At 44.9% G+C, this 65,379-nt stretch overlaps 13 protein-coding genes, 1 non-coding gene and 4 pseudogenes across 17 annotated transcripts in view; 8 read left to right on the forward strand and 10 right to left on the reverse strand.

The window, feature by feature from the left end:
- The first annotated feature begins 8,900 nt into the window (after positions 1–8,900).
- Positions 8,901–10,532, forward strand: LOC9639418 (annotated as a pseudogene).
- A 9-nt stretch (positions 10,533–10,541) lies between these two features.
- On the forward strand, positions 10,542–12,301 carry LOC112342759 (cytochrome P450 71A1-like). Its single transcript, XM_024665055.1, has 2 exons — positions 10,542–11,466; positions 11,523–12,301. The coding sequence occupies exons 1-2, from the start codon at positions 10,564–10,566 to the stop codon at positions 12,183–12,185; spliced, it is 1,566 nt and encodes a 521-aa protein (XP_024520823.1). The 5' UTR covers positions 10,542–10,563; the 3' UTR covers positions 12,186–12,301.
- Positions 12,302–14,083: 1,782 nt separating this feature from the next.
- LOC9639419 lies at positions 14,084–15,265 on the forward strand (annotated as a pseudogene).
- A 5-nt stretch (positions 15,266–15,270) lies between these two features.
- On the forward strand, positions 15,271–17,008 carry LOC9639420 (annotated as a pseudogene).
- A 672-nt stretch (positions 17,009–17,680) lies between these two features.
- On the reverse strand, positions 17,681–19,420 carry LOC9639447 (cytochrome P450 71A1). Its single transcript, XM_024665091.1, has 2 exons — positions 18,466–19,420; positions 17,681–18,401 (listed from the first exon to the last, which is right to left on the reverse strand). The coding sequence occupies exons 1-2, from the start codon at positions 19,366–19,368 to the stop codon at positions 17,769–17,771; spliced, it is 1,536 nt and encodes a 511-aa protein (XP_024520859.1). The 5' UTR covers positions 19,369–19,420; the 3' UTR covers positions 17,681–17,768.
- A 2,294-nt stretch (positions 19,421–21,714) lies between these two features.
- Positions 21,715–23,755, reverse strand: LOC112342765 (pentatricopeptide repeat-containing protein At4g02750-like). Its single transcript, XM_024665064.1, has 2 exons — positions 22,289–23,755; positions 21,715–22,047 (listed from the first exon to the last, which is right to left on the reverse strand). The coding sequence occupies exons 1-2, from the start codon at positions 23,753–23,755 to the stop codon at positions 21,715–21,717; spliced, it is 1,800 nt and encodes a 599-aa protein (XP_024520832.1).
- A 2-nt stretch (positions 23,756–23,757) lies between these two features.
- LOC9639449 (ADP-ribosylation factor-like protein 8b) lies at positions 23,758–25,917 on the reverse strand. Of its 2 annotated transcripts, XM_024665035.1 has the most exons (7): positions 25,611–25,917; positions 25,455–25,536; positions 25,355–25,387; positions 25,165–25,286; positions 24,928–25,089; positions 24,709–24,859; positions 23,758–24,452 (listed from the first exon to the last, which is right to left on the reverse strand). In XM_024665035.1, the coding sequence occupies exons 1-6, from the start codon at positions 25,883–25,885 to the stop codon at positions 24,742–24,744; spliced, it is 792 nt and encodes a 263-aa protein (XP_024520803.1). In that variant the 5' UTR covers positions 25,886–25,917; the 3' UTR covers positions 23,758–24,452; positions 24,709–24,741. The 2 variants fall into 2 exon arrangements, with proteins under 2 accessions (XP_024520803.1, XP_002991335.2); XM_002991289.2 differs by lacking the exon at positions 23,758–24,452 and having other exon boundaries at positions 24,581–24,859.
- Positions 25,866–27,835, reverse strand: LOC9639450 (peter Pan-like protein). Its single transcript, XM_024665034.1, has 9 exons — positions 27,774–27,835; positions 27,560–27,721; positions 27,278–27,508; positions 27,128–27,220; positions 26,894–27,081; positions 26,637–26,830; positions 26,461–26,569; positions 26,247–26,404; positions 25,866–26,175 (listed from the first exon to the last, which is right to left on the reverse strand). The coding sequence occupies exons 1-9, from the start codon at positions 27,789–27,791 to the stop codon at positions 25,919–25,921; spliced, it is 1,410 nt and encodes a 469-aa protein (XP_024520802.1). The 5' UTR covers positions 27,792–27,835; the 3' UTR covers positions 25,866–25,918.
- A 321-nt stretch (positions 27,836–28,156) lies between these two features.
- LOC9639451 (protein VTE6, chloroplastic) lies at positions 28,157–28,842 on the reverse strand. The gene is made up of 3 exons (XM_024665065.1): positions 28,747–28,842; positions 28,365–28,618; positions 28,157–28,310 (listed from the first exon to the last, which is right to left on the reverse strand). The coding sequence occupies exons 1-3, from the start codon at positions 28,840–28,842 to the stop codon at positions 28,157–28,159; spliced, it is 504 nt and encodes a 167-aa protein (XP_024520833.1).
- LOC112342766 (pentatricopeptide repeat-containing protein At4g02750-like) lies at positions 28,841–31,066 on the forward strand. The gene has a single exon (XM_024665066.1). The coding sequence runs from the start codon at positions 28,841–28,843 to the stop codon at positions 31,064–31,066; it is 2,226 nt and encodes a 741-aa protein (XP_024520834.1).
- An 88-nt stretch (positions 31,067–31,154) lies between these two features.
- LOC9639452 (transcriptional regulatory protein AlgP) lies at positions 31,155–32,891 on the reverse strand. Its single transcript, XM_024665033.1, has 2 exons — positions 32,617–32,891; positions 31,155–32,568 (listed from the first exon to the last, which is right to left on the reverse strand). The coding sequence occupies exons 1-2, from the start codon at positions 32,755–32,757 to the stop codon at positions 31,171–31,173; spliced, it is 1,539 nt and encodes a 512-aa protein (XP_024520801.1). The 5' UTR covers positions 32,758–32,891; the 3' UTR covers positions 31,155–31,170.
- A 1,330-nt stretch (positions 32,892–34,221) lies between these two features.
- Positions 34,222–36,743, forward strand: LOC112342773 (FK506-binding protein 3-like). Of its 3 annotated transcripts, XM_024665079.1 has the most exons (10): positions 34,222–34,318; positions 34,372–34,468; positions 34,526–34,596; positions 34,694–34,762; positions 34,813–34,995; positions 35,051–35,140; positions 35,195–35,803; positions 35,853–35,921; positions 35,969–36,469; positions 36,520–36,743. In XM_024665079.1, exons 5-10 carry the CDS (start codon positions 34,813–34,815, stop codon positions 36,640–36,642), a joined length of 1,575 nt encoding a protein of 524 aa, XP_024520847.1. In that variant the 5' UTR covers positions 34,222–34,318; positions 34,372–34,468; positions 34,526–34,596; positions 34,694–34,762; the 3' UTR covers positions 36,643–36,743. The 3 variants fall into 3 exon arrangements, with proteins under 3 accessions (XP_024520847.1, XP_024520846.1, XP_024520848.1); XM_024665078.1 differs by having other exon boundaries at positions 34,372–34,596; XM_024665080.1 differs by having other exon boundaries at positions 34,372–34,596; positions 35,198–35,803.
- On the forward strand, positions 36,734–38,669 carry LOC9639453 (farnesyl pyrophosphate synthase). The gene is made up of 13 exons (XM_024665081.1): positions 36,734–36,810; positions 36,863–37,017; positions 37,077–37,101; positions 37,151–37,266; positions 37,340–37,426; positions 37,488–37,604; positions 37,653–37,741; positions 37,791–37,842; positions 37,894–37,992; positions 38,042–38,086; positions 38,138–38,299; positions 38,355–38,435; positions 38,491–38,669. The coding sequence occupies exons 1-13, from the start codon at positions 36,738–36,740 to the stop codon at positions 38,536–38,538; spliced, it is 1,149 nt and encodes a 382-aa protein (XP_024520849.1). The 5' UTR covers positions 36,734–36,737; the 3' UTR covers positions 38,539–38,669.
- A 176-nt stretch (positions 38,670–38,845) lies between these two features.
- Positions 38,846–39,778, forward strand: LOC112342776. The gene is made up of 3 exons (XM_024665093.1): positions 38,846–38,949; positions 39,006–39,524; positions 39,574–39,778. The coding sequence occupies exons 1-3, from the start codon at positions 38,883–38,885 to the stop codon at positions 39,753–39,755; spliced, it is 768 nt and encodes a 255-aa protein (XP_024520861.1). The 5' UTR covers positions 38,846–38,882; the 3' UTR covers positions 39,756–39,778.
- LOC9639422 (probable RNA-dependent RNA polymerase 1) lies at positions 39,606–43,068 on the reverse strand. The gene is made up of 4 exons (XM_002991293.2): positions 42,860–43,068; positions 40,831–42,803; positions 40,621–40,771; positions 39,606–40,566 (listed from the first exon to the last, which is right to left on the reverse strand). The coding sequence occupies exons 1-4, from the start codon at positions 43,061–43,063 to the stop codon at positions 39,796–39,798; spliced, it is 3,099 nt and encodes a 1,032-aa protein (XP_002991339.2). The 5' UTR covers positions 43,064–43,068; the 3' UTR covers positions 39,606–39,795.
- A 2,077-nt stretch (positions 43,069–45,145) lies between these two features.
- On the reverse strand, positions 45,146–45,262 carry LOC112342777. The gene has a single exon (XR_002991076.1). It is a non-coding gene; the product is annotated as a U5 spliceosomal RNA (small nuclear RNA).
- A 9,932-nt stretch (positions 45,263–55,194) lies between these two features.
- On the reverse strand, positions 55,195–57,112 carry LOC9639454 (annotated as a pseudogene).
- A 591-nt stretch (positions 57,113–57,703) lies between these two features.
- LOC9639455 (protein NRT1/ PTR FAMILY 8.1) overlaps positions 57,704–65,379 on the reverse strand; it is a 24,751-nt gene continuing 17,075 nt past the window's right edge. Inside the window, exons 2-5 of the mRNA XM_024665067.1 lie at positions 59,598–59,728; positions 59,298–59,515; positions 58,687–59,249; positions 57,704–58,625 (exon numbers count right to left, since the gene is read on the reverse strand). Coding sequence (XP_024520835.1) covers positions 57,704–58,625; positions 58,687–59,249; positions 59,298–59,515; positions 59,598–59,728 — 1,834 coding nt within the window. The remainder of the gene's footprint in view (positions 58,626–58,686; positions 59,250–59,297; positions 59,516–59,597; positions 59,729–65,379) is intronic.

Genomic DNA, 65,379 nt, shown 5'->3' on the forward strand with positions numbered 1-65,379 from the left:
GATCAAGCTGGGAATGTTATAGCCAACACTTCGACAAGATTTTGTAGGACTTGTGCATGCACTTGCTCCAACCATTCTTGACAATGCCCTTTGCTTGGCATAACGTTATGAAACGTCGCCTCTTCCACTTCTCGCTACATGTCCTTCAGCTCCACTTCACATGGGAGATGGTCATGTTCCAATGGAGGTTGATGCTACTGCTGCTTGAGTTCAAGGACAAGGGTGAGGATGTGATGTTCGCTGCTGGACGTATGATGAAATTGGTCACACTTATTGTCATTGTTAGCATTTTCCAAATTGGCAACCTCCATTTCCTAGGTGGAGACTTTGGCGTCAACAACATTTTGTTGGTGCTATTGCAATGAAAGGTTTGGACACCGAGATGCATCCGAGAAACAATGAGTCATGCAAGTAATAGAGGGACCTTGTGTGAATAAGTCAGTGTTTTTTTCAAGAGTATCATCAAGGGGTTCACTCGATACTAGTTCATCCATTGTTTACTTCCAAGCTCATTTTTATAATAAAAAGTCTCCTATTAACCTTTCCATGTTGGCTGGTATAAGTTTGAATTTATCTTCTATTACTCGACCTATTGCCACACATTGACATCTACATTTACATCATGTGGTAGAGCCAGTTTTCATTCTTTATGGCAACGGCTGTACACATGCATATGCACAAGATTAGACGAACTTAGTTGTACATGTGGGAGATCTTGAGTTTAAGTTGCAATCATTGCAAGTGGTGACGAATTAAGTTTTTGACATCATCCTTGGTATGGATTGATTGTAACACAATCATGCCAAATATGACTTTGAAGTTTTTTTTCCTTATCTCATACTTCTTTATATTTCATCCATTCCTTTAATATCTATACCTCTTTATCCCTTTGTTTTTACCTCTGCTTCCATTACTTTTGTCTCCCTATTATGTTTCCATTTTGTTCCGTTCTTCCTTTTTCCAATCCCTTCGATGGTTTTTGTGTTGCAGCAGTTGACTGGTTCATGAAGGAGTATACTGATCTTTTTGAATTTGACATATCGTTTGGGGCCAAGATTGCTACACGTCATCTGATTCCAACTGAGGATGCTCGTCCAATCAAAGTTCATATTCATCGTCGGTCACCTAAAAAGATCAAGATTTTATATGCAAACGTCAAAGAAATGTTGGAAAATGACGTTATTTGAAAGTCACAAAGTCCTTGGGCATGTGAACCTCATTTTGTGATGAAGCCTGATGAAAGTATTTGTTTCTGCATCAACTATCATCCATTAAACAAAGTGACGATCCCGAATGTGTACCCTCTTCTTCATATAGCTGATCTATTGGATCATTTGGGGAGAAGTTGTTCGTTCACCAAGCTAGATCTTGTTTCTAGGTACTGGCAAATACCGATGGTTGAAGAAGATATTCCTAACATTGTTTTTTTTACACCATTTGATTTGTACGAGTTCTCAGTGATGTTGTTTGGTTTATTCATGGAATCAATGTTTTAATTCATTAGAATTAGAGAATCCTATGAATACTGAATTCCCAACATATGAAGGTTAACATTATGCTTATTGGGTTTTTTTATATTATTGTACTATTAATAAATCATCCCATATACTAATACAGTAGCAATAAAAAAAGAAGAACTATTACCAACAGCAGATTCAAGCGTGACCCCTTTCACAAGTAGGTGAAGGTTTTCATGATTCACCTGGAAAGCTAAGTGGTCAATTTTAAGGTCCAAAAGTTTTACTGCTACAAACTTCTTCCAAACTTGTGGTGGTGTCAAGCTATAGTTCCAGCTTGATTGTCTTCAAATATCCTAAAACAGATTGAATGAAGATAACAATCCAATATAGTGTTATGATCAGTCCTCTAGTTGGTGAGTAGGAATGAGCCATCCCATCTTTCTTTGTTCCAAGAGAATTGGGAGTATCTGTCAGTGCTTTGTTCATCCACAAATTTTAGAAAATCACGCTTTTCTCTTCCCTGAAGAATAGACCTCCTCAATCAGGAGAGCTTGATAGGACAAAACAATTAATCAAGAAGGACGATTGTGGAGAAATGGTGCCCAGCTCATCTTCTTGATCTGGTACCTAGTGCAATAATTAGCATAAACAGGTGTTACAATTTAGATAAATAAGTTTACCATAATTATTTCTTAGAATAGCCCACAGCAGATGTTTATCATGGTGTATATCTAGCATACAAGTAGCGGTGAAGAAAAAGCTATATCTATCAGAAGAACTTTTATTTCTAGATTCTCATGAAGAACTTTGGATTTGAGGATAAAAAAGCCATAAAACATGTAAAAAGGTATCAATTATAAATTAAAATATTTACTACAAAAAATGTTCTTAGAATTTTCTCAAAAACTATAATAGCTTTCCTTAATCAGAAAAAAAAAATGGTAATTTGAAGATGCTAACAAAAGTTAGATTGACAAATGAGGTTTTGTGCAACAGATTATTATCACTGCTAAAAAACAATTTTAGAAATAAGACTGCTCATTTTATCATTAGGTTTAAGGATATACTAGATAATAAAAAATTTAAATAATTATTGCTAAAATGATATTTTAGAAATTAAAATATTATAGAATATAATTATTTAAAACATTATTATTTCCACCATTTTAGTTAAGTTAAAGTAATAATTACTTAAACAATTTTATTATCATATAGCTCTATTTATTAAAGATACTGCAACAAAACTTTGGTGCATTATATTTTAAAAAACCATTAAAATAAAAGATAAAAAGTATTGAATATCTATAGTTGATAAAACTTATTATAAAATTATCCCAAATTTATAGCATTGCTACAATTGGAGCACTAAAAAGTATATATTTTTAATAATTTACTTAAATTATACATTATAATTTCTAACTAGATATTAATATTTTTTGTTCTTAATTAAAATTTTAACTAAGATATGCTGGCATTTAATAAATCTTTAGTTTTCATATTTATATTTTTAAGTATTTATTCATGCTTTAGTGCACATATACAAGTATTTGTTTTTAATAGAGTAGGTGATGAACATAAACTTCATTGTAAATTAAAAGATGATGATATAGAAATACAATTTATTAAAGATAGATCAAACTTCATGTTTAAATTTAACACAAGATGGATTGGACATACTTTATTTCGGTGTGATATAAACTTTAAAAGGGAAATATATGTGAAATTCAATGTTTATGAGCAAGGATCATATAAAGATTATAAAGAATCTAAAATAGTAGAGTGTTATATAATTGGATATGAAATTTTTGAAATTCATAAAAGTTATTATAAAGAACAATGGGCTGTGCCAATGAAAAGATATATTCTTATTTCATATGTAAAAAAGAGAAAGTGATTTAATTTTTGTAGCAATTTTCTAAAATTATTTTATATGAGATATGATCATTTATAGATAGCAAGAAATATAAATTTTACATTTCCTACCTAAAACCTATAGATAAAATAAATTGCTATGTGTTGCATATAGCAATGCTTGGTTTGCTTAATAGTAGCTTTATACTTACTTATTAATAAAATTGATCAAATAAAGTTTATAGTTATATGCATGTTTGTAAATTATAAACACGAGATCAATCTTTCTGCATATCAACCATTAGATCATAAAAGAAAAAGAATATACTAGAAAGGGTTTTAAAAAGTTTATATAGGAAGTTTTAACATCTTTATAAATTGTAAATACAAGATTAATCTAAATGAATAATAACCATAAATATTATAGAATATTCAAGAATATTTTAGGTATAACCTTTACCATCTCAGTCCCCCTACAGGTTTGGTTAAGCAAACCAAAAATTATTTTGAGATGATAATACTTATAAATGACATTGTCTAATAAATTACGACTAACCTCTCTATGGTGTGAATATTTAATATAATTATAGTTTAAAATATTTTAATTTTTCAAAAAACTTATACCACAATATTATTTTGAAGAGGAACATTATTATTTACAATTCTCTATATCTACTATTTGATAGTAAACAATTTAAGAATCTTCTCCTAGGTTATGATTATAATATATTTCTATTAAATCAGATGAAAAATTTAAATAATATTAATCGATAATATTTTCCTAAATATAAAGTGTTAAAAATTAGTAACTTTTAAAACTTGTTCAGTTGTGCAATTCTAAAATGGATTAATTCTTTTCATGTTTTAATTTTTAATTATGCTGATCTTTATTCTTATCTTTCATATATCAGAGCTATTTATTATTTATATTTTCGAGTTGACATATTGACTCGACATATTTTACTCCTTATTAAATATATTATATTATAGACAAGTTTCACTTATTATAGATGAATTTCATACTCAAAATTATCAATCTCATGTATCTCAGACAAGTATCAAAGTAACAAAATATCATAGCTCGCTCACTATTTTGTTTGAGTTTTCAAGTGTTAATGTGTTTCATGCTAGATTAGCATCTAAATAGGATTATTGTGAAATAACTATATGTCAAGATTTAGGCATGTATAGTTCAATTAGTCCCACCCAACATGAAATTCAGTTATTATGAAATTTGTTTCTTTAATTTATTTTTAAAGAAGTTTTATTTGAATTAATTTTACTTTAAATTTTATATGATATAACTTTTTAATTTAAAATATGTCATAGATTATTATATTATTCAAGTTAAATCTTATAAAATTAATATTTATTTTATCAGACATAATAAATACTTTATCATTTCCTAGCTAATGTGTTCTCATTAAATATATATAGAATTATTAATTGGCTATAATTTTCATGTGCTCAAATTACTTCTATTGAAATTTTTTATTCAAAAAGAACTCCAGAAAACACAAATTCAGATTTATTCTATTATATCTTTTCTCCTTGATGATTTTAAATATTAGTTATATTGAGATTTATTGTACTCTTTTATAACTTTAGTGAGTGCTTGAAGTATAGAGATACACTATTAATTTCATTGAAAAGCCTTGATTTATATATTGAAGTGAGAGCATTTACACACCAGTTTATACTTTTAAATTCATTAATTATTCTACTGAAGTATTTTACATTCACACGAATACATTATAAATATATTTAACTTTAAAACTTAAACTTTCATTAACCTTAAGTGTTTACTTTAAAGGGCATTGATTTGCATCCAAACTTATAAGAAAACTATTGTTGCAATTTTAGATCTAGAGTTGTGATCTAGGATCTAGAGCCAGCAAGGTTGGTTTATTGAATATTGTGCTAAACTTTATAAATTTATGGTCTAATTTGGTATAACATTAATATAGTTCTTTCCGCTAAGCAAGTAACCAAGACAAACTATAAAACTAGGAAAACAAATTAACACTATATCATCTACTTTTTACTTTGTAAAAGTATAATAATGAAAGTTGTAGTGTTGTTATTGTCCCATTTATATGTATTGCAAAGGTTTAGTAGATTCTAGTTGAACCAATGGAAAAATGTTTGTCAAATACTAATCCCAAGATTTAGCATTAGCAACTTATGATAGTTATGAAGGTAAACTTAACTTTGTTAGTAATATTAGACCATAACCATCTAAAATTTTATATGGTGAAACATTAATAAAACTTTGTACCCTTATGATATATATATACTAAAGAGATGGTAAATAACCATTTAAATCCAAATACTAAAACTTCACATACTTTACAATCACCCATTTAAAAGTCTAAAATGAGTTATTCCACTAAACCATCTATTTATGGATGAAAAACACTCATGAAAGTGTGCTATATCCCTACTTGAAATATCAAGACATGACATGCCTTAACCATAAATATAGGATAATTATTTGAAAGAATTATAATAAAAATGATGGAATACCACTAGATTGAAAAAGAAATATCTAATAGCAGTTGCAAATGCACTAGCAAAAGCATGAAATTCCACCTAAAAAGTCTAGTAGTTAGAAACAATATTAATGTACTCATTGTTTATAGTTGACTGTGGGAAAGACCCCATTAAATCAAATTCCACTAGCTTAAACAAATAATAAATTGTAATTGATTTCAACCATCCTTTTATAGCACGAGGGGGAGTATTACGAACTTGACACTAAACACAACTATACATATATATATGTGCAACTTCTTAATCACACAATGATGTTCTATATGGATAATTTCAGATAAAGGTTTTATTTAGTCCTTGCAAAGCAGATCTTCAAAGTACAACTTGAGTAAGTTCACATGGAATATAAAATGTATCTTCCCTATCTCCCGAGGAAGTCAAAAATGGTAAGCCACCTTACCAATTGAAGCCTCAATTTCATAAAGCCCTGCAAACTTGCTTAAAGAACTTAAGATTAGTTTATTTTTAGGAATATATATATTTTACATTTGGGTCAACTTCCAATTAATCCCACTTGGTAACCATAGATTCTTGATATTCAGCCACACCTTTTCCCTAACTTAAAACTCTATGTCTCGATGCTTTTTATTTGTATATTTGGTTTGTTTTTGTTAAGCCCGTTCTAATGAATCCCTCACTATATTCCAATCTTTCTATTATGAATGCCTCTATTACGGGTAATTCTCTATGATACTCAACCATATCAAGTTTCATGGGACTTTCAATAGCTCGCCCATTGATGATTTCCCAAGGATTTACCCCAATACTTAAATATGGTGAGTTATTATAGCATATTTCTAGAAGTCCCAAATGACTTATCCAATCAATCTGGTTTCCAAAGATATAACATTGCAAATAATCCTTCAAATGCCTATTCACCCTTTCTATTTGTTTATATGTCAAAAAGTGTTATTGCCATCATACTTGATTTAATACCCAATACCTTTCTGTGGGTGATAGGCTATGCTAAATCTTAACTTGGTGCAATATTACTCCATGAGAGTTTTTTAGAACTTACTAGTGAAAATCTTATCTCAATCTGAGATAATTTCTTCTGCCTTTCCCCGCACTCAAACTACTTGTTTGAAAAATAATTTAACCACACCTTTTGCATCCACTTCCATTATGGTGGGTATGAAATGTGCCATTTTAGAAAATTGATCCGCACCATGAATATCACATCAAACCCTTCACTTAGGGGGAGTTCTATAATGAAGTCCATCATAAAACATTTTTATAGACGATTTGGAATTAGGAGACTTTATAACAAGCCCCTACTAACCTTAGTCATGGCTTTGACTTATTGACATGTTAAACATATCTTTACATAGTTTTAAATATCTTTAACTATGTTTGGCCAGTGATACTTTCTTTTGAGTAAGCCCATCATCTTGGGACTTTGCCAAGGGGAAAAATAATACGAGGTTGAAGCCATTCTTAATGTATACAAAAGCAAATGATAAGGATAAAAGGTGAGGGAGTTTTATATAAAGTGGAAAGAATTTCCACCTTGCAAAGCAACATGGGAATCGAAGGAGAATCTAGTGAACAAACAAGATTTAATGGAGGAATTTTTGCAAGATAAAACCCTATGTATTTATCCAAAGTTTAATTAAAGTATTCATTTGTGAAATTGAGTAATATCACATGTTGGGACTTAAAGGCATGTTGAAGGTAAACTAATTAATATGGGTTTAACTAAATCAACCACATAATTCAATTTACAATCCCCGTATTGGCTGCTAGGTGAGAATTCATAAACATGGAGTTGTAGAGCTTAGAGATCAATGTTAAGGATTTCTCCTGGCTGGCTGCTTCTTCATGCTTGAATTAGGGGAGACAGACTAGCATTTTCCCATCTTGTAAAGAGTGAAAATTGAAATTAAAATTGTTAAGATGTCCTATATAATATAGATGCTAATGAGATATAGCACTTGTCATTGCAGCATATTTGAATCCATCTGTCTCATGTTTCTTATGAGGCATTGTGAGACTTTGCAAATATGGCATGCAATTTGTAAAAAATATAACTTTGATTTTACATCCACGTGGCAAATGTTTATTGGATAAACTTTTGATGCCTGACCATCTATGACATATGGGTCACGGATGGCAGAATGACTTGGGCTTGCAGTGGGCAAGCTCAAGTGCATCATGCACAAGTGATCAAACCGGCCTCAAGCTAGGAGGAGGACTAGTAGCAGCCCAAGAACCATAAGATTGTTGATGCCAAGGGCCAAGTATTGCAAGCATTGTGTCAGCTTGTGGATTGCAACAAGTTAGGCTTGATAGTGCATGATCAAGAGCTCAACAATCCATCCTTCCTGTGCCAGCTCCATGTCCTGGAGAGGGTCTTCAGGATCCACAGATGATGGCAATTGCCAAGATCTCAAGAGCATCATCTTCAAGCTTTAGTCATCATGAAGGCCAGGCATCAAGCTGCTCCACAGATAACTTGTGGCAGTCCAAGGAGGTTTTCCAGCCCCAGAACTTCCAGCTCTCCATGACCAAGCTCTAAGGGGATTTGTCTGCCATCCTTTTATCATATATCTGACTTGGGCATATGATAATTAGCTTGAACACCTGATGGCTTTCTGCTAGGAGTACTGTGACTCAATGTACCTTCACCTGCTCGAACCTCTCAGCTCTCATTTCTGGCAAGGCAATCCACGAACCATACAAGAAATCTACAAAATTTTGTCACTCAGCAAGATTCCAAGCTCTCATGTACTGTATTAGAAGCTAACTTTCACCATGATGTTTTTGGTGCCTGGACAACACGACCTGGTGTTTCCAATCAGTTGCAAGCAAAATCTTTCCTCTTTTAACTCTATTATAGATCCTTTTTGTGGAAGAAAAAAAATCTCACCAATAGCTTTTCCTTTGTTATCCAGCAAGAAAAGATGGTAGCATAATGTAGGTTTTAACACTAAAGTTATCCTTGCTAACTGACTAGTATCTTGATAAACCGTTAACTAGAAAAAGAAATTTAAACATAATTAACATATAAATTAGGGTTTATGATGAAGAAGAAGAAGAAGAGGGGCAACAAGAAGGCGCCAATCCCGGAATCCAGCTCGGATCAGGCGCAAGGAGTGGCGATGGCGGGAGAGGAGGAGGAGGAGGCGGTGAGCAAGGTAGTGGAATGGCCAGAGGATGGAGGATTGACGCGAGAATGGGTAATCGGCGTGGGCGAGACCCTGGCGGAGGCGGCCTCCATGCTGAGGCCGCAAGCACTGCGCCGGGTAGTGCCAGTCGCGGTCGCCGATTCGCTCATCGCCAGGGCTTCCAAGATCATGCACAAGGAGCCCAATTGCTTGCGCCTGGAGCCGCCACGGTCGAGCTCCAGTAGCATCGTCCTGGTGGGCGATTTGCACGGCCAGCTCCATGATTTGCTCCATCTCTTTGATCTGGCCGGCCTCCCCAACGAGGAACGAATGTTTGTGTTTAACGGGGACTATGTGGATCGAGGAGCGTGGGGATTCGAGACTTACTTTCTCCTCCTTGCTTGGAAGGTATGATATCGGTTTTTTTTTTACTTCTTTCTGGTGGTAGTGAAAGTTGGTATTGTTCTTCTTTTCTTCAGGTATTGCTACCTCACCGAGTGTTTCTTCTGCGAGGAAACCACGAGACAAAGTTCTGTACGAGCGTCTACGGCTTCGAGAAAGAGATCTCCGTCAAGTTTGGGGAGCATTCCAAGCATGTCTACCGCAAGCTCTTGGGATGTTTCGAGGGCCATCCTCTGGCGGCGGTGATAGCCGGCAAAGTTTTCATGGCACACGGTGGCTTGTTCCGGAGCTTGGAACCGGGGCCTTCTACGCGATCTTTCTTGGTGAGAGCTGCTGCCAAGCTCAAGCTGGGTGATCTGGAGGACCTTGCAAAGTCGAGAAGAGGCGTGCTGGATCCGTCGGCCGTGGGAAACAACGTGATACCGGGTGATATCTTGTGGTCCGATCCATCTCCAAACCCGGGGCTTGCGAGCAACGAAGGTCGAGGGATCGGGCTTGTTTTTGGACCGGATTGTACTCAGGAGTTTATGGACAAGCACAAGCTAAAGGTAAGGTGGTGTTTTGTGTCGTTTGCTCACGATCATTGGCATTGTTCGGCAGTGCAGCTTATAGTGAGATCTCACGAGGGGCCGGATGCGAGACAGAAGCGTCCTGAGATGGCAAGCATGGACAAAGGCTACACGATCGACCACGTTGTCAGGCTGGAAAGCTCATCACTCTGTTCAGTGCTCCCGACTATCCCCAGTTTCAGGTTGGCCTTCTTCATTTCGTGTTTTCTTTCTTCGTAAATGCAACGAAGTTTCGATTGTCAACGATGGCAGGCGACCGAAACTCGCTTTAACAACAAAGCAGCCTACATTGTTTTGGAACCACCGGATTTTTGCGAGCCCGACATTTGTGTTTTTGAGGCGGTCTTCCCGCGGCCACATGTAAGCAATTTCGTTTTGATACTTCCATCCACCGCTTTGGTTGCTATTCCGCAGGTTATGCCGTATTACGATCATGTTAATGTTATGGATTCAGACGACGAGCTGGATCTGCCAAAAGACGGATAAAAAAAAACTAGAAAAATGCCACGACTGCCACCTTTGAGGTCTTCGTGGGCGTTGGACTTTTATGCTCGTAGGAGTCAAGAAAATCATTCGTGACAATATATTTCCGAGCTAGAGCTGCAAGAGAGCTAGGAGAAAATGGCGAGTGATTTTGTTTTGGTTGTTGCGGCAGCACTATCGATCGCTGCTGTGCTATGGAAGCTATGGAAGAGTAGAATTAAATCGTCTCTTCTTCCCCCAGGTCCCATTGGGCTTCCACTGATCGGCCATCTCCACTTGCTCTTTGCAAATCCTCCACACACCGTGCTCCAGAGGCTGTCGGCTCGCCATGGACCGATCATGTCACTGCGATTCGGGCATGTGCCAGTGGTTGTCGTCTCCAGCCCAGCAGCCGCCAAGGAGTTCCTCAAGACCCACGACGCCGCCTTTGCGTCTCGCCCGCCGAGCGCCGCCGGGAGGATCATCGTCCACTACAACGCCGACATCGTTTTCGCCCCCTATGGCGACTCGTGGAGGCACTTGCGCAAGATCGCGACACTGGAACTCCTCACAGCTCGCCGGATTGACATGTTTCGGGGCGCGAGAATGGAAGAAGTAAGATCCATGTGCCGATCGCTACTAGTAGCGGACGATCGCGAGACGGGGATCGTGGATGTTCGTGGGCGACTGACGGCGCTCACCTTCAATCTCATCACTTTTATGCTCATGGGCAAGTGCTACTTTGGCAAGGACACGGAGAACGAGGAGGGGGCAAAAAAGTTTTTGGAGGTAATTGCAAGCATATTTGAGGTATGTGGAGACTTTCCACTTGGGGATTACTTCCCATGGCTTCCCAAGTTCTTGGATCCAACAGAACGTCGTATGCATTCCTTAGCTAAATCCTTTCATGAATTCCTTAGTGATAATATCACTGAACACGAGAACAAGAAAAACAACAGTGAAAAGAATAACATTGACAAAGATTTCTTGGACATCCTCCTCTCTCTGAGAGACAATGGTAACGAGCATCTACAAAACAAAAACATCATAAGTATCATGACGGTAAGAAAAAGAATTCGATCAATCAGTCTCATCACTTGAGATCTTTTTCTTGGCAGAACTTGGTCACAGCTGGAACCGACACCTCAGCAGTGACACTCGAGTGGGCGATGGCTGAGTCGATCAAAAACCCCACCATCGCTGCCAAAGCCCGAGAAGAAATCGAGCTAGTTCTCGGTGAGAAGTGGAGGACGAAGATGGTGGAAGAGCCTGATCTTTCACAGCTAACTTATCTCCAAGCCATCGTCAAGGAGACACTCCGGCTGCATCCTGCGGGACCGCTGCTGGTCCCCCACCAATCCACCGAGGCGGTTAGCAATGTAATGGGGTACCATGTACCGCGCGGCACGACGGTGCTCATCAACGCCTACACCATCGCCAGAGACTCTACCGCCTGGGGCGACGACGCGCTGCTCTTCCGGCCCGAGAGATTCCTTGGCACGGATCTGGACATCCGGGGCAGGGACTTCGAGGCGGTGCCGTTTGGATCGGGGCGGCGGCAATGCCCGGGAATGGCACTGGCGCTCACCACTGTCCATCTCACGCTCGCCAACCTCCTCCATGGATTCGAGTGGAGAGAGCCCAGCGGTGAGAGCATCGACACGAGCAAGGAGCAGTATGGATTGACGCTGCTCTTGGCAAAGAAGCTCCGACTAATCGCCACCCCACGGCTAGAACAAGGTACCTTAAAGCTCCGATCCAAAGAAAGCTTGGAAGAATAGCTTCCTTGATAAACCATGAATAAGAAAGAAACCACGAACTTTCAGCACTATCTCTCCAAATGAACACTGCTGGCCTCATCAGGAGCCTCTTTGCGAATGAGATTTTTGCATGGCATGGACATTTTTATAACAAATATAAAGATAATTTGTAAGTATTAAATATTCTGAAGAAATTGTTGAAGACTTGGAAAAGAATAGACTAAGAGTAGATTGTTGGATCTAATTTGATTTCCAAGTGTGATTGAAGCTCTTGTTAATGTTCAGCTTATCAGCAGCTTGACAACATCTACGTTATTGCTTGCAACGTGCATAGCTAGCAGGGGGTTGGCAAAATCTGCATCCTTGTTCTTCCTTGCAGCCCGCATAGATTGGAGCAAGGGATTGGACAGGTTTCACTCCGATGACAAGAAGTCCAAAAGCTTATTTTCATCTTCGCTTAGAAGCGTTGTGGTGCTCTCCAACAACAGCTTCCAGCAGTGTCCACATTCCTGAGCTCCACCCTGTGAAGCAGTAACGCACAAGCCCCAATAAATTTGATCCGTGCACCACATTCTTGCACCAAGCTTCCCCCGACCATATGCTTGAGAAACATCTCCAAGAAGCAGACAAGGCAGTCTAGCGGTACCTGGCCCCGTGCACACGCATCGTGCAGCTCCTTGAATATGCTATCAGCATCACTAGCCAATTCAAAGGCAATGTTCTTGAAGCCCCGCAGCGAGACAGTCATAAACCAGGTGCCAAACTCTAAAACTGATCTCCACTTGCTCTCAGATACCAAGTTTCTCCAATGCTGGCACATCCTCATCTCTGCTTGTGTTGTGGCTTGCAACTGGCCGTAGTCTGAAATGCTGGTGTAGAGATAACTGAGCTTCTTTTTACATTCAGGTGTGCATTGCCATGCCTCCAACGCCGTCGTAAACTCTATCATCTCAGCTTGGGGGAAGAAAGCCTTGGGAGGGCGTAGCTCTGGGAGAGGCTTCAATTCCATATCTTGCCTGTTCAGCCGCCGCTCCAGCACGCTTCCCTTCTGCAATCTATTTCCTACCAACTTTCTAGGATATCCCCTCCCAATACGCCAACACATCCAGCGACTGTTGGATTTGGATGGAATCCCCCTTGTTCTTCTTCAGTTCCTCCAAAGCTTTCTCGGCCATCATCAGATCTGTGGAGCATGTTCTATTTTCATAGCTTCGATCGTTAAAAGGTACTTTGTTCCAAACATTCGTTCCTCGTCGGGGAGGCCGGCCAGATCAAAGAGATGGAGCAAATCATGGAGCTGGCCGTGCAAATCGCCCACCAGGACGATGCTACTGGAGCTCGACCGTGGCGGCTCCAGGCGCAAGCAATTGGGCTCCTTGTGCATGATCTTGGAAGCCCTGGCGATGAGCGAATCGGCGACCGCGACTGGCACTACCTGGCGCAGTGCTTGCGTCCTCAGCATGGAGGCCGCCTCCGCCAGGGTCTCGCCCACGCCGATTACCCATTCTCGCGTCAATCCTCCATCCTCTGGCCATTCCACTACCTTGCTCACCACCTCCTCCTCTGCCGCCATCGCCACTCCTTGCGCCTGATCCGAGCTGGATTCCGGGACTGGCGCCTTTGTTGCCCCTCTTCTTCGACGGTGCTCATCAACGCCTATGCCATCGCCAGAGACTCTTCCGCCTGGGGTGACGATGCGCTGCTCTTCCGGCCCGAGAGATTCCTTGGCACGGATCTGGACATCCGGGGCAGGGACTTCGAGGCAGTGCCGTTTGGATCGGCGACAATGCCCGGGAATGGCACTGGCACTCACCACTGTCCATCTCACGCTCGCCAACCTCCTCCATGGATTCGAGTGGAGAGAGCCCAGCGGTGAGAGTATCGACACGAGCAACGAGCAATATGGATTGACGTTGCTCATGGCAAACAAGCTGCGATTGATCTCCACCCCTCGCCTTGTGTTTAACGGGGACTATGTGGATCGAGGAGTGTGGGGATTCGAGACTTACTTTCTCCTCCTTGCTTGGAAGGTATGATCTCAGAATCACGTTTTCTTTTTTACTTCTTTCTGGTGGTAGTGAAAGGTGCTACCTCACCGAGTTTTTCTTCTGCGAGGAAACCACGAGACAAAGTTCTGTACGAGCGTCTACGGCTTCGAGAAAGAGGTCTCCGTCAAGTTTGGGGAGCATTCCAAGCATTTCTACCGCAAGCTCTTGGGATGTTTCGAGGGCCATCCTCTGGCGGCGGTGATAGCCGGCAAAGTTTTCATGGCACACGGTGGCTTGTTCCGGAGCTTGGAACCGGGGCCTTCTACGCGATCTTTCTTGGTGAGAGCTGCTGCTAAGCTCAAGCTGGGTGATCTGGACGACCTTGCAAAGTCGAGAAGAGGCGTGCTGGATCCGTCGGCCGTGGGAAACAACGTGATACCGGGTGATATCTTGTGGTCCGATCCATCTCCAAACCCGGGGCTTGCGAGCAACGAAGGTCGAGGGATCGGGCTTGTTTTTGGACCGGATTGTACTCAGGAGTTTATGGACAAGCACAAGCTAAAGGTAAGGTGGTGTTTTGTGTCGTTTGCTCACGATCATTGGCATTGTTCGGCAGTGCAGCTTATAGTGAGATCTCACGAGGGGCCGGATGCGAGACAGAAGCGTCCTGAGATGGCAAGCATGGACAAAGGCTACACGATCGACCACGTTGTCAAGGCTGGAAAGCTCATCACTCTGTTCAGTGCTCCCGACTATCCCCAGTTTCAGGTTGGCCTTCTTCATTTCGTGTTTTCTTTCTTCGTAAATTCAACGAAGTTTCGATTGTCAACAATGGCAGGCGACCGAAACTCGCTTTAACAACAAAGCAGCCTACATTGTTTTGGAACCACCGGATTTTTGCGAGCTCGACATTTGTGTTTTTGAGGCGGTCCTCCCGCAGCCACATGTAAGCAATTTCAATTTGATACTTCCATCCACCGCTTTGGTTGCTTTTCCGCAGGTTATGCCATATTACGATCATGTTAATGTTACGGATTCAGACGACGAGCTAGATCTGCCAAAAGACGGATAAAAAAAATCTAGAAAAATGCCACGACTGCCACCTTTGAGGTCCTCGTGGGCGTTGGTCGTAGGAGTCAAGATCCTTCGTGACAATATATTTCGGAGTGAGAGCTGCAAGAGAGCTGCGACAAGGAGAAAATGGCGAGTGATTTTGTTTTGGTTGTGGCGGCAGCACTATCGATTACTGCTGTGCTATGGAAGCTATGGAAGAGTAGAATTAAATCGTCTCTTCTTCCTCCAGGTCCCATTGGGCTTCCACTGATCGGCCATCTCCACTTGCTCTTCCTCCGCATACCGTGCTCCAGAGGCTGTCGGCTCGCCATGGACCGATCATGTCGCTGCGATTCGGGCATGTGCCAGTGGTTGTCGCCTCCAGCCCAGCAGCCGCCAAGGAGTTCCTCAAGACCCACGACGCCGCCTTTGCGTCTCGCCCGCTGAGCGCCGCCGGGAGGATCATCGTCCACTACAACGCCGGCATCGTTTTCGCCCCCTATGGCGACTCGTGGCGGCACTTGCGCAAGATCGCGACGCTGGAACTCCTCACAGCTCGCCGGATTGACATGTTTCGGAGTGCGAGAATGGAAGAAGTAAGATCCATGTGCCGATCGCTACTAGTAGCAGATGATCGTGAGACAGGGATTGTGGATGTTCGTGGGCGAGTGACAGCGCTCACCTTCAATCTCATCACTTTCATGCTCATGGGCAAACGTTACTTTGGCAAGGACACTGAAAACGAGGAGGGGGCGAGAAAGTTTTTGGAAGTGATTGCGGGCACCTTTGAGGTATGTGGAGAGTTTCCAATCGGGGATTACTTCCCGTGGCTCCCCAAGTTTTTGGATCCGGCAGAACATCGTATGCATTCCCTGGCTAAATCCTTGCACGAGTTCCTCGGGGAAAACATCTCCGAGCACGAGAACAAGAGAAAGAACAACAAGAAGAATAACACTGACGAGGATTTCTTAGACATCCTCCTCTCTCTGAGAGACAATGGTGACAAGCATCTACAAAACGAAAACATCAGAAGTGTCATGACAGTAAGAAGAAGAGTTTATCAATTCGATCAATCAGTCTCATCACTTGAGATCTTTTTCTTGGCAGAACTTGGTCACGGCCGGAACCGACACCTCAGCAGTGACGCTCGAGTGGGCGATGGCCGAGTCAATCAAAAACCCCACCATCGCCGCCAAAGCCCGAGAAGAAATCGAGCTAGTTCTCGGTGAGAAGTGGAGGACGAAGATGGTGGAAGAGCCTGATCTTTCACAGCTAACTTATCTCCAAGCCATCGTCAAGGAGACACTCCGGCTGCATCCTGCGGGACCGCTGCTGGTCCCCCACCAATCCACCGAGGCGGTTAGCAATGTAATGGGGTACCATGTACCACGCGGCACGACGGTGCTCATCAATGCCTACGCCATCGCCAGAGACTCTACCGCCTGGGGTGACGACGCGCTGCTCTTCCGGCCAGAGAGATTCCTTGGCACGGATCTGGACATCCGGGGCAGGGACTTCGAGGCTGTGCCGTTTGGATCGGGGCGGCGACAATGCCCGGGAATGGCACTGGCACTCACCACTGTCCATCTCACGCTTGCCAACCTCCTCCATGGATTTGAGTGGAGAGAGCCCAGCGGTGAGAGCATCGACACGAGCAAGGAGCAGTATGAATTGACGCTGCTCTTGGCAAAGAAGCTGCGACTGATCGCCACCCCACGGCTAGAACAAGGTACCTTATAGCTCCGATCGAAAGAAAGCTTGGAAGAATAGCTTCCTTGATAAACCATGAATAAGAAAGAAACCACGAACTTTTGGCACAATTATTAAATATTCTGAAAAAATTGTTGAAAACTTGGAAAAGAATAGACTAAGAATTAATTTGATTTCCAAGTGTGATTGAAGCTCTTGTTAATGTTCAGCTTATCAGCAGCTTGACAACATCTATGTTAGTGCTTGCAACGTGCATAGCTAGTAGGGGGTTGGCAGAATCTGCATTCTTGTTCTTCCTTGCAGCCCGCATAGATTGGAGCAAGGGATTGGACAAGTTGCACTCCAATGACAAGAAATCCAAAAGCTTATCTTCATCTTCGCTTAGAAGCGTTGTGGTGCTCTCCAACAACAGCTTCCAGCAGGTGTCCACATTCCTGAGCTCGACTCCGTGAAGCAGTAACGCACAAGCCCCAATGAATTTGATCCGTGCACCACATTCTTGCACCAAGCTTCCCCCGACCATAAGCCTGAGAAACATCTCCAAGAAGCAGACAAGGCAGTCTGGCGGTACCTGGCCCCATGCACACGCATCGTGAAGCTCCTTGAATATTCTATCAGCATCACTAGCCAGTTCAAATGGAATGTTCTTGAAGCCCCGGAGCGAGACGGTCATAAACCAGGTGCCAAACTCTAAAACTGATCTCCACTTTCTCTCAGATACCAAGCTTCTCCAATGCTGGCACATCCTCATCTCCGGAATCCCCGTTTGTCTCCAAAGCTTTTTTAGCCATCATCAGATCTGATCCTTTAGGGTTTGGAGCATGTTTTATTTTTATAGCTGACTGCTTAATCGTTAAAAGGTACTTTGTTCCAGGCGAGGGGTGGAGATCAATCGCAGCTTGTTTGCCATGAGCAACGTCAATCCATACTGCTCCTTGCTCGTGTCGATGCTCTCACCGCTGGGTTCTCTCCACTCGAATCCATGGAGGAGGTTGGCAAGCGTGAGATGGACAGTGGTGAGCGCCAGTGCCATTCCCGGGCATTGTCGCCGCCCTGATCCAAACGGCACCGCCTCGAAGTCCCTGCCCCGGATGTCCAGATCCGTGCCAAGGAATCTCTCGGGCCGGAAGAGCAGCGCGTCGTCACCCCAGGCGGAAGTGTCTCTGGCGATGGCGTAGGCGTTGATGAGCACCGTCGTGCCGCGCGGTATGTGGTACCCCATGACGTTGCTAACCGGCTGCGTGGATTGGTGGGGGACGAGCAGTGGTACTGCCGGATGTAGCCGGAGTGTCTCCTTGACGATGGCCTGGAGATAAGTTAGCTGTGAGAGGTCGTGCTCTTCCACCATCTTCGTCATCCACTTCTCGCCAAGAACTAACTCGATCTCTTCTCGGGCTTTGGCGGCAATGGTGGGGTTTTTTATTGACTCGGCCATCGCCCACTCGAGCGTCACTGCTGAGGTTTCAGTTCCGGCCGCGACCAAGTTCTGCCAAAGAAAAAGATCGTGAGTGATGAGCTACTGATTGGTCGAATTGAGAAACTTTTCTTACGGTCATAACACTTATGATATTTTTGTTTTGTAGTCGCTCGTCGCCATTGTCTCTCAGGGAAAGGAGGATGTCCAAGAAATCATCTTCGGTGCTATTTTTCTCACTGTTATTTCTCTTGTTCTCGTGCTCGGAGATGTTGTCCATGAGGAACTCGTGCAAGGATTTAGCTAAGGAATGCATACGATGTTCTGCCGGATCCAAAAACTTGGGGAGCCACGGGAAGTAATCCCCAATTGGAAACTCTCCACAGACCTCAAATGTACCCGCAATCACATTCAGAAACTTTTTTGCCCCCTCATCGTTCTCTGCGTCCTTGCCAAAGTAGCGCTTGCCCATGAGCATGAAAGTGATGAGATTGAACGTGAGCGCTGACAGTCTCCCACGAACATCCACGATACCCGTCTCGCAATTGTTCACCCCTAGTAGCGATTGGCACATGGATCTTACCTCTTCCATTCTCGCGCCCTGAAACATGTCAATCCGGCGAGCTGTGAGGAGCTCCAGTGTCGCGATCTTGCGCAAGTGCCGCCACGAGTCGCCATAGGGGGCGAAAGCGATGTCAGCGTTGTAGTGGACGAAGATCCTCCCGACGGCGCTCAGTGGGCGAGATGCAAAGGCGGCATCGTGGGTCTTGAGGAACTCCTTGGCGGCTGCTGGGCTGGAGGCGACAACCACTGGAACATGCCCGAATCGCAGTGACATGATCGGTCCATGGCGAGCCGACAGCCTCTGGAGCACGGTGTGCGGAGGATTTGCAAAGAGCAAGTGGAGATGGCCGATCAGTGGAAGCCCAATGGGACCTGGGGGAAGAAGAGACGATTTAATTCTACTCTTCCATAGCTTCCATAGCACAGCAGCGATCAATAGTGCTGCCGCCACAACCAAAACAAAATCACTCCCCATTTCCTCTTCTCAGCTCTATCGCTCAGCTGAAGATATATTTGTTTCAGCATAAAAGTTGACAACTATAAAAGACACGAAAATGGATCTTTTCCTTTGGCTACGATGTCGGAATCCATGACAAATTGGAAAAGCCAAAAAAACGGTGGACTATCTACCATTTCCATGATAAAAAAATCCGATGGTTTCAAAGCAATATACACATTTTTGTGTTAACAATTGCATGTCATTGTTGACAGAGCCAATCTTTTTCCCAAAGTTATGGATCCAAATCACGAAATGAGCTTCTTGTAAGTCCTTGAATCATGTTCTTGCTCTTCATTAACTTTCTACTAAATCCCTAACGATCTAGCTCCGATCCAAAAATTTAAAGCTTGGAAGAATAATCGACGAAACTGCGAAACGATGCGCACTATCACTCCAAACCGAGGCTCGCCATCGCGAAAGTAACTGCGTGCCTCATGTACTCGGGGAAACGATCCGGGAAGATGTGAAGGCGAGGTTCCTTGGTAACCACGGCCAGTTCTGCTAAGAAAAAAATCATGAGTGATGATACTGATTGATAGAATTGAAAAACTTTTCTTCTTACTGTCATGACATTTATGATATTTTCGTTTCATAATCACTTGTTACCATTTTCTTTTAGAGAGAGGAGGATGTTCAAGAAATCTTTATCAATATTATTCTTCTCGTTGTTGTTTCTTTTGTTCTCGTGTTTGGCAATGTTGTCCCTAAGGAACTCATGCAAAGATTTAACTTAGGAATGCATATGATGTTCTGTCGGATACAACAATTTGGTAAGCCATGGGAAGTAATTCCCAACTAGAAACTTTTTACATATCTCAAACATACTTTTGATTGCCTTTAAGAACTTTTTTGCCTTCTCATCGTTTTCTACATCCTTACCATAGTAATGCTTGCCCATGAGCATGAAAGTGATGAAATTGACGTGAGTGCCATCACTCGCCCACGAACATCCACAATCCCCATCTCGTGATCACATGGATCTTACCTCGTCCATTCTCGCGCCCTGAAACATGTCAGTCTGGTGAAATGTGAGGAGCTCCAGCGTCGCAATCTTGCGCAAGTGGCGCCACGAGTCGCCATATGGCGAGCCGACAGCCTCTGGAGCACAGTGTGCGGAGGATTTGCAAAGAGCAAGTGGAGATGGCCCATCAGTGGAAGCCCAATGGGACCTGGGGGAAGAAGAGACGATTTAATTCTACTCTTCCATAGCTTCCATAGCACAGCAGCGATCGATAGTGCTGCCGCCACAACCAAAACAAAATCACTCGCTATTTCCTCTTTTCTCAGCTCCATCGCTCAGCTGAAGATATATTTGTTTCAGCATAAAATTTGACAACTATAAAAGACACGAAAATGGATCTTTTCCTTAGGCTGCGACGTTGGAATCCATGACAAACTGGAAAAGCTTTCTACCATTTCCATGATAAAAAATCCGATGGTTTCAAAACAATATACACTTTTTTGTGTTAACAATCGCCTATCATTGTTGACAGTAGAAACTTGGGTCAAGCCACAGACGCCTAAGCCCAACCCTCAGAGCCAATCTTTTCCCGAAGTTACGGATCCAAATCACGAAATGAATTTCTTGAATCATGATCTTGCTCTTCATTAATAGTCTCTTTTTTAAAGTTGAACTTTTTCATCTAATTCCCCTGAACAAGGTTCCGATCCAAAGATCTAAAGCTTGGAAGAATAATCGAAGAAACTGCGAAACTATGCGCACTATCACTCCAACCTGAGGCTCGCCATCGCGAAAGACACTGCGTACCGCATATACTCGGGGACACGATCCGGACGTAGCTCGTTCTGGAGGCTGTAAAGGCGAGGTTCCTTGGTAACCACGGCCACCTTGCACTTCACATAGCAAGCGCCAAGGCCAAGACGTCCTCCTGCTCCACGTAGGGACACATTGGCGAAGGCGGGGTCGTGTGACGGCCATCGCCCTTGGAGCACGAAACATCATAGTCGTTTAGCTTGAGCACTCGTTCATGGAAGACGATCATGTTGTCCGGCTTGACATCGCGATGGAGCACTCCTTTGCTGTGATCCTCTCCGTGGCCTCCAAGCCCGGGACGTGCTGCGCGGACAAGGACTCCCCGTGCCCTTCCAGCTCTGCGAACTTCTGCATGGAAATGGAAAACGCCCTGCGAACTTTCAAGGTCCACTGTCCCGTGATCGACGAGGCCCCGGGTGAATCCGCGTCTCGTTGCTAGCATCCTCCCGCAAGCACACCTTGACGACAGCCCCCTTCCTTCTCCTCAAGAGAACAAGCGACTTGTGGCCGTGAGCCAGGAAAGAGAGCTCAGAGGCGTGGATCTCTTTTTACGGGGATGATCCCACCAAGCGCACAATCGAAGGTGGCAGTCCAAACAGTCGCTGGATCTTTTCCACGTAAGAAACCAGCGAGCGAAACCCGGCCGTGGGCTCCGCTGGAAGAACGTCGCTCAGGGTGACACTCCCTTGCTCGCACGCATCCAGCCACCTCAGTTTCATGAGCATGAAATCCTCCTCCTTGGACAATTGATCCGGCACTGGAAGAAACGATGGTGTTACTTGCACGGTGTTGGTTTCACGCCAGAGCTTGACGACGAAGAACCTGTCCATGCGCGAGAACAGGCAGCCGATACGAGCACTGCCCATCGTCCGGTCGATTCCCTGGCGTAGAGCAGTGATATTCAACACGTTTCCATGAGGATCTCAGTGGCTATCCTCAAATCCCATTGATCTTAATCCATGCTGGCCAAGCGAGGCGGACTCGAGCATCGCCAACACGCTGGGATAGTATAAGTCCCCCCCAGGCCTGATCTTGGCAAGCCTGAGCTCTCGCAGTTCTTCCAGATTGAGCTCTCGCAAAAGATCCAACTTAGCTCGCGATGGATTGCGAGCAAATGTTTGCCAATAGGATCTGTGGCACAGCATCGCTGGGCAGCAAATTGGTGAGCTCTCCCCACACTCGCCTTGCGCGATCCACATCCCGGTGGATCTGGCAGCCAGCCAGCAGCGCCGTCCAGGCCACCGAGTTCGCGCTCGCGATCCCGCCCGACCCAACCAGGTCCTGCGCCCGGACTAGATCCCCTGCCCGCCCCAGCGCCTGGATCATCGACGAGAGATGCTCCTCCCTGGCCGTGATCCCAAAGTCCGGGAGCATTCCCATCCCCAGCCGCAATCCCTCGCCCACCATCCCGACGTGATTGCAAGCTGCCAGGACGTGCGTGAGGCACACATCGTCGGGATCCAGCCCCTCCGCGCAGAGCATCCGGAAGAGATGGATCGCGCTCCTCGTCCGCGACTGGATCGCGATCATCGACGTCCACGACACGAGGTCGCGCTCTGGCATGCGATCGAACACCCTGCCCGCATCGCCAATCTCTCCATTCACCGCCAGCGCCTCGAGCAGCACCGTCCACGCCGCCATCGCGTGCTCGGGCATGGCGTGGAACGCGATCTTCGCCAGATCCAGATGCCCCAGATGGGCGAATCCAATCACCATAGCCGTGCTGGTCGCGGCATTCCACTCGGGCATGGATTCCAGCACCCCACCCGCGAGCTCCATTTGGCCGCGCTGGGAATATGCCTGGAGCATCGCGGTAGAGCACACGATATCGTGCTCGGGCATGGAATCGAACACGCGCGCTGCCCGGTTGAGCTGCCCGCTCGTGGCATACATTTGGAGCATGCCCGTCCAGGATACCAGGCTCCACTCGGGCATGGCGTCGAATATGCCGCTCGCGTCTTCGAGCATATGCCCGGGCATAGTATATGCCTCGAGCATCGCGTTCCACGAGACTGTGGTGCGTTGCGGCATCCGGTCGAAGATCCGCCGCGCATCGCCGGGATGCCCGCCGTGGGCATAGGCTTGAATCATTGCCGTCCATCCTACAACGTTGCGTTGCGGCATCTTGTCAAACATGGCCTTCGCATCGGCAAGATGCCCAGCCAGGGAATATGCCTGGAGCATCGCGGTGTAGGAGACGACGTTCCTCTCCGGCATGGAATCGAAGAGGGCTTTGGCGCCGGCGAGTTCTTCGCTCCTCGCGAACGCCGTGATCATCGTGTTGAAAGCGAAGAGATCCGGCTCGGGCATTCGATCGAAGGTGGATTTGGCTAGACCAAGATGCCCGCTCAAGGCATATGCGCGTAGCATCGCGGTCCAAGCGCAAACATCCGGCTCCACGGCGCTCTCTAGCGCTCTTCGTGCCTCCTCCAGGCTCCCAAATCGGCCATACATTCTCACCAGCGAATTCCAATCCACTGGATTCCCACTCGCGACCATCTTCCTGTGGATCTCGCGCCCTGTGGAGAGATCCACGCATCGCTGGAGCTGGCCCTGGAAGGAGACGGATTCCATCATCGCCGACGCCATTCTTCCTCTTCTTCTTCCTCTTGCATCATTCTAAGCAAGATCTAGCTGAGCAGTGAGATCCCATTCTTGCGGAGAGTGTCCGTGATGACCTTGATGTGGCTATGGAACTTGGGCGCCTTCTCCGCGATCTCGGCCTCCATGTTAAACCTCGCCCTGAGCATCTGCTTCTTCCTCATCCTCTCCGCCAGGGTGAATCCAACCAGCTCCGCCGCCTGGAGGCTGTTCGTCTTGGGCATCCGATCGCGCAGCGCCGCCTCCACCGACGACGCCTCGGCGTGCTGCGTCGTCTTGCGATTCCCCACAAACGCGATGATGTACTTGTTGTGGAAGCGCAGCCGCAAGAACTGCAAGATCGCCATAGCCGCCAAGAACCCTAAACCCCTCCTATCCATCCAATCTGTCCTGTCAGTAGAGCGTGATGCCATTCTGGCTGAGCGCGACCGCGATGGTGGTGATGTAGTCGTGGTACCTGGGATCCTTGTCCGCGAACTCGCGCTTCATGTCAAACTTGGCCTTGTGGAGGCATTTGGCCTTCATCCTCTCCGCCAGCGCCCTGCCAACGAGCTCCGCCGAATCCAAGCTCATCCGCTGCCTCTTCTTGTCCTGGAGGAGCGATTCGCTGCTCGTCGCCATCACCACCTTGCGCACTCGCGCGCTGCTGATGAACGCCGCCATGTAGTAGCGCTCGAAGCGCAGCCTGAGATGATAGCACACCATTGTTCCACCACTTTGTGAGAAAGAAAAACCTTCGCCCTTTTCTACCCAAGATCTAAGAAGATCTAAAGAAGATCTAAGAGAAGATCTGAGAACACTGCCCAAGAACTAGACGAGAGAAGGAACTTCTGAGCGCAGCATAGCAAGAATGATAGATACAAAGCTATACAAAAATTCCCAGCCCAGCCCAGGCCCCCCTTATTGCGTTGTCACACACCTCAATCGCGGAGAATACATACCAGGGAGTGGAGTGAAATCGATCGATCCGCGCGTCAGCTCTTCGTTTTCGAGTGCTTGACGAGCCACTCGATGACTACTTCGATGTTGGTGGAGTTCTTGCACGAGATCATGTAGCAAGAAACCTCCCTGTCCGCCAGAGATTGCAAGCTCCTGCGAGAGAAACAAGCCGTAAGAACAATCGTCTAGAAAAAGAGAAACTTTGCTGCTTGCTTACTCACATTTGATCGATCAACGCCTGCTTGGAGAGATGATCCGGCTTATCAATCTTGTTACCGAGAACTAGCACTGGTACTCCGGCTAGCGATGGCTTTCCCAGTAGATCATGGAGCTCGTCCCTGGAAATCGCGACGTTCTCTCTATCAGAAGCATCCACAACGTAGCTGGAAAACCAAAGAATTTTTTTTTTTTCGTGCGTTCGTTAGTCGTCGCAAGTTGGCGGCTCGAGAAGTTCTTACACGATAGCTGAAACTCCGCGGCAATAGCGCTCCCACATACTCCGGAAGCGTGGTTGTCCGCCCAGATCCCACAGCTTGATCGTCACATTGCCTTTGGTCACTTTTCTCATGTTGAATCCCACCTGCGAGAGAGAGATCCTCAGGTCAGGCATGGAGGAGACAAGGATGGATCGATCGAGAGAATTCCTACCGTTGGAATCATGTCCTCGTTGAATCCACCAGTCTGCGATGGAGGAGCTAGAAAAGATCAGCCAAGAAAGACTCTCTGCGCATTCGCGAATTTTCCATACCGCAATCACATTCACCAGCGACGTCTTGCCAGCGTTTTGGAGTCCAATCAGCGACAGCTCCATTTCTTGCGTGAAGAACAAACTAAGAGAGAGCGAGAGACAGAGAGCTCAATCACCAGAGCTGGGAAGAAATCCATGGATGATTCGTGCTCTTACCTGCGAAGCCAATTGAGGAAGGCGTCCCACAGCCCCATCGCCGCGCCTGCCAAATGCCCTACCAGACTACACCATGCGCGCAAAAACCTAGTATCCCTAATTTGCCTCTCTCTTTTCACTTGTGAAAGGTCACATTTCATCGTCCACCATAGCCTCAAGCTCCACTCAACCACGGCCGTGGATCTCGCCAGTGCCGTACGCCATTCCGTACCACAGCTGTCCTCCAGCGCAGCGCAATGTGCTGGAACAGCGGTGAACGTCCGATTCTCCGCCATCCAACGGGCGCGCTTTCTTTGTTTTTGATTCTTCTAAGCCTTGGAGCGCTTGTTCTTGCTGCCGCTACGTTGGTGATCCTCCCTTCCTCTTCCTCTTTTGTTTGATCGCGGGTTCCCCATCTTGTTCTTGGAGCCTCTACGTTGATGATCCTCCCTTTCTCTTTCTCGTTTGTTTGATCGTGGTTTCCCCATCGCGAACTTCCCCATCTTTGGGAACTGGTTAACCTTTGCTCGTCCAACTTTGAATCCGCGCTTAAATCCACGCTTTTGCGCTGCTCCGGTCGTAAAGTCTGGCACAAAAAGCCAGAAAAACTCCATCAGAAACAAGGAACTTGTCGCAACAAAGTAAAGTTTCGTTTACCTTCGCCAGGTTCTTCACCGACTTCCTGGCGATAATAATCGGCATCGTCGTCCTCTTCCTCCTCCTCGTGTTGTTCCTCACCATCCATGTCCACGTCCATATCATCGACTGGCTCCTCCTTTTTCTTGTTCTTCTTCTTGTTTTCTTCTCTCAAAAGCCTGACAGGCAGATCAGAGAGCTGAGCCAAAGAGAAAAAAAGAGGAACAACGCTCACTCTTTCCGTCGAACGTTCGCTTCCTGTTCTGCCTTTCTTTGCTTCCGTAATGCCTCCCGCTTCTCGAAAGTTTCTTTCAGTTCTGCTACTTCTTCCGCGGTTTTTTTAACTGAAAAGAAACAAAAAACAGCTCGTCGTCAGCAAGCTGCTTCCATACACAGTGCATGCAAACATACCATACTCGTGGAACATGACCGCTCCTGAACAAAGCCCCTCCTCGACTTTCACGAGCTGCAGCGTCATTCTAGGCCCGATCTCATGGAGCTTGACAGCACTCTGTTGTGATGCCGGATTTCCTCGTCCATAATCTTGTGGCAGCGTCACCCTTGAGGATTCATTCTCAGCTTCGCTCTCAGAACCATATCCGGATCTACGAACAAGAAGAAAAGGCCGTGAGAAACAATGACACTGTTGCTTGGCTAGAGAGGCATACTTGGTAACAAACTCGCTCACGTCGTTGAGCGTCCTGAGATCTGGAATTTTGGTTCGTTGGACAAGCTTACGAATTCCACGAGAAACCCCGACGGGCTGTGCGCTGATCGCATAGTGGCGAAAGTCGATCACCTTTGTGTCTTTGTCATAGTTCAAGAGGAGAACCCTTTGACAAAGCGAAAGTTTCACCTGAAAATCAACTGTAAATCGACGTTAGCTTGTGATGCAGCTCTACCTTTTTCACATCGATAACTGGGAAAATGTTTTGGAACATAATTGTCACAAGCTTCAAGTGAGCTTCAGCAGGATTGAATCCGTTAAGAACAACCTGAGCAGAAGGACGAGTCATAACGATCGTCTTTGCAAAAAACAAGTTTTTTTTTACCAAAGGTGGATTTTTGAAGATTGATGGTGGTGCTCGGTACCTCAGAAGAGCACGAGCAACGTCCGCGGCCAGGCAGAAATCATGAACCTTGAAGGTCATGGTCGGGCCGTGAGGACTTCGGACAACTTTCATGTAAGGAGCGTTTTTCGTGTTGGACAGGATCACAAAATGCGAAACACCCAAAGGACCAGCGACGTGAACAAAGTCCTTAAGCGTGTTCTTCCCAGATTCCTAAAGAGAGAGGTCACTCGCATTTCCTCTAGAAAATCTGCCCGGACTTACCTTGAGATGCAATGCAGTGTGAGGAAGCATCAGCTTGCGCAAATCCTGCTCCAAATTCCGGAGAAGCACCGGCAATTTCCCTCTGCCAATGACAAAGCTCCTGGGAATCTTCTCGCCCGTCTCATGGCTCGGCGCTAACTCCTTGTGCGTGTGCTTCTTCCTCTGCAAGAACAAGCAATGAATCGATCCAGAAGAACGAAAATCCAAGACGCACCCTTCGCGTGTGTCCCATTGAAGAACCCTAGCCTAGGGTTTTACGGCACCCAAGAATATTCTATTTGGTGTAAGAAAATGGCATATTCACAGAGCTTTGATAGCATATTCACATAAATGAGAGCTTGAGAAGGATTGCCAGGGTTGCGCCCGCCGCGATGTTTAATACATTGACAATGTCGTTGTTTAGCTACAAGGAAAATGGTACTTTGGTTAGAACGAATAGTAAGAAAAAATTCGTGGATTTACCCATTCGAATCCAGGCTTGCCTTGTAACGTAGCTCCCAGATAGCTCTCGAAAAAATTGGCTACTTGCGAAGATATCACACAGATCACCGCTCCGGAAAAATCCACCTAGCGGAAGAACACGATCGAAGATCACGATCAAGCGATCTGGAAACGATTTATCCAAACCTCATGCAAGCTCCAAGCAGCGGACGCTAGGAGGATCGAAGCAACGAGTCCAGCGGCAGTGCCTTCCAAACTCACTGCTCCCTCGGTTCCTCGCGGAACGATCGAAAAGTTCGTCACGAGGTACCTGAAAATGAGAAAGATGATCACGACAAAGAAGAACTCGAAAGAACTCGCTCACGTTGTCTTGCCGTAAGCTTTGCCGATCTCGCTGGAGATGGTGTCGCTGAGCTTGGTGGAGAAGCTGGCGACGAAGGCGAGCTTCCAGAGCGGGAGGAAATCGCTTCCACCGATCCCAGAGGCGGCGGCCAGCGCGCACACAATGCCGGCGCTCCCAGATCCCCACACGCTCGCTGGCCCGCGCTTGCCACTCCGCTTCTCCGCGATCCCCTCGGCCTCCTTTTGCTTGATCTTCACCTTGGTCGCTCCAGTTCCCTGCAAGAACGAAGAAATCTCTCGAAACTTTTCCCCCAAGAAATCTGGCGATGGATCGAGAGACTCACCAGGCAAAAGTAGATCGCGGCGACGAGCAAGCCTTGTCCGCCAAACGCCCTCCACAGCACCAATCCCAGGATGTAAGCATTGCCGACGCCCGGCCAGGTAAGGCCAGCCCTAAGCAGCGGGAATCCCAGCGCGAAGATCACACCATTGGCGACCATGGCAGCTCCCCACGACGCCGGATCCTCGGAGAATGCCCAGCGCACCACTTCGATCGCGCTCCTGGCCTCCTCCATACTCGCCCTCACGCTTACCGTCGATCTCCTCCTCGATCTCCTGAATCTAGGCTGCGAGGAGCTAGATCTGTGCGAGATCTTGCTGCCGCATTGCGATGGAACCAGGCATAGCGGAGGCCACCGCGCCACGCTCATCGCCTGCCCTAAATCCATGAGGGCAATCCATCGATCGATCCATCATGGGCGCCCCGCGATGAATCGCCAGCAATGGCTGGATCGCATCAAGGCCTCGAGCAGGAGCGCGCCGCGATGCGGCGAGATCTTGAGCCTGCTGATCCAGGAGCAAGAGCAAGAGAAGCAAGATTTGCCCGTGTGGAACAAGCTGATCGAGACGCTTGGGCGATTGGGGAGCATCACGCAGGCGAGGCGCGCATTCGATGCCATTGCCGCCAAGGATGCCTTCTCGTGGGTGATCATGCTCTCGGTCTACTCGCGGAATGGGCAAGTGGAAGAGGCCAGGAAGATCTTCGACGCCATGCCCGGCAAGAACACCGTGGCTCTCAATGCGATGCTGGCGGCGTATGCCAGGAATGGTCTCGTTGGGGACGCTAAGAAGTTCTTCGATTCCTCCATTTCTAATGGGAACCTCATCGCCTGGAACACTCTTCTCGCGGCATATGCCCAAAACGGGCATCTGGATCGAGCAAAGACGATCTTTGATTCCATGCCCACGCATGATCTTTGCTCCGGCACTGCGATGGTGGATGCCTTTGGGGAGATTGGCCTCCTGGGCAATGCTAGAAGAGTGTTTGATGGAATGAAGTTTCGAGATCTCGTGACTTGGAATGCTATGATCTCTGCGCTTGCCCGGAATGGGCATTTCGAGGAGTGTCGAGAGCTGTTTGATAAGCTTCCTTTGCAGAGCTTGGTATCTTTCACTGCCATGCTGGGAACTTTTGCGCAACAAGGTGATTTGGAGCTTGCAAAGATTCTTTTCGACGAAATGCCCGAATGGGATCTTGTGTCGTGGAACGCCATGATTTCACTGTATGCCCAAAGCGGGCATTTTGACAGAGCAAAGGAGATGTTTGATCTGATGCCCAAGAGGGATGTTTTCACCTGGACGGCAATGCTTGTCGCTACAATCAGTTCTCAGGGCTTGCGAGAGGCAAAGCTTTTGTTTGATCGAATGCCAGAGAGAAGTATCGTCTCCTCGACTGCGCTTCTTGCCGCTTATGCCCAGAGAGGGCATCTCCAAGAATCCAGAGACCTATACCGCGCGATGCCCGAGAAAGACCTCTATTCCGCCACTGCAATGCTGGGCGTTCTCGCGCAGCTCAGCCTGATCGGAGAGGCGCAAGAGATTTACGAGAGCATGCCCGAGTGTGATCTCATCTCATCCACAGCAATGCTGGTTGCGAATTCCACCCAATCTGTGGATTCCGCGAAAGCAATGCTAGAATCCCTGCCGGACAAGCTCGATCCTACCGCCTGGAACGCAATCATCTCCGCCCTAGCCCACAGCGCGCACGGGCTGGAAGAAGCCCGGGCGCTGTTCGACTCCATGCCCCAACGAGATGGCGCCTCGTGGAGCGCGATGCTAGAGGCATATGCCCGGCATGGGTATCTTTCCCTGGCGCGGGAGATATTCCAGGGCATCCCACAGCGCGACGACTTCGCGTGGAACTCGATGCTGGCGGCATATTCCCGGAACGGGTATCTTGCCGAGGCATATGCGGTGTTCGATTCCATGCCCCGCCAGGACTTCGTCGCGTGGAGCTCGATGCTCGCGGCATATTCCTTGAATGGGCATCCTTTGCAGGCATTGGACGTTTTCGACGAGATGAAGGCCAGCGAGTTTCCCGACGAGGTGTGCTTCGTGCTCGTGCTACTTTCGTGTAGCCATGCCGGGAAAGTCTACGACAGCGGCAGGAACTTCGTGTCGATGGCTATGGATTTCGGGATCCAGCCGACAAGGCAGCACTACTGCTGCATGGTCGACTCGCTCGCTCGATCCGGATTCGTGCGAGAGGCTCGGGAGCTTGTCGGGAGCATGCCATTTGTTCCAGACTCGGTGGAGTGGACGGCGCTGCTGGGGAGTTGCAAGAGCCACGAAGAACACCGGGATGGAGCTCTGGCGGCCAAGTCGGCGCTTAACTCGGCTCCGGGAGACTCGTCTTCGTATCTGCTGCTTGCGAGCTTTGTGTGATCACGACGAACGAGGCTAGATCATCTGCACCGAGGAAAAAGAAAAGTCACTGCTATACAAAACAAGACCCACCACTGTACACCAAGAATCGCCCAGCTGTGGAGCTATGGAGGATGCTGTTGTCGCCAAACACGTCGGTTACCTGGTCTAGTGGGAAACTCGAAAGCCGGTCTGGTTAGCTGAGTCATCTGTAAGGTGTCCTCCGCAAAGACCACGTCTGGCTTCGGTGGTGGCCGGCTCCGACAAGGCTGTTCCAACGTTGTGGTAGCGGTCGTGGTGGCTCTCACATTTTCGGCGGCCTGTTCTTCAGGAACTTCCAACGTTCGAAGCCACGCAAGGCACTCCTGGTCTCGCTGCGATCGAATTTCCAGCATCCGTTGCTTGTTCTTGCCCATTGAGTTGAAGTAGCTCCTGGAGCTTGTGCTCGTCTCGTTGCTTCTAAGTTTCTGCCGCCTGTCGCCCAAGCTTGTGCTTGGCCGCTTGTCGTTGTAGCTCTGGACGGTGACTTCCATCTCTTCTGTGACTGTTTCCAGCTTTCTGGATTCGTTCTTCACACGATGGATCTCTCGGTCTGATGATGGAGCAGCGGCAGGAGATCCTGCTGGTGGTGAAGCTTGTGGAGCTGTTGCTGCCGCTGCCGCTACCACCACGGAAGGAGCTATTGTTGCTGTCGCAACTGGAGGAGCTACCGCTGGTGGTGGTGCTGCTGCTGCTACTGTTGCCACTGGTGCTGGTGGCGGTGCTGCTGCTGCTGCTTCTGCCGCTAGTGCTGGTGGTGGTGGTGGTCCTGTAGCTGAAGGAAAACTTTCAGTTGGCTGACGCAAACTCGCAGGCAGTGAAGCCTCGGAAATGAAAGCCAGACGCGACGGTGGTCTTGAATAAGGTTCTGGTGACGGTGAACCTCTAGTCTTCTTTTTCGATGCCTTCGAAGACTTCGAAGACTTCTTGGAGGACTTTGAGGACTTGGACGACTTGGACGCTACCTCCGGCGGCACTGGAACGACAGTATTTGGTTTGGGCTTGTCACATACATCCGGGGCCGAGAGCTTTCCAAGGTTGAGTTTTGGCACCACCGGGCTGGCGCTCCGGCATCTTGGAACCGCTGCTGGCTTGGCTGAGTGAGAAGATGTCTGGCACCCTTGATCCACCGCGACCTGAGTAACCGCGTCACCAGCACCTTGACTTCTATACACAACGTTGTAGTAAGGATCATCTGCTCCTCCACCTCTCAGCTTAAGTCCAGGTATAGGAACACCTTTTCTAGCGAGTTCCATCAGCTGCTTCTCCGTCCTTGTTATTAATGCTGACAAAGTGAGCGTTCTCCTTTCTACCTTCTCCTTGCTGGCTTTCTCCATATCGACCAGTTTTTCGAGGCGGCTCTTGTGCTCCATAATTCTGTCATAAAGCCTGGTCATTTCTTTTGCCTCTTGCGTTGCCGATTCTGCCGCCTGCTTGCTTGCATCCATGTCCTCGTTGGCTTTCGTGACAGAGCCTTGTAGAGCCTACAGAATCAAGGACTTTACACTCCTAAAGACAGGAAGGTCGAATACCTGGATGGAGGCATGAAGCCGCTCGTTTGCAAGTTCGAGTATCTTGTTCTTGTCTTTCATGTAATTGATCTCCTTGTTTTCTTTGCTCAGTCGTTGCTGTGACTTCTTGAGATGCTTGATTACCTCCTGCAATCTTCCCATTTCCCCGGCAAAGACATCTCTTTCAATTTGGATCTCCTGAAACGAGAACAGCAATTTCTAAAGAGTTAAATTAATAAACCTGAAGCTGAAAAGCTCACTGACTTTTGAATTGGTCACGCGTAAGTCTCGTTCAAGCTGGTATATCTCGTCCTCCTGCGAGCTACAGAGAGCTTCAAACTTTGCCATCTTCAATCTAAGGCCTACAGAGATTATAAAAAGTAAATGCTGAATGCTTGGAACAATTCAGTTGTAGAACGTACCCTGAACAATAGCACGCAACCTCGTTGGAGCACCAGTCCGAGGACCCTTTATCCCCAGCTTCTCCAAACTATCCACGTTTTTCTCCAATCTCCTGTAATACAGAATGTCCACTGAAACCAATAAAGCCTTGAATCACCAACAAGGAAAATAGAACGCTTCTAGCAAAGAGAAAATAGAGCACCTGTTTTGAAGCCTCAGCCTGGACGCGTACACCTTTTGCTTCTTGATGAGAGCGTTTCGATCGTTTATCGCTTGAGAGAGCTTCATTATCTCCTCGTAAAGAGACTCCATGTCGCGTTCCTTGAGGATTTTCATCTTTGGCAGCGGACAAGGCGCGATGAAGGGCGTGGGAGGCCTTGAGGCGCCTCCCCTGGATATCCCACTTTGCGGTGTTCTAGCCCTGGTACCCAAACTTCCGGCGGTCACAGGCCTTGGAGGCATGTCTTCGATTTCCCCAGGACCCCATTCCTGGAAAACAAAATCATCTTCTTCATCGTCGTCCTCAATGCTGGACGACCACACTGGACTGGTGCTCGTTGGCCTCGCCATGGCGAAAACACCCGCTTTAGATCAATCGATTCCCCACATGCCTGTCTTGTTCCGATCGCTGGCAGAATCCTCTTTCACGGCCATCGATTCCTCACTACGATATTTCGATCGATTCCACATTCCTGGATCCCCAGACACTAGGTCTACGCCCACGCCCTAGACCTCCGCCAGCTGGATCGAGCCTGAGCTGGAACAAACGAATGGGATTACCTTCGCAGCTTCGCGACCGCGATCGATCGCCATCCTCGCCGCCAACGAAGAACACAGCGCCGCCCGCCACGCTTCCAACGCAGCGCCAAAGTTAGGAGGTTAGAACTCCCGCGTATTTAACCGCATTCTACACAATTCAAATCTGGCCGCACGATGGCCGCGACCAACGGTCAAGATTGTTCGAATTCTTGATCTTTGATTAACACAACCAAACTTAAAATCCTACCAGCAAGGCGTCTATGTCGGCAGGCATCTCCAAAAGATGCCTGTATATACTGTCAGCATGGCCGGATCGCTATTAGATTATTCGCGTCCGTGTTCCTTGCTTGATATAAAGAATTTCATAAATTTCTTCTATTGGGCACGCAAATTTGAATTTGAATGGATGAGATGTTGAAGGGTATATAGGGCTAGGGTTCTAGGAGGCAATGCGCATTGGAGGGCGAGCTAAATCTTGTGACAAGAATCGAGCGCGTCGGTGGTTGATCAGTCAAGCATGGGCGATCGGTCTAATTCCGTCAAGAAGTATTCGCTCGCAGAGGTATGAAAGATTCGTGTGGTGTCTTTGGTCATTCGATTTCTTTGAATTTCCAGACGCCGGGATCGAGTGGGCGGAGGCGCTCCACTTTTGCGGGGGCGCCTCCTACGCCCACGCCCATCGTCACACCGCCGCCGCCCCCACAAAGGACGGGTATTCAATCGTACCTTCACGCGCTGCTTTTGAAACTCGCAAGCCTTGTTGGTGCAGTGAGGGAAGAGCAAAATGTTATAGACGAGAAAAAACGAAAGAGTGAAGTGGCGAGGAAGCGCAAATCCACTGTAAGTTCTCTCGTTTTATTTTATGTTTTCTTTTTTCTTTCGTTCTTTGACGTGAGGCTTTTTTTTTTTTTTTTCTTTCTTCTTTTTTCGAACACAGGCACCACCAGAAGTTGAAGAACGTGATCAGGTTTTTTCTGCTTCTGCTTGACACACAACGGCAGTAAATGTACGTAGTTTTCTTGGAAATGAGCGACATTAACTGTGAATGTTTGGCAGATGGTTGTGGAAGAAAACGTGCAGCAGGCTGAAGCTCTGCCATCTCCACATCCCGACGTGGTTGAGGAGAACGTCCAGGAGCAGCCGGAGGACGACGACGACGGCGTCAAAATTGAAAAGGAAGTGGAAGAAGAGATGCAACAGCAGGACGTGGAAGATTTAGTAGAAGTTGAAGTACCAGAGGTTTGAACGAATCACTCCCATAGCTCCAAATGAGCAAAAACACTCTGTTGTGTAGGAAGATGCTGAGCAACAAGTTGTGGAAGTGAATGACGAGGATTTGCAGCAGTCGGAGGTGGGAGAATCGTCTGAAGAATCCGAACTAGAGGTACGAGAGCGTCTGAATTGTAATAGACGCAGTCGAAACGTTGAGAATGTATAGGAGACTGTCCAGCAAGAGGCCGAAAGTACTGATGACAAGATTGAATTGGTGGAAGACGGTTATCCAGTGAACGAAGAAGAAGATAAGGTAATTGTTCCTGACAAGGAGGAAGATCTGGCTGAAGAGGAGGATAAACCAGTTTCTCAGGAAAAGATTGTGGTGCCTACCAAAGACGTCCACGCAGCCAGAAAAGAAAAGAAGACGTCACTCAATAACACTGACGAGAGGGAGGCCAAAACACCACTGAACGATGCTGAGAAAGAGATCAGGAAAGAGAAGAAGGCCTCACTCAAAGCTGTTGAGAGAGATAGCGAGAGGGAGAAATCGCCGCGCAAATCACCACGTAAAGATACAGAAAGGAAAGAGAAGAAGGTGTCACTCAAGGCTGTTGAGAAAGAAGAACGAGACGCCAAGTCGCCGCGGAAGGATAGTAGGAAGGCGTCAATCATAAACCTTGAATTAACAGATGCTGGCAAAGAAACCAGGAAGGAGAAGAAGGCGTCACTCAAAGATGGTGAGAAAGAACCACTTGGGGACATATCGCCACGCAGACTTGGGGAAATATCGCCACGCAGAGTTGGGGAAATATCGCCACGCAGTGAAAAAGAGGTATGTGGGATTCAACTTCTGGTAAAGTTCTCACGTCAATTTCATGCAGCTCAAAGACGATCGAATCAGTGAGCAAAATTTACAAATAGTTGGGGAGTGTATGGGTCACGAAGAAGAGGTATGGTTTCTTTTTTCAAGGCCAAAACTGAAGTATATGATTTGCAGATGCTGAAAGAGCAGCAGCAGCAACACGGTAGCCTGGCAGCGATTCGCGTATCAGTACTCTACAATCAAACCGATGGGAATGTTCTGTTCTTGGAGGGAGGCAAAGATTTCGTCGATCTTCTGATGAACTTCCTGCTACTTCCTATTGGAAGCGTGATGAAGCTGCTTCACGATAACAAGGCGGATCTCACAGGACTGGGAGCTGTGGTCCGGCTGTTTCAGAGCATGGAGAAGCTGGAACCTTCGATCATGGTGGTGGACAAGGACGTCCTGACGATGCCAAAGTCCGAGAGGAGTGAACAAGAACACCACCAGATCGAGCAACCTCTTGCTCCTCAGCTCCAGCACGGGTACGTGAAAGAGAATCTAACTTTCACCATCACAGACGAGCTCGAGATCTTTCCTACGTCGACCATCAAGAGCATCGCGTTGCTCAACCAGCTCCAGGTGAAAAACATGGCCGACTTGAAAAGCATGGAAGTCAGCGTCGACACCACAGACGTAAGAAGTTTTCTTCTTCCTCGCTTATAGTTTCTCTCGATTTTTCACAGGTTCTTCGATTGCTCAGAGCTTCACTCACTCGAAAATCCGTGCTGAATTACGTTTTCCAGTGTCGTCTTCCAAACCAGCACGAACACGAGCGCTGCGATCGTTGCTCCGTGCATTGCAAATAAGCTGTTTAGTTAATGGCTTGAGTGTTCTTTGTAGATCTTTAGTTTTTTTACTCTCGAGCATTGCCACCGCGCAACACCTATAAATATTTTAGGTTATGGTAGTGAGGAGTCTCTTGTCCAGGGCTTTTCTCCGATCTATGGCGACCGCAGCCGATCGCCCAGCCACAGGTAATGCGCATCGTCATCGCGATTGTAATCCTCCACATTTTCGATCGTCCAGGAGCTGCCAAGATCTTGGCAGGTAGAAAGACGATTTCTCCCGCTGGTTCGTTTAGGGACAAGTTCGTCGCGGCGTTTGACAAGATCAAGAAGGAGCTACTTGCAGATTGCGATGCTTTCCAGTTTACTCGTGAATCCAGAGAATGGGTGTCCAAGGTTGAGCTTTCATTTTTTCTTTTCCTTCTTTTGGTTTTCTCAGTGCAATGTCTTTCCAGATGTTGGACTACAATGTTCCAGGAGGTACCTGTATTCCTTTTTTTTCGATCAAAGTCACTTCCTTTTGGGACAGGAAAATTAAATCGAGGTCTCTCGGTGATCGACAGTTTGGTGCTGCTCAAGTCCGAAGACGAGCTCTCCCGGGATGAAATCGAGCAAGCGTTTGCTCTTGGATGGTGTATTGAATGGGTACGTTCTTGCATCGATTGATAAAGAACTTCTAAACGTTTTTGGTTTCTACTTTTTGCTTTTCCATGCATAGCTGCAAGCTTACTTCCTAGTAATGGATGATATAATGGACAATTCACACACCAGGAGAGGAAAGCCAAGCTGGTTTAAGCAGCCTAATGTTCCTGAGTTTTGCGTGAATTTTATCAATGAGCTATGACACAGTCTTCTTTTGTGATTAGGTGGGTCTCGTTGCTGCGAACGATGCATTACTGCTTAGAAACCATGTACCAAGGATTTTGAGGAAGTATTTCCATGGTCAGCCATACTACTTTGATCTCCGAGAACTTTTTGACGAGGTGTTAGTTCCTGGAAAAGCAATCGTTTCTAAGTGACTTAAACTATAGGTGGAATATCAAACAGCGTGCGGTCAGATGCTTGATCTGATCACATCGCCAGCCGGGAAGGTTGATTTGTCCAAGTACGTCATGGAAACGTAAGTTTTATTTGACTCTATGAAGTATCCATAATGTTTGTCAATGCAGCTATCTCAGGATTGTGAAGTTTAAGACAGCGTTTTATTCTTTCTATCTTCCGGTGAGCGACAGTGATTATAAACCAAGTCATTGACACCATATGAGAATACAGGTTGCTTGTGCTTTGTATATGTCGGGTGAGAGTGACAACTCCAAGTTCGAATCTGCAAAACAAATACTACTACAAATGGGAACCTATTTTCAAATTCAGGTCCTTATGGTTCATTAACTTTGGTTGTTGACAGAATCGGCCCCTGCAGGATGATTTCTTAGATTGTTATGGACATCCTGATGTTATTGGCAAGGTTCGTTCCTTGCTGTTTTGTCTTTCATGTCAAGCTCACTGAATATTGCAGGTTGGAACAGATATCCAGGACGCAAAGTGTTCTTGGCTCATTGTTCGAGCTATTGAACGAGCAGATGCTAGCCAGAAAACGAGACTAGAGAACAACTATGGCAAGAAGGACAATGCCTGCATCGAGGAGGTGAAGAAAGTGTACAACGACTTGGGCCTTGCAGTGAGTATTTTGTTTTGCTTTGAGACTTTTCTCTTTAGCTGCTGGGTGAATGCAGGCAGCTTTCTCGGAGTATCAACAGACAAGCTATGGGAGAATTTTGTCTGCTATTGATCAGGAAAAGAGTACTCGCTTACAAGTATGTGGTGTTTTCGAGTTTGTTACTTCCTGAATACTCTCTAATTACCCTGCAGGGAGTTCTGTCGTTATTTCTAGAAAAAATTTATAAGCGCCAAAAGTAGAATTGCTTCTCTTGCCGTTCCTGCCAGCTGTTATACGCGTTTGTCATTTGTTTCGTAGTTAGTATTGGGCTTCGTGCAATGCGGAGCATAGAGGATGATTTTAGCTGTAAATATCCTTCGCGTTTCTTGCACTAAATGTTGTCCCCATCAAAGCCAACAAAAGCTGCGCCTATCTGCTCTTTCGACGACTTCTAAATTTTTATTATGACACTTTTTCCAGCTATCTTGTTGTTATAGGTCGTTGATTGAGCTCCTCTCGTTTCATCGTGAAGAACGATGCGAAAATTTTGTGCTCATCAGTAAAGTGTTTACTTCACTTTCAAGCGTTGAGACGGCCCACAGCAATGGTTTTTATAGTCGAATTTGCTGTGATGGTGATTCTCGGAACTCTTCAACAGGCACACGGATCAGGTATGCCCGGGGAGATTGAGAAAGAAATTGATATTTGACATTTGATCATTGTGCAGCCTGTCCTCTGAATTTCGACTATTTCTCAAAGCCTGGCAGCAATTTTCTCTGTGGGAGCACAGCGAACTATCTCATTCGCGTTCTTGCTTTTCATACAAACACGACAGCTTCTCCTCGACCGCTTTTCCTGGGCCTCGATGGGTGCTGGGAAACTATCAGCAAGCTGGACACCTCCCCCGAGTGTAAGAGTTCTTTGGAGATATATTCGCCAGATTATGCATCTCCTTGCAAGTTTGCTACTTTGCAAGAGCTCGAAGGGAACTTCACGATTGCAAACATCACGTTTGACGGGCTCCTCAAGGTCTGCACAAGCTCCTTGTCTTTCTGGGAACTTTTTACATCAAATCTCCGGAGCCTCTCAAACGTGACGAAAGATACACCATGGGTGTGTGAGACTGCGCTGCAAATCGCCCTGCTCAGCACCGATGTTTTGAACGACAACTGGGCGCGGAAATTCGAGAATCTTTCCTTCTTCTTTCCATTACCTCGAGCTTCTCGAAAGAGAAACAAAAGGAAAGGTACTCTTTTTGTTCTTCTCTTTTCTCTCTTCCACATGTTGTATTACAGAGCTTGCATACACAGTATCCCTCATACTTGTCTGCTCGGCCATGCCCTTCGTGGTACTTTCATATTTCATTTGGAAAGTCCTTAAAAATCCCAGGAGTGCTTCGATTCACAATGTTCGTGTAAGAAAACTTCCACCATTTCACGACTTTGGATACTCACTCTTTGTTTGTCTAGGAGCTTGAAGAAGAAGACAGCAGCAATAAAACAGTGGAAGGTCCATGACTATTCAATCCAGCTCTTTGCTCTCTTGAGGCTCACAAGCTTTTCCACAACCGCGGGCACCACCCATGGAAAGCTCAAAGACTCGACGTTACTCCCTTTACGAAACTCCGGATGATACGTGACATGGTACCAAGCACACGCCTTCGCCAATTGGTGCTCGTTTAGTCCGGCCTCAAACCATCTCCCAGCTTCCTTGGCAAGAGACTTCATGGCACAAGCGATCCTATCTCTCGTATCGTTACGCTTCGTCTTCTCGTTGGCTTTCCCGAGGCACAGCACATTCCCAGTTACAATCTCGGCCTCGGTTATCTCATAGTGTCGCAGCAAACGCTCCAGCTTCGTATCATAGAGCTCCTTGAGCAACCGTGCCTCGGCGACATGCTGCTCGTATCCATCTACGATCAAGCTACGATCAAACTCTTCATCCATCTCCTTCGGCGATGCTGCTACTGCTGATGATCTCTGCGAGAAAATTCTTCCATTGGACTGGAGCGACCGGTAGAGCTTCCCCAGCACACTCTGCGAAGTATACGTCGATTTAAACTCGTTCTCCATGAAGTCGGGATAGTCCCTGGGACGAAGATCTACGGGAATCACGGCCGGGATGCCAGTCTTTGCAAAGTCGACGGCGGTTGATGCGAGCCTCGCGAGTTCCAAGCATTTTGGATCCTTGGCTCTTTCCAGCTCCTTATCAGCGTGAACAAGGTGAGCATTCGAGATCACTCCCAGGCTATCGTGAACCATCGAGTCGACGAAGAACTGCTGGATTTCCTGGAAAGAAAAAGAAAGCTAAGCGCTGAGAACTTGAGAGGATTCAAGCTTTACCTCTAGAGTCACTGAATGGTCGAGCTTGGCGGCGGTACCGGGCTCGTAATCCATCGGCTCGTGAGTCACTGGTGGTACGAGAGATTTGTCCCAGGTGACGAAGTAGAGATCACCATCGAGATCACTTCCGGAGCACTCGTTGGGATGAGGCCTGGAAGATCATACTATCAAACCAAGACGGAAGAACAATGGTAACTTTGCAAGAAGTACCTCTTTCCTCGCTGTGGGAAGACCACGCAGTCGATCATATGGTGAAGTCCCGGAACGTCCACGGCTTCCAAGACCAAGAGATCTCCCGGGTGTAAGCAAGGATTCTTGGTGACGACGACTTTCCCGAGAACAACGCAGGCGCTCTCGCTCCGTGTCACTCCCCTGCGAGGCCTCGCATCGTCCAGGCCATCGTCCACGACTCTGCGAGTTCCTGGCGTTGGAGACACTTGCACGAAGACCTGTCCGTAGTCGAGAACTCCAGTCTCGTCCAGGCATCCCAGCAAGCAGCGGCCTTTCGGGACGTAGATCCGAGACTTCGTCCGGAGGAGGTAGAGCTGCAGCGATCGAAAGTTGTCCAGCAACCTCCGCAAGAATGGCTCGTGAGCTGGTTTATATCCCGCCTGGAGCATCGCCACCATGATCGAGTGAACCTCGCCACCCGAGGACGAAGATCTCAAGACTTCAATCGCTGTTTGTGGATCTCTCAGCATCTCATCGAGGATTTTGAGCTCCTCGTTTTGCATCCGCTCGAACACCTCGTCTGGAACTCCGAGAGTCGTCATGAGGATGATACTCTGCCGGTTCAAGTAGTATGGAGCGTACTGCGACGCCTTGAGAACGTCCAGGCCTGTTCTTTCTGAGGGGAACTTTAGCATGCTCGGTCTCAGGGAGAGCTTGGTCGAGCACGTTGGATCAACCGCAACAACACCTTTGTAGCCAGCGTAGCGAATCTGGAGTGCCGAAGGAACCACCGGCATGTTGCAAGCTCTTGCCACGCTCGTCGCAAACGCCTTGGAGATTTTCCCGATTCCATCCGAGAAGCAGTAGCGCGTGCCGCAGTAGATGTCTTCCACGGACGAGAGCTCGTCCTCCAGCACCTCGAGCGAGCTCCTGGACGACGAGAAGCTCTGGCCGATTCGAGCAGCACACTTTGCAATGTTGGTGAAGCCGCCAAAGTCACCCATCCACGCTCGGATGCTCTCGGCGGTGACGCTGCCGGCGCCGGCAAACATCCACAGCGAGTGCTCGCGGAGCTGGCTGGCCGAGAAGCCCAAGAACTTAAACTTCTTGCCACCGATCGTCACGCCATCTCGGACCACCGCTAGAACTCGGTGATAGACGCTCGAAGGCTCCGGAAGAAGGCCGATTTGCACAGAGACTTTGGTTGGCAGTCGAACGGCGTCCGCGTAGAGGGTTTCAAAGTTTTCGTCCACAAAAGAAACGCGCAGAAAGTTTGCAGCAAAGTCCTTGTAGCGTCGGGTGACCCCGTTCGATCGCTCCAGCTCGGGTCCCGTGCAGTAGACTTTAGCCGGGGTGACGACCAGCCTCTTGACGTAAGTGTATCCTCCATCCGGCTCCACAAGCTCCGAGCGGCGATGGTGGCACTTGAGATAGCTCTCGATCGTCGAGAAGGCGTCCAGACTCACGTTTCCAGCGGGAGAGACGAGCTTGTCCAATGCCGAGAGGCAAAGTTTCTCCGGAAAGCCTTGGAGCAGTGTAAAGAGCTCGCGAGTGACCGACGCCGGGCTCATATACCCGGACTGGACCAGGAAGTTGATCTTGTAGACGATGTCGAAAGGAAGAGGAGCACCATCGTCCTCGGTGATGCTGAGAATGGGAGAAAGCTCCTGCTGCAAAGCATACGACTCGCCAGCCACCAAAGTGAGCGCTCGATCCATGGAAGAAGTGTCGTAACCGGACAAGCTCTTGGAGATCTTGAGCGCCTGCTCGTCGGACAAGTCGGAAGGGAACTCGAGGCAGTAGACGAGAGACTGCGAGATGGCCTTGCCGGGAGTGAAATCGGTGCTGCGAGTCCATGTTGGTTCTTTCGCAAACTTGGAGTACTTGTAGTTGTAGCTGTTGGCTCTCACGGCCTTGAAGTGGCGAAGAATCGCGAGCGGGGTGTCCAGCACTGGGTTGCCTTGCTCGGATGGAGATGGGAGGCCTTGGAAGACGAGCGGTGGCCGAAAGAGCTGTGTAACGAAGAAGCCAAGTTTGTTCCTTGAATGAAAGCTTGAAAGAAACTTACCTGGAGAAGAAGATGGCTAGCTTGCGAGGTCTCGACAAACGCATCCACGAACCGGAGATTTCTAAACAGCAGTTCGAGCTTGTAATCGACACCATCGTGCTGGAGCAGCAAATTCAGCTGGCAACTGCCAAAGCAAAACTCGGCAGCCACACCGGAGCACGACCAGAGACAGTCGATGCCACTCTCACCTCTCGCGAATCCCATGGTGAGAACGATCCCTTCCACGCGCTCGTCCCCCCGGATGGGTCCGTGCGTGACGCCCTTGTGGGCTTGGATCCGCAGAGCTCTGCCGTAGAAGAGCAGTGCGTTCTCGGCGGCGAGCTGGGACGCTAGCTGCGAGGCCTCGGCGGTGGCGAACTGGACAAAGGCGTAGCCGCGGGACATCCAGTTCGCGTGGGCGGTATCGATCGAGCAAGATACTACTGTGCCGCGGCCGCAAACGCTCTCTAGGCACTCGACTAGCTCGCTGGCCACCGCGCATTTGCTCACATTGCCCACATAGGCCTCCATAGCTAGCAAGAACCCTAAAACCTGGGCGGGATTTAGGGCATTTTCGAACTTGGGGTTTTATATTTGGTCACGAGCTATGGCGGCGAGGCGTGGAGCGGTGAGTTCTTGCAGCCTTAGTAGATTTTGTCCGTCCACGAGAGCTTGTCTTATCAGCTTGCAATGAGGAGCATCTAGAGCTCATGGATTTGGCGGCGAGCAACAATCAGCTCGTGGGATTCTTCCGGATGATCCCCAAGATAGTTTTCCTCGCCAGTCCTTTGGGCTGATACACGCAGTCGAGCAAGGCAACCTTTGGGAGCATGCTCTTTGTCCTCGAGGACTGAGCTTGGCCCGATTGCTAGGCACTTGTCATGAAGGCTGGAGAGGATATACATGGTCGCTGGAAGCTAAAGAGCAGATGAATCGTGTGACTCCATAGCCAAGGTGTTCTAACATGCAGCGAGGATAGTACTCGGCCACTGCACAGGTTGACACCAGGAACTTCGAGAATTATTGCCAGTATGTTGGCACACGATCAACAAGGGTATTTAGCTCACAATGAGCTCGCCCGGCACTGGAGTGGGCGTGTTTCAGCCGTCAGTGACTGCACCGAGAAATCTGTATGAATGGTGCGACCTGTTCGTGGAGATGGAAGATGACGAATCGAAGCGAAGCGAAGCGAGAGGCCAGGTGCTTGACAAGGCAGAGAAGCGTCGCAAGACGGCTAAGGCGGACAGGAAGGTTGTTCTAGGCGCTGCTCGTTGATTGTGCTAACGCACTCACGAGAACATCACCGTGTGGTCAAGGGCTGGTTGCGGCAACCGAGACGCCAGAAGTAGTAATGGATACAGCCGGGCTTTGCCGGAGCTCCTCTTCCTTCTCTTCTGCATCGTTCACCTGAGTGACAACGGTTTTTTTTTCGAGGCTGCGGCAGAAGTTCCAAAGTTGAGAGGCTCTCGTCCAGCTGAGCCGAAGTACGTTGTGCGTCGTGGTGATTCGGGCCAGTTGTTGGAGCTGGAGATTGTGCACACCTTTGTGGATTACTTGTTCCGAGGTGGCAGCTATCTTGGTCCGATTTGATGGTGGCAAGCAGCAGGCGATTCTCAAGAGAGGCTCAATACAGTGAGCCAAACGTGTTGCGGCAGCAGTCGGCATGCCAGCGGAGTTCTTCAACCAGGCGGAGACGGAGAATCGTGTTCGGGAGATTCTAGGTGGTTGTTCCGGAGGTTCTCTGGGCTGGTACTGGTGTGTAACCGTTTAGCTGGGCGAACCGTCCGGTTGTGCTCATGGCGGACGCAGGCGAGTCACTCGACGGTATGACGCTGCCGACGAGGTGGTGGCGATGGGAATGAGTTTGCTCGAGACGGTGACCGAGCTACACAAGCGGGGCGTAATCCACAGGCACATATCCCCGCGGAACGTTGCATACCAAGCAGGAAAAGGGGAGCTACATGCGGCAGTGAGAGGACCTTGAGTTTGGCTTGGTGAGTGCGCTCTTCGGTGAAACGCTGGATGCTTCAGCGGATCTGGAAGGCATTCTATACACCACGATCAGGATGGGCGGACTGGACTGGACTGGGTCAGAAGCTGCTCAAGGGATGCATCAGGCGAGAGGTATTGGAGCGAGGATTCATCGCCAAGTTTGAAGAACCCCTCCCTTGGGGGCTCACAAGCAGAGGTCCCTGAGTTGACCTACATCGTGAGATTTTGAAGAGCTGCTCGGGAAGACCTATGTCAAGAAATCCATTCATGATTTGGTAAATTAACTACATGCTTCTTAATCTTAAGCTTGTGGGAGTGCCTCCGTGAAGAGGCGTTCCAAAAATTTTGATATGCCGCTATTATGTGGCCAGCACACGGTATTCTTTAGTAAAAGGCGAAAGAATAGTTCGCTTTGCGCTGACCACACGGCTCATATGCTTTAGAGGGGGTCTTCGATTTCTTTATATACTCATACATAGGCATGAAATCAAGCTCCGGCATGTGGGATAACTCCCGAAGCCCTAGGTCATCGTACACTTCCGTACTGCCCTAAGAGCATATGCTCAGCATTACACAGAGCCATACCACTGTCATGGTAAGCCAGAGCAAGCGAATCAAAGCAGGATCGTCCACAAACTCCTCAGCCTCCCGAAAGAGAAACAGTGACGCCACGTGAACGCTGAAAGTCTTTCCAGACTTTGCTGATCCCAGAATGACACTCGTGTCCCATATAAAACTGATGGCCGATGCAATGCACTGCCGGCCAAGAACGCGGATGGAGCCCATCTAGAAACTTGATCTCTTTCCATCGGGCGTTTACGAGATCGTGAGTGGACTGTGCCACGGCCGAGCTCCAGTCGCTAGAAAACTGGGTACACAAGAACAAGTACCTCAACTTACAAGGCCGGACGACACACTTCGTCCCGCGTACCAAGACATGCTCGAAGAGATTGTCTACATTAGGCGCCAATTTACTTGTGCCCAGAAATGTTTCCGCCTCTCCGTTGCCTGAACCACCGTTCGTGTTACACGTACGAGAGAAGATGGATCGATGGTCGATTCTGGCCAAAATATGCAGCAATGCTGGTGAGCACGCTGCCAGCTTGATATCTTCGTGCAAACTCACATTGCAGTCTCTCTCCGATGGTCGCTTAGCAGCCACTTCCACAGAGAAGCGTGATCGGTGATGTCAGTTGGTATTTCCCACTTGACGGCACCCCTGGAATGCTCTGGGTGCACAATCACATACCGGACAACCGCCGGCCGATCGAAAAGACTAAAGATGGATAACTTACAGAGCTCGGCCTAAACCCTATTGTTATATAACGATTCTTAAAAGATACCTTTATAGTATCTTTTTAACCGCAATTAGCACCCGGCTTGCCATATAAGCATACTCGGAAAAGATGCACCGTTCGTACGTGTGACAGAACGGCAGTTGGTGGCACTGGAACCTCGCAGAGGAATGTTGGTGCGCACTGGATGCACACACACATTCCGGACACATGCTGGCGAACACAGACAGAATGCTTTCAGCGGGCATTTGCTGCAAACAAGACATCCTTACTTTTTCATCTTACATACACATCACGCTCCAAGAACTTCGAAGTGGCAGTCCAGTAAAAAGCCACTGTAGGCACGCTGAGCTTGTACCACCTTGCCTTCCCTGCCACTATCGCTGGGAGCTTGGATCACTATCACAACCTTGCGGACTACCTTCACAATGCAGAACCAAAACCTGTCATCACTGGGAGAAGCGTTAGTAAGCTGGAACACCTCCCATGAGTTCTTCCCACGTTTGTATCACCGCAATAATGATTTGATCATATCCAACTCGTATATCCAGCTTCATTCAAGACCAGAAATGATCAAGAGTAAAGAGACAGCACCGATTGAGAAAAACTATCATATTGAAGATGGAAGGGAATGCATGACGTCCAGGGCCCAGTACACTTTGCCTGCGAGTACCTGTTGGGGTTTAGCAGTATTTGTTTTGAAGCAAAGGTGCAAGGATTTGGAGAAAGGACCAAGAAAACATTATTTGTATTTCTATAATTTCCACTTATCAAGCAACACTCCCATCAATAGTGAAGTGAGCCTCTTCACCATTAAAAGACCAATCCCATCTTCCTGCCTTTTGTGGACAGGTGTTTCGCCCACATGTGGCTTGCATGCATTGGCTAATGATATTATTACATCCAGTCTATTAAGATTCAAAATTACCAAGTACTTAGTAAGTATTAGTTTGAAGCTTGCCTCCCTTACCATACAATATTTTGCCTTGGAATTGCCTGTGAAAGTTAGAGTGACACTTCTCCTTCCAGATGAATCAAACCCAAAAATACATGTTTTCCCATTGTTGGCTATATCAGCACCACAAAAAGTATTGGCAGCTTGTTGGTAATTAGACTGTAAGCCCTGCTGGCATGGAACCTCCATAACAATCAGCACTATAAATTACACCAAAGTACAAAAGGTTAAGAAACAAAGTGCAATAATTACTCTATCCATTGTGATTGAAAAGATGTATTGCAATGTCATGTTTTCTAGGCAGTTCTTTAATAGTTGATTCAAATGTGTTCTATTAGAACACACAAGTATTTGATAAGATTTATGATAAGATCAATGACTTTTACTACTAACCCTGCCCCATTAGTTGATTGAATGTTTCCTATTAGGACACGCAAGTATTTGATAAGATTTGTGATAAGATCAATGACTTTTACTTAGGACACCCAAGTATTTGATAAAATATATTTATGATAAAATTTTATTTCTATCACTTTATTCAATTAATAGTCTATTTAAATGTGCATTATTAAAATAAATCAAATGTAGGATATTAATATAAAATTTCTAAGTTATATTTAGTGTAATATAGAGCCCAGAAATATTCAAAGCAATATTTCATGACAGTTCTAGACTGTAACCAAAGATAGCAGTATATAGGAGATCCATGGCATCTATAGTCTTAGGTGAGGCTTAGGGTCAAGTTGTGAGTGTCTAATGGAGTTAGCAAAGATCCAAGAGGACATTTATTCAAAACTTGCACAAATAAAAAAATCAAGAATAGTTCATATGTTGAGGTAGCAATGGAAGACTATTTGGCATATCTTGCTTAGCCAAAAATCAAGCGTGTCCCTTGTGCAAGAAGTGATACTCCTTGCGGAATGTCCAAGAGTGAATTTGCAAGCCCCTTGTGTGTGCCTTGTGAACCAGAACACACAATTCTAACAGCCTGCTCTCACTTGAGTTTTGGCTTGTACTCATTATAAGCACAATACAAGTTTAGTCTACTAATTTATACATGTGTATATATTTCTGTATCTCTATAGCTAAAGAGCGCGCGCGCGCCCCCGCCCCCCCCCACACACACAATCAATCATTCTTTCTTTTTTTTTTTTTTTATATACATATATATATATATATAGAGATATACATATATATATATATATATATATATATATATATATATATATATATATATATATATATATATATATATATATATATATATATATATATATATATATATATATATATATATATATATATATATATATATATATATATATATATATATATATATATATATATATATATAAACTTATCTAGGTAATATGCTAATTATAGGACTATAGCATATAGACTATTTAATCGATCCATTCTTGTATATAAAAAGGTCTAAACCCCAATTAAGATAGATCTAAAAGAAAAAGAAAAGAATAAAAATAAAAGCATAATACTAGAATAAAAACTTTACTCTCTAGGGGTATGCCCCTCACTTCCACCAATGTGAGTGTTTGGGATATGAGAACTAAATAGATTTGTATTAACTTTTTATAAGATCTAGAATTTTAGCTATTGTTGTGTTTAAATTTACTCTTTCTTTTGATCTTTATAGCATTTCTTTCTTCTATCATGCCATATTGTTATTGATCAAGGAATATGTCACTTAAGATTGTTGATACTACTCCATTGAATCAAGTTTTTGGTGTTGTAGGGTGTGATCATATTGGTGTTGTATTCATCCTTGATGTATTGCCATCTCTCACTTTTGTGAGATATAATTATATAGCTTCTCTTGTTCTTAGTGTTTTGCTATCTCTTGTTAATATGGAGTGTGTTCATGATATTAATTGAAGAGTTGTGGATTATGCAATCCAATTCTTCAAGAATGTTTGAGGATCGAGTTTATAAGAAGACAATATTTACGAGCTTGAATGAATTTTAAATTGTGATGAGGAGCTTGATTATTATGGAGATAGTTTTAAAGACAAGTTGAAATTTTTGTAAGGTAGGTGTTAATCCTTTAATTTGTCATTTGATCACTTCCTTTTACCTTCTGTTTTGTCACAACATTTTTTTATTTCTTGGTTTGAGCTACCTTTTCATGTTTTTAGTTTTTTGGTCCTTATTTACAATATCTTCTTCTCTTAATATGTCAATCATTTATGACTCTTATGATTTTCATTCTCAATTTAGTGTTGAGTTGAGTGTTTTTTATCCTCATACTAATCTAGATGTTAAGCATGTGCATAAAGTTGAGGGTCTTGCTTTTATTTTCATTGGCAAAGTCTTTAATCAATTGTGCTATTCAGTATTCCTTTATTCCAAGGTTGACTCACTTTTGTAAGAGTTTCAAATTGAATATATATCTCTGGTTGTGAGTATCTTTGAGAGCTTTTGCTTTACTGTTACTACTAAAGAGTTTATATATTCTCTTAAAAGTGTGGACATTTCTATTGATTTTCCCATCTTAAATATTGAATTATGTGCTGAAAAGATGGAGTGTTGTGAATTTTTGCTTAGATGATGGTGGTCAAAGTATTTTATGACAGAAAGTCCTTTGTATTCCAAACATTGAGCATATGTCCTTCTTTTTATTTCCCAATTTTTGCATTGATAAGTGCTAAAAGTTCCTCTTCTAATATTTATATATATCCCTTTTTATCTCTTTTACAATTTTTCTTTTTCAATTTTTATTGCTTTCTCTTTTTTGTCTTGACATTTCAAACTTTTTTTCTTTGGAGATGGGGGTAGAAGAGATAGATGAGAGTTCATCCCTAACAATAGAGTGAAGACGAACAAATACGATAGTGGAGTAGGATTATGAAATGAGGACAAATATAGTAAGTTTGAATAGAACATTTAACCTTAACATAGTGAAGCTAAATGTATATAATAGTGGAGTGAGGCCAAACATAAATGGTAGAGTGAAAATGAAAAGATGAATATCACGAGTTCAAGTTAATACAGATTGTGAATGTTAACTAAAGGGAAGACATAAAGGCAGGTTCTAATTATGTTTATAAGTCTGAGTTAACAATGGTCTCAAAAAATCATTGGTGGGCAAATTTAAAGGTAAGATATACTATTTGTTACAATGATGTTTTATATATTATAGTGGCTCTTGAGGTCCCTTTCTTCAGTTCAAAATTGTTGATTTAAGGTTAGTTTAAGCTGTAATTAACAAAAAAAAAATGACTCAAGGGACAATCTATAAAGTTTAAGAAAAAACCCATGAACAAAAGTGCATCACCTTTTCAAATCGGTTAAGGGTATTAAGATACTTGAGATTTTTGGGTTTGAGTAGTACTAGGTTGGATGATTTTCTAGGAAATCCAAATTCAGAAATTTATATTTTATCTCAAAAGGGTCTTAGGTCTAACTTTGTTAGTTAGTTAAGGGAATCATAAGGGTTTTGTGTTTGACTTTATTAGTTGGTTAAAGGAATCATACCATATATTAATAAAGACATCTAGTGGTCCTATTTGCTCTTGTTAGGCTTAACTCAAGGAGTAGAGTGTTAAGAGAGTTGTAACTTTCAACTTTAATTCACAAGGGTATGAACTTGCAAGGAAGTATGATATATTGTAAATAATAAAAAAGAACGACTCAAAAAATAATCTATAAAACAAAAGTGCATTCTCATTTTCAATCAATTAAAAGTCTTGGGATACTTGAGGTTAAACATCATTGGGTTATAGGAGCTCACATGACCATTTGGTTGCTATATACAGAGTTGCAACTAATTCATTAGGATTTTGTAGTCCGCTAATGCTTGTAATATATGTATTACTTTATCTAGGTAATAGATTAATTAATAGTACTATAACATATGGATAATCCATTTGAAACTAAATTTAGTTCATCCATTCTCATATATAAGCAGAGGTTTAAACCCAAATTAAGGTAAGCTTGTTTGTATGCAATAGTGGATAAATATAATGCATGGAGTGTTTTCATACCTTATGTGCATAGCTGGGAGAGCAAAACATACTAAGAGATTATATTCTATGAAAATGTTCTTAATTCAAATAAATTCTCACCTTTTATAAATAAAAAACGTTTTAGACACATGTTTTCTAATTACTTTTTCAATATATAATTACATTGGGCTACTATGCAATCTCTAGCATAAAGTGGGAAATCTTCATGTTATAAACAATAAAGAGAAAAAGGGTTAGCCTTGTCTAAGGTAGGCTACACCTCCTTTTGAAGTTCATTGTTATCACTTGTAAGCCCTTAAAACTACAAGAGAAAGAGAAACTTGGAAATTGCAAACATATTTTTTGGAACCTCCAAAATCTTCCCTTTAACAAACTTTGTGATTTACATTACCATCCACAAATGCAAACTTTACACCGAGAGGTTATAAGCAAAGTTTGGTGTTTATGGTATTCTTGAATCAGCCTTGGTTCACGTTACATAGCTATATTACCCACATTAGTGGGGAGCTAACATAGCTCAAATGTCTCCTTCCATTTAACAAGTCATGCAATTGGCTTTGAATGCAAACATCAAATACAAGGAGTGGGAGTTGATGAGCAAAGCATGCTTTGATTGGCCTTGTCTACAACCTCAGCATATGATAGGAAACTCCATATTCAGCAAGCCCTCAAGAAATTGCCATCTACCATAGGGAAACAAGTGTCAATTCCATCCACTTCACTTCCTCCCCAAGAGTGGTTGAAACTAGTGGATGACATGAAGCTGGACAAGGGTCTTGATTGTAGAGTAAAGGGACATAGAAAGGTTTGTAAGGCTTATACATGTCAGAAATAAAGAGCAAACATGAGTAGGTTGATGAGCATTCCAACAAAATGGTGAGGGAAATCTCATTCTAGTTGTTTTTGAGGATTTGGATTTGGAGTAAGAGATTTTCGTTTAGGAGGGAAAAGTTCTGTCTCAAGCTCCTGAGGAAGAAGCCACATTGGGAGCCACCATTTCACTGCCTTCTTTCTTTGGAAAAACAAGACTCAAGTGCATTTGAGTAAAAAGGGCAGTCTTAGGTTGTAAAGCACATTGGTAAACTTAGGAGCTTCACATTTCTTTGTGAATGCTCATACTTTGGTTGACAACCAAGCCAGCTCTCATTAGGGATCACACATTAAATCAAGTTAGAATCACACTCCATTGTAGTTAACTCTTCAATAATTCATCTTAGCCCATTTGCATCACATATGTTTCTTGTTCGTGGAGGATTACAAGGCTCTTAACAAGATAATTGTCAAGAACAAGATTCCTATTCCCAAGGTAGATGAGCTTTTGGATGAAGCAGTACCAAAATTGACCTCTATTTTGGTTAATATCAGATTGCCATAAGGCCAAAATAATGTTCAGGACTCACTAAGGTTTGTTCATTTTAGAGTAATGCCCTTTGGCCTTACTAATGTGCCAACCATGTCTATGAACAAACTTTTGGCTAAGTATCTTTTCCAATTCATTATCGTTTTGTTTATGACATACTAATCTAGGACAAAGCACTTGGAAATGGTGTTATCAATTTTGGAGAGCAATGTTTGTGAAGTTATTCATGTGTTCTTTGGGAATGGAGACCATTCAGTACCTTAGATTTTGACAAGGTATGGGCTGATCAATCAAAATTACAAATTGTTACAAATTGGCCAAGTTTCTAAAGCATGTACAAGCCTTTTATGGTTTTGCCAACTATCTATGTTACTTTATATTATGACCTTATTTGGCAATATTTTCTGCTCTTCTATGGTTAGATGCAGCACAATCATTTGAGTTGTTGAGGTAACAACTTCTAACTACACTGTTACTTTCACTTCCAGATTCCTTGGAACCATTTATTGTTAAGACTAATGCTTTAGATATGAGTAGTTCTTCACCAAAGAGAGGAAATGGTGGCCTTTGATAGTCATAGTTTCTCTATTTATAAGTCTAAAGTACTAGTATATGAACAAGAAATAGTGGCTATTATCCATACCATTGATCACTAGTGTGTAAGCAACTAAAGAGAATGATTTGAAAGATGGTCTATAGGGGTTCAAATATAAAGGGAAAGAGCTTATGAATAAAAATGCACTCTCTTTTTCAATCAGTTAAGGATTTTGGGATATTTAGGGTTAAATGTCTTTAGGTTTGAATAGTACTGGGTTGGGTGACCTCCCAAGAAGTCTAAATTCAGGAGTTTACATTTAGTATCAGAGAGGTCTCGAGTCCAACTCTATTGATTGGCTAGGGAATCACATCACATATTGATTGACATTTGGTAAGTATAGTTTACTCTAGTTGGGCTCTACACGAGGGGTAGGGTATCAAGAGAGTGGGGCTCTTAGGAGAACTGTGGCTCTCAGCTTTTATTCATGAGGGCATGAACTTATAAGGAAGCATAATAAATTGCAAGCAACCAAAGAGAATTACTCAATAAACGATCTATAAGGGTTCAAATATAAAGGGAAAAAAACCATGAATAAGAGTGCACCTTCTTTTCCAATCAGTTAAAGGTTTTAGGGTACTTAAGATTAAATATCCTTAGCTTTAAATAGTATTGAGCTGGGTGACCTCTTGAGAAATAGTGTTATTACTTATTGCCTCGATGGTTTACACTTAGAACAAACCATCATAGCTTGAAATTCATTTTGGAGTAATAATATTTATCCAAAAAGTAAGGTGAAACAACTTCAAGCCTTGGATTTCACTATGATGTTCACATTCTTCCATATGCATTATCACAACAATTTGAATGTCTCAAAGTGTTAGCATTCTTTAGTATTTCCAGATGGGAAGCAACATATGTCAATAAGATCCTACTCACTAGATTTGACACTATTGGGCATTTGGCAACAGTTTTGTGACAATCCCAATTATACAGATGACAAGCAGACATTTCATGAGAACTTATTATGGGAGAAGGGTCTTATAGTTCTCAATTCAAGTCATGGTTTAAGCAAGGAGATCTTTCAGGAGTGTCATGCAAGCATTCTAGCAAGACACCCTGATGTTTGGAGAACAACAAGTGCAATCAAATAATGGTTTTACTAGAAGGGACTCTAGTGAAAGGTTTGCAACTGGACACATATCTGTTCTACCTATCAAACATAGAAAGGTCTTTTGGTTCCATTACCAGCTGCCTCTTCATCCAGACAGTATTTCAATGGACTTTATTGTGGGCTTCCCTTCAGTGCATGGCCATGATGCTATTTTTGTAGTGGTGGACAGTTTTTCTGAAGTGGCACACTTTATCCTTACATCTTCAACAGGCTCAGCACATCAGACAGCTGAATCCTTTTTGTCTGAGGTAGTCCAGCATCACTGTCTTCCATGGAGCACCCACAGCTCCAGCTCACACTGTCTTCAACATGGACAATAAGCGTAGCTGAAATAATGCCCCAACCATCATGGACATGTAATACCAGTTGAAGGTGCTGGCCTGCTTCTGTTCAAGAGGGTCCTCTTTATCAAACTGATCGCCTCTGAACGATGAGATGCAAGGCTGATATTCTCCATAACCCTACTGTGTATAGTCCAAGATCTAGAAGCACTTCTTGTTCCAATGTGCTAACAGAGCATTTGACACATTCATTTCACAAGGAGAAGGTTTTAGCAAGGGCAGAGTTATGTGACTGTAAGTACCACCATTCCCTGAATGATAACAGGTTAGGGAACGAAATTTTATTCTCAACCTCTTACCAGAAGGTAGATGATATGAAATATGAGATTTGCAAATTTGTATGGAATCCACCCAGCAAGGAACTGAGGTTTCCATGGAATTAAGAACGGCATTAGCTGCTTCTGAAATATGCTTATGTAGTACACTACTGAGATAGAGAATTAAGTTAGTCCAAACAGAAGCAAATGTTTGGGTTCCTCGAAGTTAAACTAAGGATAACAGTTCCAACATAACCCCAAATATATCGAGGTGTGGCAGGCCAATTGGTTGTTGCATCCTTCCAACAAGGATCAGCCTAGCACTACTATAGAAATAAAGGATTGCAATTGCTCTGTTATAAGTCCTCAGTGCTGCATTATTAGCAGGCCCTTGTCTGCATGAGGAATCGTGACAGATAAAAAAGTCCCTGATTGTGCATCTGGCCTCTACAACATTCTAGAAAGACCTTGCCAGACTCCAGTTTTCAATTCACTTTCCAGAAGCCTGGTCGCGCTCCAAAAAACGCCACATAAGAACCCTAGCTGAAGGCGGGAGAATGTCTGGATAACATCAGAACATGTCTCGAAACAACTAATACCGTCGTACAGAATAGGTCATGGAGAAGCTCTAACCTTTGTTGAACCTGTCCCCCAGAAGGTGACTCACTGGCCTGTTTTTCTGCTAGTGGAAATTTGGCAACCAATGTTTGAACTTACCTTCTAAATAGGTTATGTGATCATGGGAGTATGAAACTGGTAATCTGATCGTGCACGACAGTTCCAAACCAGATCTTCCCATCTTTTTCATACACTTCGCTTATAAGTTTCACGATCCGGGCCTCGCGGTCTTCCAGCCGCCGGAGCAGCCGCCCCGCTTGTCAAACAGCGCCACAACCGAGTACATCTTCTCCCCGACTACGTACATGATCCAGCTCAAGGGAACCGGCACCCGGAACACGAGCGACTTTAGCCACGGAGTGGAGGTCATGATCTCCTGGATCCTGTTTCGGCAGCAGTCGATGGCCACCCAGAACTGGCCCTTGTCGTTGATACGAACGTTGTCAGGATAGCCAGGAAGATCAGCGAAAACTTCGAGAGTTCCAGTTAAGTTACCTTTGAGCCATAACTTGAGAACCCTGTCAAGAACACGAGCAAAGCTTTTTAGAGAAGCTACTGATGCCATAGCAAAATACAACAAGATCAATATGTATAACCTGCAATTGGTTGTCTCGACTACCAGGAGGAAAGATTGATCGCTTGCGAGCTGGACTCCGTTAGCAAATGCTAGGCCGCGAAGAACCACCACGGCGTTGCCTGTGTTTGGATCATACTGAAGTAGACGGCCTGTATTCTCTCCTTCAACGATCACCATGTGATGTAACCTGTATTGAAATGGAAAGAAAAAAGAGCAAGAAAAAGAAGCCATACTAAAAAAACATTTCTGGCAAAAAACTGCGACTCAAAGAGCATGGAAGATCAACTATACAAAGAAAAAGAAAGAGAGCAAAGTGTCATGGAAGTTGAAGAAAGAAATTCTCCAAGAACAAAGACCCGAAGTGGAAATGAAAAGAACCTGCGATTCCAGCGCGTGCTTGTGTCGGTAAAGTAGATTGGGATGAACATCGAGATCGTTGGCAAACTTGATAGGAATCCCTTCCACCTCGCACCAGAGGTCTCGCAATCCCACCCTTGGGGCCAACAACGAGCAAACCATAGTAAGAATCGGCAATGTAGAGATCGCCCGGGCGAGGATCGAAGCGGAATCCCAGCGGCCTGCCAGAGACGTGCTCGTTCCTCACCCGCCGTCGTGGATTGTCTCTATTGTCGCATTCTTCCCTGTTCCTACAAAGAAAGAAGATGAAGAACCCACCCTAGAAAATATTTTGCTTACCAGTTGATCGATGAGAGGGCAAACGTTTCCCATCCGCGATCCGGCATCCAGCGAACGATCCGGCCATCGCCCAGCCCAGTGTAAGGCCCATTCCCCTGTGGATTGAACTCGATGCTCTCGGGGCCGAAGAGGCGATCCTGGAACTCGATGCTTGCGAACTGGAGCAAGCTATCGTTGCGCGATGGCCACTTGGGCAGGATGCTCTTAAGAGGAGCGATCTGGTGCTTCACGGGGTAGTATTTGAGGCCGCCCAGCGGCCCAGGCAGGATCGCGCAAAGAATCGCGGCTGTGGCGGCTATAATGGTGATGGACACAAATCTCTTCTTGTTCTTGAGCTTGGAGAAGGCGCCGTCTTTGAAATTTAGCTCCATTGATTGATCCAAGACTCTTTCCGGAGAAACCATTCAAATTTTCTTCCAAGCTTCTTCTCTTCTTCTTCCATGCCAATTTCATGGGACACGAAATTGTGGAGTCACCTACCAGAACGTACTATCTTACTACCCTAATCTCTGACCCAAGGTTTTGTTTTGTAAAGTCCTTATATGAGGCCACCATGAAATGGCACTGTCCAATGACAATGGTGCTGGATGGTGCATTGTCCGGACTGTTGTGTTGAGTATATCATCGTTCTCCAATAGCAATTCCTGTTCTTTTTCATTTTCGATTATCACATTGCTCTTCTTAACAATTCACAATTTTATTATTGATTTGTATTTCAAAAAATCTTCCAATGCTATTGTTCAGTTGTTTCCTTAGAATAAATGTTACATTATATCCACTGTTTCTGGGCTAATCCAAGTTAACCTCATTCCCTCCTAGTCGACCGCATGGGGTAAAAATAGTTAACCCAAACCATCGTTTAGATAATAAGTTCACTTTAAAAGCTTTTGATAGCTCTTTAACTCCAGTGACTAGAACTGTTGAGTGTTCTCTTGTTCCATTACATAATGGATTTATCATCTTGCAATGTATCATTGCATCATTTTCTGCTCCATGCATTTCTTTCAAAGGTATTACAAAACTTTCCTGTTTGTACTGCTGCAGTGGTGAAACATTCAGATGAACTTTCCTCCTATAGCACCTCAGAGGTGTTTTGTGGATTCGATTTTCTGTAGAAAATGCTCAATCAAATTTAAATCATCCGAGGCATACCTTTCAACAATCATATCCTCCAGGTCAAGATCAAGCTGAGCATAACTCGCCCTCAATGAAACTGAATCGTCGTGGTTGATTTGAATGGGTTTGTAGCGCAGAGAGCAGAACAGATAGAACGCCAGGTTGACAAAGCTGAGTATTGTTAGAAACCAGAAGTAGTAGTCAAGGTTACCGCGGTTAAGATCATCGGGGAGCCAACCTGTGACTTTCGTAACTAGCACCACCTGCAAACTGCTCAGATAATTCCCCAAGGCAAATGAGCACTGGGACAAAGCCAGTCCTACGCCCCTCATGGCATCAGGTGACTGCTCGTAAAAGAAATCCAGCTGCCCAATGTAGGCAAACACCTCAGACAGGCCGACCAGAAAGTATTGTGGTAGCTGCCAGAAGACGCTCAGAAGAGGAGCTGAATTTGTTCTTGCCACGGACTTCAACCTGAAGATCTCCACAACAGCGGCACAGACCATTGCAGTTGTTACAACTACCTTGCCGGTTCCCATTCGTTGCAGGTTGGTAATTCCGCGCTCTTTGCCTGTTAACTTACGGGCTGCTGGAACTAGAAGCCACTCATATGCAGGACTGCATATGATGACACTTAGCGTGCAAAATGTTGACAAAGATCCTGGTGGTATTTTGAAGTTGCCTACCAGCGTGTTCATACCAGCACCTTGCTCGACAAACAGAGTGCTCACTTGTGTGTACAATGTTGAGAATATGATCGTTGTTGACCAAATAGGGAGGAGTCGCATCATAGATTTCACCTCTTCAACTTGTGTGACTGTGCAAAGCCGCCATGAAATGTTAATATCATCGTGAGTATCGAGTTTCACTGCTGCCTTATCAAGAAATCTAGGAAGGAAAAATGTCCGAGTTATAGTCGACTACAGGTCTGAAAGTTTTAAGTGTTTACCTGAAATTGGGAGTATGCTGGATCTTACGACTTCCTTGAATAGCGGAAACAGCAGAGTCAACCTCATAAAGCTGAGAGCTGTCTGAGGGAACTTCTACATACAGTTTGAAAGCGGCTGCAGTGAAGACCTTGACTACTCTGGTTAAAGGATTACCACCTGTTTTTTGATGCCGATATAGTCGAGTGCCAATCAAGAAGATTATAATCGATGCTGCTGCAGCAGCTGTAGATATAGCGAACCCACAGCTCCAGCTCACACTGTCTTCAACATAGACAATAAGCGTAGCTGAAATAATTGCTCCAACCATCATGGACATGTAATACCAGCTGAAGAAGGTGGCGGCCTGCTTTTGTTCAAGAGGATCCTCCTTATCAAATTGATCACCTCCGAATGATGAGATGCAAGGCTGATATCCTCCATAACCTACAGCTACTGTGTAAAGTCCAAGATACAGTAGCGCTTTCTGTTCCAGTGTGCTAACGGAGCATGTTGACACGTTCATTTTGCAAGGTGAAGGTTTTAGTGAGGGCAGAGTTACGGTGAGTGTAAGTACCACCATTCCCTAAATGATAACATGTTAGAGAACAAAATTCTATTCTCAACCTCTTACCAGAAGGTAGATGGTAAGAAATATGAGATTTGTACGATATTTTCCCCAGTAAGCATCAGCAAGGAATCCACCCAGTAAGGAGCTGAGGTAGGAAGTCCCAACCCAGTTAGTAACGGCATTAGCTGCTTCTGAATTACGCTCATGTAGTACTCTACTGAGATAGAGAACTAAGTTAGTCCAAACACCGCAGAAGCCAACAGAAGCAAATGTTTGAGTTCCTGAGAGGAAGAAAAATCTGAAATGCAAACTAAGATAAAAGGAAAAACATACCCAGAATATATGGTGATGTGCACCATCCACCTGTTGAGCCCTTGGCTGCAGGCTTCCCAAACCAATCCACAGTCCCATCTCTGGTTGTTGCATCCTGCTGCTCCTGCTCCAATTCCTCATGAATTTTGTCCATTCCACAAGAAACAAGGATCAGCCCTACACTAATGAAGAACTACCACACATGTAAGTGCTCAAATAGTCTTATAAAGATCCATATTCCACTAGGGGTAGTTTTTTGCCCTTAGCCAATCAAATGAGTTGAGATTCAATAAAGTTGCCTACCACTTTGGGATGGTATCAACTAATAAAATTTTGTTGAGTCATTAGAAGTGGTGATTCAGAATTGGGTGCTACAACTTCCATATTAAATTTGAGATAAAAGATGAAAGTCAAAAAAGCATCAAATAGGAGCTTTTGCATTTTGTAGAATTTCAATCATACTTAAATATATGTGCAATAGGCATCTGCATTAAATTCAAGCACAATCATCAAAATTTCATACAAATATCCAGGTAGAGACTAGCAATTGAATTAGCCTGGAACTCCCACACCACCTCATCACTGTCTATTGTGTAATATGGCCGAGGTGGAGGACATATACAACATTATGATCTCCAAGTTAGATTATAAGTGGTTTTTTTAAAATATTTTTTTTTTTTGCATTTTTGTGATGAAAAAAATGAAAGTTCATGTGGGATGAAAAGGACCCTCCATATACATCTTTTGCTCCAGGCATGGTACTTCATCATTATCATGTAGGAACCAAGTGCTTTGTATGTTGGAGGCCTACAAAAGTCCATTTATGAGTACAAATGCTTCAAGGATTACTTTCATTGGGTGTGGTTATAAGGCTATTAAAAAAGATGTGATTAGAAAAGTCTTTAACAAAATGAAGAGCTCTTGATATTAGAAAGTAAATCCACATTCCATCCCCCAAATCAAAGAATTGAAACATCCAAAAAAGACATTTCTACAAGCACAAAAGTTTAACCTAAATTTGAAAATGTGGCTTCGCATTTGGTGCCAGTCCACAATTCTCATATAGATATAATGAAATTGGTATGGAAAAATAGAAGGTAGGAAGAAGGTTGAGGAAAAAATCTTGGATCAATCTATGGAGCTAAGTATTTTCTTCTTAAAAGACCATAGCTTTTCCAAGCTCAAAAACAAAATTTTTCTCCATTATCAAAGCAAATAAAGCTGTAATTCATTTTTAAATCCTACATTGGCAAGTTACAGACAAGGGTGGAACTCTACACTTAGACTAGAATGTTGAAATAGTGTCAAACTTCGTTTAATTTTGTTTTATGTGCTAGTATTGGCTTTGAGATTTTGGATGTTTTCATAAATTTATCTATGAGTATTGGAAGTTATCAGTTGGTAAGTCCTTTTGGATATGTTTCTTTTACTGCCATAACAATAGGAGGTTGGTATTATTAATTCCTTTTATCAGTCTTTATGCAAACTAAACTTTGTTTTACATGTTAGTATTGGCTTTGAGATTTTGGATGCTGTCACAAATTTATCTATAAGTATAAGAAGTTATCTCTTGGTAAGTCCTTTTAAATACTTTTCTTTTACTGCTATAACAGTAGAAGGTTGGTATTACTAATTCCTTTTGTTAATCTCCACCTAAGCTAGTTTAAAAATTGGTTTACACATGTGCACTTAACTAAAAGAGCATAAAGATGGAATTCCTAAATGTTATCAAACAAATATATTTGATTTGATTAGAAAAACCTATTTTTTAGCTTATATTTGTTAGTGGTAAGAACCCTTTTGATATTGAGCTTAGTTTCTTAATACTCACTAAATGATAAATTACTATATCTGCTAAAGCACTCTTATTATCATTCCCTATATATTGGTCCTATTTCAATTCCATTAGTTATTTATGTAAAGTGTCTAGACTTGCCAGTTAAGCATATTTATAGAATGTAGAGCTTGAATAAAATGGTGTTATTTAGATTCAAAATATAGTACCATTTCATATTTAGTAAGTTTTCAAGATTGTCCCAAAGACTAGTTCTTAGAACTAAGGTGAAAGCCTAAAGTGTGTTTTCATATTTGGGGGTAAGGAATAATGAAGGGTTTCAAATGTATAGTAAAGATAATGGGTATATTAGGCATGATTAATTAACCTAAGATATTATCTAACTTCTTGTTAGATATATCTATCCTTGTTTTACATCTTTTTTAGGTTGAAGCCCAAACTCCATCCTATGCTAGCTAGTGGACTATCCATATCCTCGCATTATACTATCTATATGCTAAAATAGCACTAAATCTATTTTGCATATTGGTCTTAGCATTAGATGCTTTAAGACTATTTTAATATCGCTTTGTCTTTTGATAGTTTGCTCTTTGCTTATATGCTTAGAAGTTTAACTTTATCCTTTCATTCTATGATGCAAGGCCTTGAAATCTTGAGTTCCACTTTGTTTTCCTTGGCATATGTGTCCAAGGATTAAATTATGCTAGATGGTTATCCAATTAATTTACTATAGGGTATAGAGTGAAAACTATATGCACTACATTTGGTATCGAAGGATTAGTTTTAGCGAGTACTATCCAGTGAGATTAAGCAATTAGTTTTATTGCATATACAGAGATGAAAAAAAAGATCTTAGTGAGTACATGTATGGTTGTTATAGCTTTATATATCTTTTGTATAGCTTTTGGTATATACCATTATCTGGTTTCCCGTTGGGCATGTTTATCCTTCTTTTGTTAGGAATCCCCCAATTCTTGCCACATTCTTGACTCTCGCCAGATTCCTGACCTGCAGATCACATTCCTGACTCTCGAGACACTTCCCTATTCCTGACTCTCAATTTCCTGTACGATTCCTGAGTCTCGAGCCACATTCCTGATGATGATGTGGCGCCTCCTCGACCTCAACTATATTTAGGCCATCCTCGATCCAAGAATGGTGGAGTTTCATCAACCTATAGTATATATAGATTAGCCTTGTTCCATTTCTCCATAATCTGAATCAACGCCAGTCTAAGGCCTCTTCTTCATTTCCACTAGCTTTTCTCTTTATCTTTTGCATTTTTCAGTCTTGATCTTGTTGGGGGTTTTGACAGTTTGATTTAGATTGTGTTTTTTTTTTTTTTGCTTTAGCTCATTTTGATTGTTTGATTGCCTTTGCCTTTTTCCCCCTTTTTCCTTTCTTCTTTGCCAATGGAATCTCCAAGCCATCTTGATTTCTTTGCCGAAGTCCTTGCAAAAATCCAGTCTGAGAATACCTTCTTTGCATGCAACAGGAGCTTGTTTCACTTTTGGCTCAAGGATCCAGCAAAGTTCCTGAACCAAAGGTGAGTTTCCTGGCGAAATTTTCAGGCAAGCGTTTGGAGCTTTGCGGATTCCTAAACCAAATAGAGCTGATCTTCGCACTTCAACATCGGCGGTACCCCACTCCCGAGTCTCAAATCGGCACGATTGGGACGTTACTTGAAGGTGCAGCTTTGTTATGGTTTTCTCCTCTCATAGAGAAGAGCATAAAAGGGGTCGTGGTTCCGGAGCTGATGGATCTTCAATTGTTCAAAGAGAAGTTTAAAACATGTTTTGGCGAGATGGATCAAGTTCGGGCTGCCACCACAAAGATGAGATGTTTCTTTCAGGGGTCTCGTCCTGCCTCAATCTATGCTGCGGAGTTCCAACTCCTTGCCTTGGACACTCAGTGGGATGAGCAGGCCTTGATTGATCAATTTCGTTTCGACCTCAACAACGGTGTCAAGGATTTGTTGCTCACCATGGAGGATCCCACGGACTTGTCGGACGCCATCAAAAAAGCTATTCAATGCGACAATCGTCTCTTTGAACGTCATTAGGAAAGTCGCCACGCTGCCATTTTCCCGTCCCAGACTCAGGAATCCCAGCTTGAGTCTTTGGGGCATACTCCTGAACCTATTGCTCCAGTCCCGATGGATATTTCTGGTACACCCCAACTTATCAGAGGGAAGTTGAGTCCTGCTGTGAAGCAACATTGAATATCTCATAATCTTTGCCTCTACTGTGTTGATCCTAATCACAAAGCAGCTGTGTGTCCCAAAAAGCCTCCTCGACTACTCGAGTTCACTTTGCCTCAAAGTCCACCTTTGTTGCAGTCGGGAAACGACCCTGTCCAAACAAAGTAGGAGCTGTCTGTTTGGACTCCCTGAATAAAACTCACTTTTCTTCTTTATCAAGCTCCTCACCACCTTTCATTAAAGCCACCACCAATTCCCGCAACTTCCGCGTCCCATGTCTCCTTTCTTTCATCGGATAATCAGGACTTGAGGCTCTAGCACTACTGGACTCGGGTGCAACTTTCTGCTTCATGGACACGGACTTTGCTGCCCAACATCACGTTCCTTTTTCTCCTACCATACAAGATCTGAGGGTTGAAGGCATTGGCGGGCATTTTGTGTTTCCATCTTTTGGACTTAGGGAAACGTTGCCTGTTTGAGTACACATCAGGTCCACCATCACTGATATCGCCTTCAACATCATCAATAGCAAGTCCTCCTCTATGGTGCTTGGTCTTCCTTTGTTCCAACTATATCAGCCTTGATCTGTTAGAAGGAATTACAGTTCGTCTCTCCCACATCACCATCTCCTACGGCTTCCCTTACTGTTCATCGAGTCCGAATCAGGAAAAGTTCCCTAAACTCAAATCAGAGATCTATTCCTAACTTTACGAAGTTTTCACCCTCTTCTTTTTCCTCTCTTCCATTTTACACTGGACAGTATCCTCCTCTCATCATTCCATTTAGTCGTACGCCTCCTCCTATCTCCACAATCACTATGAAAGAACTCCTTTATGAAGAACCTATTTTCCTTTTTGCTTTGCATGTTTCTCCTGTCAGTCTTCCTGAGAAGTATCATGATTTTGGGGATGTGTTTGACAAAAAAAAAGCTAGTGTACTGCTTGTTCAATGGCCTTATGACTGTCCCATTGATTTACAGAAAGGAGCGTCACCTTTGTGGGGGCCTATCTACGGGTTATCCCTGTTCAAGCTTAAGGCCCTCAGAGAGTACGTGGATGAGAACCTTGCCTCGGGGTACATTCAGCATTCACAGTCCCCGATTGGAGCGCCTGTCTTCTTTGTCAAGAAGAAGGATGGGAGTTTGCGGCTAGTCATCGACTACCGAGGTTTGAACAAGGTGACTGTTTGGAACCGTTATCCATTGCCCCTGATCTCGGACCTGTTGGAACTCCTTGGCGGTGCCCACTTCTTCACCAAAATTGACCTCCGTGGAGCATACAACCTGATCTGGATCCGGCCTGGTGATGAATGGAAGATTGCATTCCAAACCCGCTATGGCCAGTTCGAGTACACTATCATGCCATTTGGCTTGACAAATGCTCCAACAGTTTTCCAACACATGGCGAATGACGTCTTTCAGGAGTTTCTTGATCAGATGATGATCGTCTACCTCAATGACATCCTTATCTACTCAAAAACTCAGGAGGAGCATGACGAGCATGTGCGCAAGGTGTTGGTGAAGCTGTGGGAACATGGCCTATACCCAAAGCTTGAGAAATGTTCCTTCGATCAAGAGTCTGTGGAGTTCCTTGGGTACATTGTCACTCCTAAGGGTATCATGATGGATCTTGCCAAAGTCAAGACTATTCTCGAATGGGAGCCTCCACAATCAATGGCGGACGTTCAAGTTTTTCTTGGCTTCGCCAACTTCTACCGCAAAATTCATTGATCACTACTCTGACATTATCCTTCCTTTCACGCATCTCACTCGCAAGAATGTTCCCTTCTCTTGGTCTGCTGCTGCCCAGTAGGCCTTCGACACACTCAAGGCGGCCTTC

The sequence above is a fragment of the Selaginella moellendorffii genome, unplaced genomic scaffold (genome assembly GCF_000143415.4).
Source record: "Selaginella moellendorffii unplaced genomic scaffold, v1.0 SELMOscaffold_118, whole genome shotgun sequence".
Classification (NCBI taxonomy): domain Eukaryota; kingdom Viridiplantae; phylum Streptophyta; class Lycopodiopsida; order Selaginellales; family Selaginellaceae; genus Selaginella; species Selaginella moellendorffii.

What these genes read in the sequence shown, in the direction of transcription:
- LOC112342759 (XM_024665055.1), top strand. Translation starts at nt 10,564, where the DNA reads ATGGCGAGTGATTTTGTTTTGGTTGTTGCGGCAGCACTATCGATCGCT. An exon ending in ACATCATAAGTATCATGACG is followed by an intron (nt 11,467 to 11,522) that starts GTAAGAAAAAGA and finishes TTTTCTTGGCAG; the next exon opens with AACTTGGTCACAGCTGGAAC.
- LOC9639447 (XM_024665091.1), bottom strand. Translation starts at nt 19,368, where the DNA reads ATGGGGAGTGATTTTGTTTTGGTTGTGGCGGCAGCACTATTGATCGCT. An exon ending in ATATCATAAGTGTTATGACC is followed by an intron (nt 18,402 to 18,465) that starts GTAAGAAAAGTT and finishes TTTCTTTGGCAG; the next exon opens with AACTTGGTCGCGGCCGGAAC.
- LOC112342765 (XM_024665064.1), bottom strand. Translation starts at nt 23,755, where the DNA reads ATGGCGTCGGCGATGATGGAATCCGTCTCCTTCCAGGGCCAGCTCCAG. An exon ending in CTGTGCCACAGATCCTATTG is followed by an intron (nt 22,048 to 22,288) that starts GCAAACATTTGC and finishes GCTCTACGCCAG; the next exon opens with GGAATCGACCGGACGATGGG.
- LOC9639449 (XM_024665035.1), bottom strand. Translation starts at nt 25,885, where the DNA reads ATGGCGGAGAATCGGACGTTCACCGCTGTTCCAGCACATTGCGCTGCG. An exon ending in ACGAGGACATGATTCCAACG is followed by an intron (nt 25,287 to 25,354) that starts GTAGGAATTCTC and finishes TCTCTCTCGCAG; the next exon opens with GTGGGATTCAACATGAGAAA. An exon ending in CAGGCGTTGATCGATCAAAT is followed by an intron (nt 24,860 to 24,927) that starts GTGAGTAAGCAA and finishes TTTCTCTCGCAG; the next exon opens with GAGCTTGCAATCTCTGGCGG.
- LOC9639450 (XM_024665034.1), bottom strand. An exon ending in CAGTTATCGATGTGAAAAAG is followed by an intron (nt 27,082 to 27,127) that starts GTAGAGCTGCAT and finishes GTTGATTTTCAG; the next exon opens with GTGAAACTTTCGCTTTGTCA. An exon ending in GCGAACGTTCGACGGAAAGA is followed by an intron (nt 26,405 to 26,460) that starts GTGAGCGTTGTT and finishes TCTGCCTGTCAG; the next exon opens with GCTTTTGAGAGAAGAAAACA.
- LOC112342766 (XM_024665066.1), top strand. Translation starts at nt 28,841, where the DNA reads ATGGCAGCTCCCCACGACGCCGGATCCTCGGAGAATGCCCAGCGCACC.
- LOC9639451 (XM_024665065.1), bottom strand. Translation starts at nt 28,842, where the DNA reads ATGGTCGCCAATGGTGTGATCTTCGCGCTGGGATTCCCGCTGCTTAGG. An exon ending in ATGCTTACATCCTGGGATTG is followed by an intron (nt 28,619 to 28,746) that starts GTGCTGTGGAGG and finishes TCGTTCTTGCAG; the next exon opens with GGAACTGGAGCGACCAAGGT. An exon ending in AAAGCTTACGGCAAGACAAC is followed by an intron (nt 28,311 to 28,364) that starts GTGAGCGAGTTC and finishes TCTCATTTTCAG; the next exon opens with GTACCTCGTGACGAACTTTT.
- LOC9639452 (XM_024665033.1), bottom strand. Translation starts at nt 32,757, where the DNA reads ATGGGAAGATTGCAGGAGGTAATCAAGCATCTCAAGAAGTCACAGCAA. An exon ending in GGCTTCATGCCTCCATCCAG is followed by an intron (nt 32,569 to 32,616) that starts GTATTCGACCTT and finishes TTGATTCTGTAG; the next exon opens with GCTCTACAAGGCTCTGTCAC.
- LOC112342773 (XM_024665078.1), top strand. Translation starts at nt 34,813, where the DNA reads ATGGTTGTGGAAGAAAACGTGCAGCAGGCTGAAGCTCTGCCATCTCCA. An exon ending in TAGAAGTTGAAGTACCAGAG is followed by an intron (nt 34,996 to 35,050) that starts GTTTGAACGAAT and finishes TCTGTTGTGTAG; the next exon opens with GAAGATGCTGAGCAACAAGT. An exon ending in CGCCACGCAGTGAAAAAGAG is followed by an intron (nt 35,804 to 35,852) that starts GTATGTGGGATT and finishes AATTTCATGCAG; the next exon opens with CTCAAAGACGATCGAATCAG.
- LOC9639453 (XM_024665081.1), top strand. Translation starts at nt 36,738, where the DNA reads ATGGTAGTGAGGAGTCTCTTGTCCAGGGCTTTTCTCCGATCTATGGCG. An exon ending in AGCCGATCGCCCAGCCACAG is followed by an intron (nt 36,811 to 36,862) that starts GTAATGCGCATC and finishes TCGATCGTCCAG; the next exon opens with GAGCTGCCAAGATCTTGGCA. An exon ending in CCAGAGAATGGGTGTCCAAG is followed by an intron (nt 37,018 to 37,076) that starts GTTGAGCTTTCA and finishes ATGTCTTTCCAG; the next exon opens with ATGTTGGACTACAATGTTCC.
- LOC112342776 (XM_024665093.1), top strand. Translation starts at nt 38,883, where the DNA reads ATGGTTTTTATAGTCGAATTTGCTGTGATGGTGATTCTCGGAACTCTT. An exon ending in TCAACAGGCACACGGATCAG is followed by an intron (nt 38,950 to 39,005) that starts GTATGCCCGGGG and finishes ATCATTGTGCAG; the next exon opens with CCTGTCCTCTGAATTTCGAC. An exon ending in AAAGAGAAACAAAAGGAAAG is followed by an intron (nt 39,525 to 39,573) that starts GTACTCTTTTTG and finishes GTTGTATTACAG; the next exon opens with AGCTTGCATACACAGTATCC.
- LOC9639422 (XM_002991293.2), bottom strand. Translation starts at nt 43,063, where the DNA reads ATGGGATTCGCGAGAGGTGAGAGTGGCATCGACTGTCTCTGGTCGTGC. An exon ending in TTCCCACAGCGAGGAAAGAG is followed by an intron (nt 40,772 to 40,830) that starts GTACTTCTTGCA and finishes ATGATCTTCCAG; the next exon opens with GCCTCATCCCAACGAGTGCT. An exon ending in ACCATTCAGTGACTCTAGAG is followed by an intron (nt 40,567 to 40,620) that starts GTAAAGCTTGAA and finishes TTTTCTTTCCAG; the next exon opens with GAAATCCAGCAGTTCTTCGT.